The sequence below is a fragment of the Eleutherodactylus coqui genome, chromosome 1 (assembly GCF_035609145.1).
Source record: "Eleutherodactylus coqui strain aEleCoq1 chromosome 1, aEleCoq1.hap1, whole genome shotgun sequence".
Classification (NCBI taxonomy): domain Eukaryota; kingdom Metazoa; phylum Chordata; class Amphibia; order Anura; family Eleutherodactylidae; genus Eleutherodactylus; species Eleutherodactylus coqui.
This window is the reverse complement of record NC_089837.1, coordinates 49,340,232-49,412,320: the sequence shown is the minus strand read 5'-3', so window position 1 is coordinate 49,412,320 and position 72,089 is coordinate 49,340,232. Positions and strand designations below refer to the sequence as shown.

At 45.5% G+C, this 72,089-nt stretch overlaps 1 protein-coding gene across 1 annotated transcript; it reads left to right on the top strand.

The window, feature by feature from the left end:
* Positions 1-23,078: 23,078 nt before the first annotated feature.
* On the top strand, positions 23,079-58,141 carry LOC136616190 (cytochrome P450 2K6-like). Its single transcript, XM_066594206.1, has 10 exons — positions 23,079-23,308; positions 25,064-25,289; positions 30,478-30,640; positions 32,962-33,111; positions 33,930-34,090; positions 35,006-35,179; positions 38,880-39,021; positions 40,485-40,669; positions 55,354-55,495; positions 57,960-58,141. Exons 1-10 carry the CDS (start codon positions 23,079-23,081, stop codon positions 58,139-58,141), a joined length of 1,755 nt encoding a protein of 584 aa, XP_066450303.1.
* The last annotated feature ends 13,948 nt before the right edge of the window (positions 58,142-72,089 follow it).

Here is a 72,089-nt window from a genome sequence, read left to right as displayed (position 1 = left end):
GTGTATTTGTGCCAGATAGGTAAAACACCGTCTGCACCCTACCCAAGTCAGTCAGTATATTTGTGCCAGACAGGTAAAACAACGCAAAGGGAAGTAAGCCCATGAAACTCAAAGACAATATTAAACATGAGGAAAAGAGAGTTCCCAAACATGGCCGAGTTTCACCCCGCCAAGGACCTCGGCCTCGGACCACATTTCTGCCCAATTCATTCTTTGTAAGTGTCAGATAGCTGAACAACGCAATGGGAAAGCCTTTGTGCACCCACGGTATAGGCGAGCCCATGGAACCCAGGGACAGTATTAAACAGGAAGAAAAGAGAGTGCCCGAACATGGCAGAGTTTCACCCCGCCAAGGACCTCGGCCTCGGCCCACATTTCTGCCCAATTCAATCTTTGTATGCGTCAGATAGCTGAACAACGCAATGTGAAAGCCTTTGTGCAACCAAAGCTTAGGCAAGCCCATGAAACTCAAAGACAGTATTAAACATGAAGAAAAGAGAGTGCCCAGACATGGCAGAGTTTCACCCAACCCAGGACCTCGACCCACACTTTTGCCTGAGTCATTCAGTGTATTTGTGCCAGATAGGTAAAACACCGCAATGGGAAAGCCGTCTGCACCCTACCCAAGTCAATCAGTGTATTTGTGCCAGACAGGTAAAACACCGCAACGGGAAGTCTTTGTGCACCCACACCATAGGCGAGCCCCTGGAACCCAAGGAAAGTATTAAACATGAAGCAATTACAGTGCCCAAACATGGCAGAGTTTCACCCCGCCAAGGATCTCGGCCTCTGCCCACACCCTCAGCAATCGTGGACATAAAGCGGACTCGGATGCTGGTTCAGCTGTGAATGTCTCATTAAATCAGTTACGGTTTCTTTCATCGCTCAAAAGACTGGAAGAACCACAAAGATGTTCCACTGGCCAAACCTGGTGCAGTTGCATCCCACACCCTCAGCAATCGTGGGCATAAAGCGGACTTGAATACTAGTACAGCTGTGAATGTCTCCTTATTTCAGTTACACTTCTTTCAATTGGTCCAAACCAGTGTCACAGATAACTGTGGTAACACGAGAGCAAGTACATGTTGCCCAGCGCTGATCCCTAGACCCCAAGAAGGAGGAGGAGGTGGCATAATAAGCCAAAAAAACCATGACCGAGGTAGGACCCGCAATGTGTGGGAAGCACGTGAGCGGGCCCTGGGACAGGTTCGGTCCCAGCCTCCACCTTGTGTGACCCAAGGTGCTGTAAGTTACATAGCAATGGGAAATCCATCTGTCCCCACACACTTCATTCTGTGTATGTGTCAAATAGCTGAACACCGCAATGGGAAAGCCTTCTGCGCCGTACCCAAGTCATTCAGTGTATTTATGCCAGATAGCTAAAACACCGCAATGGGATGTCTTTGTGCACCCACAGCATAGGTGAGCCCATGAAACTCTAAAACAGTATTACACACAGAGAAATCAAAGTGCCAACACATGGCAGATTTTTACCCCGCCAAAGGACCTCAGCCCACACTTCTGCCTTAGTCATTCTGTGTATTTCTGCCAGACAGCTGAACACCGATATGGGAAACCTTTCTGCACGCACAGTATAGGCGAACCCCTCAAACTTTTCTGTAGCAAGTGTATAGATGGACCCCTGAAACTTTTCTGTTGCAAGAGTATAGGCGAACCCTTCAAACTTTTTAGTAGCAAATCTATAGGCGGACCCCTTCAACCTTTTAGTAGCAAGTGTATAGGCGAATCCCTCAAACCTTTTAGTAGCAAGTGTAGAGGGGAACCCCTGAAACATTTCTGTAGCAAGAGTATAGGCAAACGCCCAAAACTTTTTTTTAGCAAGAGTATAGGCGAACCCCTGAAACTTTTCTGTTGCAAGAGTATAGGCGAACCCCTCAAACCTTCCTGTAGCAAGTGTATAGGCGGACCCCCCCCAAACCTCTTAGTAGCAAGTGTATAGGCAGATCCCTGAAAGTTTTCTGTTGCAAGAGTATAGGTGAACCCCTCAAACCTTTTAGTAGGAAGTGTATAGATGGACCCCTGAAACTTTTTTGTTGCAAGAGTATAGGTAAACCCCTCAAACCTTTTAGTAGCAAGTGTATAGGTGGACCCCTACAACCTTTTAGTAGCAAGTGTATAGGCGGACCCCTCAAACCTTTCAGTAGCAAGTGTATAGGCGGACCTCCCAAACCTCTTAGTAGCAAGTGTATAGGCGGACCTCCCAAACCTCTTAGTAGCAAGTGTATAGGCGGACCCATGAAACTTTTCTGTAGCAAGAGTATAGGCGAATCCCTGAAAATTTTCTGTAGCAAGTATATAGGCGGACCCCTGAAATATTTCTGTTGCAAGAGTATAGGCGAACCCCTCAAACATAGGTGTACCAAGAGTATAGGCGAACACATTAAAAAATTTGTTTGCCAAGACTATAGGCGAAGGCAGGAAAAGTTTGTTGGCTAAGAGTATAAGCGAGGGCCTGAAAAATTGGTGTACCAAGAGTACAAGTGTACCCCTTAAAAATTGCCTAACCCCGAGGGCAGGTGAAAGCCATAAACATTTTTTAAAGATGCAGTTCAGTGTTGCTTTATTTGTAACAGAGCCTGGAGGCAGCCCTCCGAAAACATTGGTTTTAACAGAGCCTTTTGGTCCACTGAAAAATTGGCGGTTCAGCGTGATGACATGCTGTTTTAGGAGGAGTAGGAGTAAGTTCCAAAAGGGATAGCCCAAGCTACTTCTCCTCTTTTTTGGGGTTAGAGGGAGGATGCTTATTTCTCCTGTTGCAGCTAAAAGAATCATTAGGTTCTGGTGCTTTCGGCCAGTGGAGGAGAGTAGTCTGGGGAAATCCAGCCTTTGTTCATCTTTATGATTGTAAGCATGTTGGCGCTGGCAGTTGACAGGCCGGTACGCATATCTGTGATGATTTCCCCAGCTGCACTAAACACCCTGTCTGACAAGATGCTAGCGGCAGGGCAGGCCAGCACCTCCAGGGCGTACAGCGCAAGTTCGTGCCACGTGTCCAGCTTTGACACCCAATAGTTGTAGGGACCAGAGGGATCACAGAGGACGGTGGTACAATCAGCTATGTACTTCCTCGTCATTTTTTTACTTTGCTCCCTCCGGCTCAGCCTTGACTGGGGAGTGGTGACATAGTCTTGCTGGGGAGCCATAAAACTGGCAAAGGCCTTGGAGAGTGTTCCCCTGCCTGCGTTGGATAAGCTGCCTGATCCCCGTGCCTCCCCTGCTAGTTAGCCCTCGGAACTGCGTCTTCTGCCACTAGCACTATCAGATTTGAACTTTAGCATCACTTTTTTCACCAGGGCCCTGTGGTATTGCATCACTCTCGTACCCCTTTCCTCTTCAGGAATGAGAGAGGAAAGAGTCTCCATATACCGTGGGTCTTGAAGGGTGTACACCTAGTAAGCCGTGTTGGCCAGAATGTGTCTAACGCAAGGGCCACGGGAAAGGCAGCCTAACATGTAAGTCAGCCATGTGTGCCAGGGTCCCCTTATGCAACATATTGCTGACTTTCAGGATCCTCCTCCTCATCCTCCTCTTCAGCCCATACACGCTTAACAGATGAGAGGCAAGCAGCATGTGTAGCCTCTGCAGTGTGGCCAGCAGTCTCTTCTCTCTCCTCCTACTCCTGCTTCCCCTCCCCCTTCTCCTCCGAAACGCATCCCCCATCTCCTGTTCTAACTGCAAAGTGTTGGCCTTTATGCTTAGCAGTGAAGTTCTCAGCAGGCAAAGCAGCAGGATGGTAAGGCTATTGATAGCCGCATCGATGCTCACCATTTTGGTAGACTCCTCAAAGTTTCTGAGGACCTGCCATCCATGCCCACTGTTCTGTAAAGAACTGCGGAGGCTGACTACCACTGCGCCGCCCTTGTTGCAGCTGGTATTCCACAATTGCTCTATGCTGCTCGTATAGCCTGGCCAACATATGCAGCATAGAATTCCAGTGCTCTGGCAGCTGAAACTGACGTTGCAGGGTCCTCAGGGTAGCAGCATCCATGGTGGACTTGTGGAAATGTGCGCAGACGTAGCGCACCTTGCCGAGCAGGTCAGACAAGTGGGGGTAGTTTTTCAGAAATCGCTGAACCACCAGATTGAAAACGTGGGCCAGGAATGGCACGCGTGTGAGGCTGCCAAGCTGCAGAGCCGCTGTCACACATGGCCATGCCCGGTTGGAGGCTCAGCGGCGAAAGCCAGAGGTCGGTCTGCTCTGTCAGACCCTGTAACAGCTCGGAGGCTATGTGCCTTTTGTTACCTAAACTGATTAGTTTCAGCATGGCTTGCTGACGCTTGCCCACCGCTGTGCTGTCACACGCTACCAACTGCTGGCGACATGCTCACACTTCTTAATTGAGAGTTAGAGGTGGTGGCGGAGGGGGGGGGTGGGGGAGGAAGGAGGGGGGGTTAGAGGAGGTGGCATAAAACGCCGCAGACACCAGCACCGAGGTAGGACCCGCTATTCTGGGTGTGGGTAGGACGTGAGTGGTCCCAGGCTTTGACTCGGTCCCAGCCTCCACCAAGTTCACCTAGTGTGTGGTCACGGAGATATAGTGTACCTGCCCACCAGTGTCCGTAGTTAAGTGGACCTTCCCAGTAACAGCGTTGGTGAGGGCACGGTTTATGTTGTGGGAGACGTGCTGGTGTAGGGCGGGGACGGCATACCAGGAAAAATAGTGGCGACTAGGGACTGAGTTGTGCGGGACCGCCGCCGCCATCATGTTTTTGAAAGCCTCCGTTTTCACAAGTGTGTACGGCAGTATCTCCAGGCTGATTAATTTGACAATGTGCACGTTTAAAGCTTGTGCGTGCGGGTGGGTGGCGGCGTATTTCCGCTTTCGCTCCAACGCTTGTGCTAGCGACAGCTGAATGCTGCGCTGAGAAACATTGCTGGATGGAGTGGAGGACTGTGGAGCTGAGGGAGTGGGTGCAGGCGAGGAGGCACTTACGCCTGTGTCCTGGGAGGCGGATTGGATCTGTGTGGCAGGTTGGGGCACAGTGGTGTGACCTGGAGGCACTGAATGGTCTTTGTCCCACCTTGTGGGGTGCTTGGCCATCATATGCCTGCGCATGCTGGTGGTGGTGGCTCCCCGGCTGATTTTGATGCGGCAAAAGTTGCACACCGCTGCTTGTCGGTCGTCCGTGCTGTCATTAAAAAAAAGGCTTGCCGTGAGGGGGTGCTGTGGGAAACAGTTTGAGGATTCTTGGCTCTGGGCCTGCCTCTCCCCCTGGCCATCCCACTGCCTCTTCCAACCTGTCCTGCTGCTGCACTTGCCTCCACCCTCTGAAGCCCTGTCTTCAGTAGGCTTAGCAAGCCAGGTGGGGTCAGTCACCTCATCATCCAGCAGCTCTTCCTCCGAATCCTCTGTGCACTCCTCCCTTAGACTTACTGCCCTTACTGCTACCTTACTGACAGACAGCTGTGTCTCATCATCCTCATCCACAAAAAGCTCTTGAGACAGTTGCCGGAAGTCCCCAGCCTCATCACCCGGACTCTGTGAACTTTCCAAAGGTTGAGCATCGGTCACAAAAAACTCCTCCGGTGAGAGAGGAACTGTTTTTTCCCACTCAGGGCAGGGACCCGAGAACAGTTCTTGGGAGTCTGCCTGCTCAGAATCATTTTCAGGGGGTGAGGAGGCTGGGAGGAAGGAGGAGCAGCCAGAGGATTCAGAGGTGCAGTGCCTAGGCCGGGGGTAGTGGACTGTGTAGAAGACTAGGTGTTCGACACATTGCTGGACGCGTTATCTGCGATCCACGACAGGACCTGCTTGTAATAAAGGTCTACCTCGCGGACCCGCAAATTGTGATATGAAGCTGGGGAGCCTAGAAACTTGCCTCTCTCCTAATCCCTCAGCAACCGGCTCTGATTCACCCCGCCCAGGAACTTGGCCTGTGCCCACACTCTCACTTGGACGCCCGCGTCCACGTCCTTGACCCTTACCCCTACTCCTCATCAAGGCGGATTAAGGATAGAGCAGAGCCCAAATAAATTACCCCACTCTACAGCACTTACAACTGTGGCTAATTCACAGCACACAGAGACTAAAAAGGCTTTGCAGTGGCCTAGGAAACATTAGAGTACTGTTTTGCGATGTGACCTCTGTCTAATGCACTGCAGACTGAGAGCGGTAAAACTAAAAAGGCTTTGCAGTGGCCTAGGAAATATTAGAGTACTGTTTTGCATTGAGGCCTCTGTCTAATGCACTGCAGACTGAGAACGGTGTAATTTAAAGGCTTTGCAGTGGCCTAGGAAATATTAGAGTACTGTAATGCACACTTTGAGGAATAGCCCTATGAAGGACCGATGGGGTTCTTGTAGAGAGGATTCCGACTGTAACACTTTCCCTATCTCAGCAGCTCTTTTTCTAAACTCTGTGTAATGCACTGCAGATGATATAGCTATAATGCTCTGCACAGTCCTAGATGCTTTAAAAAATAAAGGCTGCACTACTGCTCCCAGCCAGCCACAACTGTAATGCACACGTTGAGGAGTAGCCCTAAGAAGGACCGCTGGGGTTCTTGAAGAGAGGATCCCGACTGTAACACTTTCCCTGTATAAGCATCAGCACTTTCCCTAACCACTGCCAGCATGCGACTGAGGCGAGCCGCGGGCGGGACCAATTTAAGTACTCAGCGGTCACCTGATCTGCCCAGCCACTCACTATTGGGGGGGGGGGGAGGACTGGCACGACACAGCAGGAAGTGGTAATGCCTTCCCCGCATGTTTATTGGCTAGAAAATGGCGCTAAACATGCGGGGAAGGAAAATGAAATTGACTCAAGTAACGCATGGTGTTCGTCTCAAGTAACGAGCATCTCAAGAATCCTAATACTCGAACGAGTAGCAAGCTTGGAAGAGCATGCTCACTCATCTCTAATGGTCACCGCTAGAGGCTCCTTAGTGTCCCATTCTAGCTTTATACTGCTGGCTGTAATAATAAAAATCAGCCACAAGATGTCACTGTAGATGTCAGATATTAACTGTTATGAGGGACCTGTAACCCAGGACGGAATATTCTACGACAGCATTGAAGAATATGCAGTCCTTGAATACTGCACCAGAATCCGCACTGCTAACTGCAAAACTTGATGCGGAATTAGCGGCAGAATTCTGTTATTCTCAATTTTGCACCAAAATCTATAAATTACCAGTGCAGATTTTGGGCCTGAATATTCCATAGGAGGGTATATTCATCAACTCTGTTACAGAATATTCCCTCCTATGTGAAAGGCCCCTAAAGAGTCGCCTCATTTCATCCCGTTCCAAAGTTTTTAAGCCATACATCCAGTATATTTCTTTTTTTTTTTAGGGAACTTTATGTCTGCAAGCTCGTTGATAAAAATTACAAAAGTTGTATCAGAGCGCAGATACTTTTATTTAAAAAAGGGGGATGTTTAGAAGCTGCGGGGAGTGAGGGGGGGGGGGATTATTATTGCATTGACTTTTGCCATATTTGTAACTTTTTGCTACTATGTTCACACTATTTAAATGTAGCAAGAAAAGGGGGCAAAATTTACCAGGAAGGGGGTGTGGCTTGCATATTCTGACAAATTCATCAATTTTAAAGATGGAAAATGGCACAAAATTACACACAAAGGAGAAATGAACTTGCGATCCTCTGATCGTTCATACAGTATAATGTAATACCGCAGTATTACATTATTATACTAACTGACAGGCATTTGATCAAGCCACGCTCCAGGCATGGCTTGATAGGTAATCAGCCATCACAGCACTAGGATCATGGGGGCGTTCAGGGCCCCTAAACTTCGATCTGCGGACTTAAATGCTGCTGTCAGAATTAATAGTGGCATTTAAAGGGTTAACAGCCATGACCCAAACAGCATTCATGCTGATCGTGGTTGTTGACGGCAGCTTCTACCTGTGATGTATAGAGTGGGATTGGCTCCTTATTCTACTCCATACAAACCCTAAACACACAGGACATAACTGTGTCATTAAGGGGTTAAAAAGATGTAGAAAAAAAGAATTGGGAGGCTGCATGGAACTAAACACATATGAAAAAACATTATGTTTTTGTGGATGTTACATGGGTGTTTTTTGAAGTGTCTACCTAGCCTATCAATTCAGAACCGCTGTAGTCAATAGACACCTGACTGTACACCAGAAATCATGTAGATGGATGTCTCTTCTACACAGGATGACAGTCGGGTAACGACTACACGGACTCTGATGTTACCGCTAGGGTCGTCGGCGCTCGTGCAGAGCATTAACACTGACAGACTTCACCGCTGGATCGCAGGCTTCTCGCTCAACGATTCCCCTTGTATGTGAAGAGGGAAGCGTTTACACGGAACGAGAAGCCCGCGATCCAGTGATGGGTGTTATGCCGAATGAAAGTCAGGGACGATGAGAAGAGAATGAATAGTGAATGACCATTTTTACATTAAACACATTAAATTGTCACATGGTGTAAATGCTCAAAAAGCAAATTTAACTTGACTCTTAATACATGCAGGTAGGTTTCTGTGCAGCAGTGTATTTACACTTCTAATAGCTTTAAAATGGCTGTGTTGTGTAAAGATAAGATAACAACTCCTGAAGGTCAGCCATAATCTACAATATTATGCTTCTGTAATATGCACCCACACCACACAGGATGTCTAAAGTGGATAAAACTGGTGTACGTGAGTGGAGAGGTACGCACTTTTTTTGGAGGGAGAACAGATTTTTAATAGAGATGAGCGAGCACCAAAATGCTCGGGTGCTCGTTGCTCGAGTCAAACTTTCCGTGATGCTCGAGGGTTCGTTTCGAGTAACGAACCCCATTGAAGTCAATGGGCGACTCGAGCATTTTTGTATATCGCCGATGCACTCTAAGGTTTTCATTGGTGAAAATCTGCAAAACCCAAGAAACTGATGGAAACGACACAGAAACGCATAGGGCAGGCGAGGGGCAACATGCTGGGCTGCATTTCAGGTTCCCAGGTCCCACTATTAAGCCACAATAGCGGCAAGAGTGCCCCCCCCCTAACAATTTTTACTTTGGACAAACCCTCATTAGTAAGCCACACCTTAGCTAAGCACCACACTACCTCCAACTAAGCACAAGCACTGCCTGCGGGACACACCCCTGCCTCTTCTCCTGGGTTACATGCTGCCCAACCCCCCCGCACGACCCAGTGTCCACAGCGCACACCAAAGTGTCCCTGCGCAGCCTTCAGCTGCCCTCATGCCACACGATGGCCCCATAGCCACACCACCCTCATGTCTATTTATAAGTGCGTCTGCCATGAGGAGGAACAGGAGGCACACACTGCAGAGGGTTGGCAGGGCCAGGCAGCGACAATGCTGTACAGAAGCAATGAGAAATCCAATCCTGTGCCACCTCCGTCGGGAGCTGCAAACATGGGCATAGCAATGGGGAATCCATGTGCCACACAGTATTCATTCTGTCAAGGTGTCGCATAGCTCAATCGACACTGCAAGGGGAAAGCCGTCTGCGCTCTTCCCCCTACCCAAGTCAGTCAGTGTCTTTGTGGCAGACAGGTCAAACACCAGGATGGGAACTAAGTTTGCACCAACAGCATAGGTGGGTCCTAGGAAACCCAAGAAATGAACAAAAAATTGATCTGAGCGGCCAAACATGGCAGACTTGCACCGCGCCCACGGCATAGGCCTCGGCCCACAGATTCACCAATCCTAGGCAGGAAGCGGACTTTCACTGCACGCAGGACATAGGCCTCTGCACAAACCCTCAGCAATCGCGGGCCTACAGCGGACTCCAATGCTAGCATAGATGTGCACTTCTCATTAGCACTGTATTGCTCCTGTAGTTTGTCCCAATGCAGTGCCACGGTTAGTAGAGCTAATGTCAGATTAAATACAGGTGGGCTTCGGCCCACACTGCATGTCCCAGTCAGACTGGGGTTCTTTATAAGTAGACACAGGCAGGTACAACTCCGTGTGGACCGACAGCATGGGTGGGTCCCAGGAAGCCCCCGGCGGTACATAAATAAATCCCATTGCATTGCCTAGCACAGCTGAGGTAACGTCAGATCAAATGCAGGTGGGCTTTGGCCCACACTACATTCCCCAGTCAGACTGGGGTTCTTTATAAGTAGACACATGCAGTTACAACTCCGTGTGGACCGACAGCATGGGTGGCTCCCTGGAACCCACCGGCGGTACATAAATAAATCTCATTGCATTGCCCAGCACAGCTGAGGTAACGTCAGATTAAATGCAGGTGGGCTTCGGCCCACACTGCATGCCCCAGCCTGACCGGGGTTTTAAATACATAGACACAGGCAGGTACAAATCCCCTATGTGAAGTCCGTGTGGACCGACAGCATGGGTGGCTCCGTGGAACCCACCGGCGGTACAAAAACAGATCCCATTGCAGTGCCCTGGACAGCAGAGCTAACGTCTGATTAAATACAGGTGGGCTTTGGCCCAAACTGCATGCCCCAGTCAGACTCGAGTTTTTTATGAGTATACACAGGCAGGTACATCTCGCTAATGTGAAGTCCGTGTGGACCGACAGCATGGGTGGGTCCCAAGAAGCCACCGGCGGTACATAAATAAATCCCATGGCATTGCCCAGCACTGCTGAGGTAACGTCAGATTAAATGCAGGTGGGCTTTGGCCCACACTGCATGCCCCAGTCTGACCTGGGTTTTTAATACATAGACACAGGCAGGTACATCTCCCTAATGTGAAGTCCGTGTGGACCGACAGCATGGGTGGCTCCCTGGAACCCACAGGCGGTACATAAATAGATCCCATTGCAGTGCCCTGGACAGCAGAGCTAACGTCAGATTAAATACAGGTGGGCTTCGGCCAAGAATGTTTTCATTGTTGGAGGAGGAGGACGGGGAAATTTTTGAGGCAGTAAGTGTCCTGTCCCCGTGTCCGTGGTTATATGCACCTTCACAGTGACCGCGTCGCTGAAAAGTTGTCGCGCCTGTGGAACCTAGTAGCGTGGCCTCGCCACCATCATGTCTTTGGGAAGCCTCCATTTCCACTACCCTGTAACATTGCAGTAGCAGCAGTATAGACAGAGCCAAGAATTAGTAACATTTCAGCGGTAAGAGTATGCACAAACCCCTGTAACATTTCATTGGCAGCAGTGAGGACAGACCCCACTAACATTTCATTTGCTGCAGTATACACAGACCCCAGTAACATTTCAGTAGTATCAGTATAGACAGACCCCAGTAACAGTTCAGTAGTAGAAGTCTAGACAGACCCCAGTAACATTTCAGTTCCAGCAGTATTGACAGACCCCAGTAACATTTCAGTAGTATCAGTTGTGACATGTCCCAGTCAAATTTCAGTTCCAGCAGTGCAGACAGACCCCAGTAACAGTAACGTTGAAGCAGTATGGGCAAAGCAGCAGATTCACATTTCCCTGGCAGCAGTGTAGGGAGAGCACAGAATTTGTAACATTTCAGTAGTAGCAGTATAGTCAGACCCCAGTAACACTTAACGTAGAAGCAGTATGGGCAAAGCAGAAGATAAACATTTCCCTGGCAGCAGTGTAGGGAGAGCATAGTATTGGTAAGATTTCAGTAGCAGGAGTATAGACAGGCCCCAGTAACAGTAACGTAGAAGCAGTATGGGCAAAGCAGCAGATTCACATTTCCCTGGCAGCAGTGTAGGGAGAGCACAGCATTTGTAACATTTCAGTAGTAGCAGTATAGTCAGACCCCAGTAACAGTAACGTAGAAGCAGTATGGGCAAAGCCCACTATTAGTTACATTTCTGTTATAGCAGTATAGACCTGCCCCAGTAACATTTCCGTTGAAGCATTATGGGCAGAAATCAGTATTAGTACAATTACAGTAGTAACAGTATACACCAACCAAAGTAACATTTCTGTTGCTGAAGTATAGTCAGACCCCTGTAGCATTACTGTGGCAGAAGTATAGGTAGGCAGAACAGAGTTACATTTCTGTAGCAAATGTGTAGGCCAACCCCAGACACAGTGCTGTACCATGAGTGCAGGCGAAGCCCATAAAAATTACTTGGATTACATTGTAGGCGAGGGTCCAAAAAATTGTTGTACCGACAGTACAAATGTACCCCAGAAAAATTGTCCATGCCCAACCCAGAGGGAAGGTGAAACCCATTAATCGCTTAGCGTACTGTGGCTTAATTTTTAACTAGGCCTGGAGGCAGCCCAGTCTAAAAAACAATTGGTTCAGGTGGAAGTTTCAATGCTTTAATGAGAATTGAAACAGCTAAATATTATTTAGAAAAGTTATATGAGCCTTTTGGCCCACAGAAAGATTGCCCATTCGCGGTGATTACGAGAGGTTTCAGGAGGAGGAGCTGGAGGAGGAGGACGAATACCATACACAGATTGACAAAGGTCTTTAGGTAGCGCTGCTGTCCGCTGGTGGAGAAGAGAAGTCTGGGGAAATCCAGGCTTTGTTCATCTTTATGAGTGTAAGCTTGTCGGCGCTGTCAGTTGACAGGCGGGTAGGCTTGTCCGTGAGGATTCCCCCAGCTGCACTAAACACCCTCTCTGACAAGACGCTAGCCACAGGGCACGCCAACACCTCCAGGGCATACAGCGCTAATTCGGGCCACGTGTCCAGCTTTGACACCCAGTAGTTGTACGGAGCAGAGGCGTCACGGAGGATGGTGGTACGATCTGCTGCGTCCTCCCTCACCATCTTCTTACAGTGTTCCCTCCGACTCAGCCTGGACTGGGGAGCGGTGACACAGTCTTGCTGGGGAGCCATAAAGCTGGCAAAGGCCTTGGAGAGTGTTGCCCTGCCTGCGCTGAACATGCTGCCTGATCTCCGCGCCTCCCCTTCTACTTGGCCCTCGGAACTGTGCCTTCTGCCACTAGCGCTGTCAGATGGGAAGTTTACCATCAGTTTGTCCACCAGGGCCCTGTGGTATTGCATCACTCTCAAACCCCTTTCCTCTTCGGGAATGAGAGTGGAAAGGTTCTCCTTATACCGTGGGTCAAGCAGTGTATACACCCAGTAATCCGTAGTGGCCAGAATGCGTCTAACACGAGGGTCACGAGAAAGGCATGCTAACATAAAGTCAGCCATGTGTGCCAGGGTACCTGTGCACAACATATGGCTGTCCTCACTAGGAGGATCACTTTGAGTATCCTCCTCCTCCTCCTCAGGCCATACAGCTGAATGGATGAAAGGCAAGCAGCATGGGTACCCTCTGCAGTCGGCCCAGCTGTCTCTTCCTCCTCAGGCTCCTCCCTCTCCTCCTCCTCCACGCGCTGAGATATAGACATGAGGGTGCTCTGACAAACCAGCGACATACTGCCTTCCCCCGCCTCCATTTCTGCCCGCAAAGCATCAGCCTTTATGCTTTGCAGGGAACTTCTCAACAAGCATAGCAGGGGAATGGTGACACTAATGATTGCAGCATCGCCGCTCACCATCAGGGTGGACTCCTCAAAGTTTCCAAGGACCTGGCAGATATCTGCCATCCAGGCCCACTCCTCTGTAAAGAATTGAGGAGGCTGACTGCCACTTTGATACCCATGTTGGAGCCAACTCCACTATATTCCACTATAGCTCTACGCTGCTCATACAGCCGGGACAACATGTGAAGCGTAGAGTTTCACCGTGTGGGCACGTCGCAAAGCAGTCGGTGCACTGGCAGATTAAACCGATGTTGCAGGGAGCACAGGGTGGCAGCGTCCGTGTTGGACTTGCGGAAATGTGCGCTGACCCGGCGCACCTTGCCAAGGAGGTCTGACAAGTGTGGTAGCCTTTCAGAAACTGCTGAACCACCAAATTAAAGACGTGGGCCAGGCATGGCACGTGCGTGAGGCTGCCGAGCTGCAGAGCCACCTCCAGGTTATGGCCGTTGTCACACACGACCATGCCCGGTTGGAGGCTCAGTGGGCGAAAGCCAGTGGTCGGTCTGCTCTGTCAGACCGTGCAACAGTTCGTGGGCCATGTGCCTCTTCTCTCCTAAGCTGAGTAGTTTCAGCACGGCCTACTGACGCTTGCCCACCGCTGTGCTGTCGAGCTGTGCGACACCGACTGCTGGAGACATGCTGCTGCTGACAAGTCTTGATTGCGAGGTAGAGGTTGCGTTGGAGGAGGAAGGTTTAGTGGAGGTGGCATACACCGCCGCAGATACCAGCACCGATCTGGGGCCCGCAATTCTGGCAGTGGGTAGTACATAAGCAGTCCCAGGCTCTGACTCGGTACCAGCCTCCACTAAATTCACCCAATGTGCCTTCAAGGAGATATAGTGGCTCTGCCCGCCTGTGCTTGTCCATGTGTCCGTTGTTAAGTGGACCTTGCCAGTAACCGAGTTGGTGAGGGCGCGTACGATGTTGCGTGAGACGTGGTCGTGTAGGGCTGGGACGGCACACCGTGAAAAATAGTGGCGACTGGGGACAGAGTAGCGCGGGGCTGCCGCCACCATCATATTTTTGAATGCCTCAGTTTCCACCAGCCTGTAGGGGAGCATCTCCAGGCTGATGAATTTGGCTATGTGGACATTTAAACCTTGAGCGTGCGGGTGCGTGGCGGCGTATTTGCGCTTTCGCTTCAACGATTCTCTTACGACAGCTGGACGCTGCGCTGAGAGACATTGCTGAATGGGGCCAAGGACAGCGGAGGTGAGGGTGTGGGTCTAGGCCAGGAGACGGTCGTGCCTGTGTCGTGAGAGGTGGGTTGGATCTCAGTGGCAGGTTGGGGCCCAGGGGAAGAGGCAGTGGCACGAACTGGAGGCGGTGAACGGCTTTCGTCCCACCTTGTGGGGTGCTTGGCCATCATATGCCTGCGCATACTGGTGGTGGTGAGGCTGCTGGTGGTGGCTCCCTGGCTGATCTTGGCGCGACAAAGGTTGTACACCACTGTTCGTCGGTCGTCCGCCGTCTCAGTGAAAAACTGCAACACCTTAGAGCACCTTGGCCTCTGCACAGTGGCTTGGCGCGAGGGGGTGCTTTGGGAAACAGCTGGTGGATTATTCGCTCTTGCCCTGCCTCTACCCCTGGCCACCCCACTGCCTCTTCCAACCTGTCCTGCGGCTGCAATTGCCTCCCCCTCTGAAGACCTGTCCTCAGTTGGCTTATCTCACCAGGTGGGGTCAGTCACCTCATCATCTAGCAGCCCTTCCTCCGAATCCTCTGTGCGCTCCTCCCTCGGACTTACTGCCCTCACTGCTACCTCACTGATAGACAACTGTGTCTCATCATCATCGTCCTCCTCACCCACTGAAAGCTCTGGAGACAGTTGCCGGAAGTCCACAGCCTCATCCCCTGGACCCCAGGAACTTTCCAAAGGTTGGGCATCGGTCACGACAAACTCCTCCGGTGGGAGAGGAACCATTGTTGCCCAATCTGGGCAGGGGCCCGAGAACAGTTCCTGGGAGTCACTCTGCTCCTCAGAATGTGTCATTTTCATGGAGTGAGGAGGCTGGGAGGAAGGAGGAGCAGCAGCCAGAGGATTCAGAGTTGCAGCAGTGGACAGCGTAGAAGACTGGGTGGTTGATAGATTGCTGGATGCACTTTCTGCCATCCACGACAGGACCTGTTCACACTGCTCATTTTTTAATCAAGGTCTACAACGTGGACCCAAAAATTGTGATATGAAGCTGGGGACCCCAGAAACTGTCCTCTCTCCTACTCCCGCAGCAGCCGGCTGCGATTCACCTGGACCAGGAACTCGTCCTATGTCCACACCCTCACTTGGGACTCCGCGTCCTCGACCGCGACCGCGTCCACGTCTTCTGCCCCTACCCCTACTCCTCAGCATGCTGGATTAAGAATAGAGCAGACACAGAGCGGTGTAAAAATGTTTGTGAATTATTGCCGCGCAGTTGGTGGCTGCCAGCGGTAATATAACGCAAAATGAAGCCAGAGATAAATTATAAGGAAGGCTGCACTTAGGCCTTGCTGTGAACTATGTTTGGATGGACGTGAAGTCCCACAGGCCACGCAGTCTAATGCACTGGGTCACCGGTAGCCGTAAAAAGGACATTTTTTTTAAATCTCCTTATTTTACTATGCAATGCAGGCTGATGCTATGCAGTGTGTATTGCACTTTCAATCTATGGGTGTCGGGCAGACCGTGAACTTCTGAGACAGCACACGTATAACACAGAGCGTTGTAGAAAATGTGTGGTTTCTTGGCGTACACTTAGAGGCAGACTGCAGTGAGGCAATGCAAAGTGCGGACAGAAATATGTTTAAATGAAGGCTGCACGCAGGCTCTGCTGTGCAATACAGAGGTACTACAACTCCCAGCAACCATGGAGTTAAATGCACACGGTCACAGGTTGCCCTAAGAAGAACCGTTGGGGTTCTTGTAGACAGGATTCTACACTACCACAGTCCCTGACTGACCAATAGTGCCCCTATACTCAAGTACAGACTGCAGCCTGAGAACGCTACAGCCTGCACGCCCGATATACATAAAAAAAAAGTGCAAAAGTGCTCGCAGCCACTACAGATACTACAACTTCCAGCAACCACGGAGTTAAATGCACATGGTCACAAGTTGCCCTAAGAAGAACCCATGTGGTTCTTGTAGACAGGATTCTACACTACCACTGTCCCTGCCTGACCAATACTGCCTATATACTCCAGTACAGACTGCAGCCTGAGAATGCTACAGCCTGCACGCCCGATATACATAAAAAAAAAATTGTGCAAAGCTGCTCACAGCAGCCACAACAGTAATGCACTAGGTGAGCTGTGGCCCTAAGAAGGACCGTTGTGGTTCTTGAAGACGCTAACACTGTCCCTATAGCAGCAGCAGCATCAGCAGCAGCACTGTCCCTGATCTCTCTTAGCGTGTGTCTGTGGCGAGCCGCGGGCGGGGCTGATTTAAATACTCGGGGGTCACTTGATATCGCCAGCCACTCACTGCTGGGGGGTGGGATAGGGCTGGAACGTCACAGTAGGAAGTTGTAATGCCTTCCCTGTGTTTCTATTGGCCAGAAAAGGGCGCAAATTTCTCAGGGAAGGAAATGTAATAGAGTTGAGTGCCGCATATGGTGCTCGTCTCGAGTAACGAGCATCCTGAACACCCTAATGCTTGAACGAGTATCAAGCTCGGACAAGTGTGCTCGCTCATCTCTAGTTGGTACAGATCTCTGGCAGGATTGGTGGATTTCTTCCCAGGGGTTCCTGATGATTGCTGGAGAGGATGCGGGAGGAAAGGCTCCCTGTTACACATTTTTTTGGAGCTGCCCGGATATCCGGGCCATCTGGCAAAGCTTCTTTGAACTTATTAGCAATGTCATATTTATAAAAGCACATCCTTCACCTGAATTAGCATTATTCCTGCTAGGAATAAAGGAATTTCCCCCCAGGTTCAGAAAGCTGATTTCCCATTGCCTCCTTACTGTTAAATTACTGTTAGTTAGAAATTGGAGGTCCCAAAGGGTCCCTTCCTTGCTAGATATGACTAATTTAATATCAGAGCATGTGGTGATGGAAAGGACGACAAATTCTCTAAATTCAAAGAGGATTGGAGTCCTTGGATAAACTATTTTATGCTTGAATCTGCAAATTTAATGCTCTAAAAACTGAAAGATATCACAGACCTTCAGTTTATACAATAGGAAAGATAAATCACTCCAGACGGGCGAGAGACAGATTGGTTCTAATATATGCAGAGGAATGGTCCCTACTGTTTCTCCCTCCCTCCCCTCCCCTTCCCTTCCCCTACCCCAACCCTCCCCCCTCCCTCACCACCTATATTTGAAAAATTTATAACGATTGTTTCAATATAGCAAGTCAAAGATATTTCATGTTACATATCTCATGTGAATTTGTAAGAGTGAACTGTATTACATGAAAACAAAAGGCTTCTCATTCCATGTATGTATATTCTGTTACTTGCTAATTTTCAATAAAAAACGATTGAACAGTAAAAGGAAGCCATATCAGGTGTACCATGTTAATTTAATAAAACTCTGGAAGGATAGAGAAGCGCTGGCTACCTTGAGCATCAGGAGGGGTGGGCTGCAGCCTTCCCTGCCCGATGTTAGAGTAGGTGAGGCCCTCTCGGTGTGATAGAGGAATCAAAAAGCGAGTGGACAAGCCCCATTGTCTTAGTTCCCAAACCGGACAGTACTTGGAGGTTTTGTAATGATTTCAGGAAGTTAAACGAAATCTCCAAATTTGATACATATCCCATGCCCAGGGTTGATGAATTAATTGAGAGATTGGATATTGCCAGATATATCACTACTCTTGACCTTACCAAGGGGTACTGGCAAATACCTCTGACAGACAAGGCCAATGAGAAAACAGCCTTCTCAACCCCAGAGGGCTTGTTTCAGTACTAAGACATGCAGTTTGGGTTTTATGGCGTGCCTGCTACCTTCCAAAGGTTAATGGATCAGATTTTGAGGTCTCACCGTAACTATTCTGCCACGTACCTAGACGATGTTGTAGTCTATAGTACCGATTGGGAGAGTCACCTTGGGAAGGTACAGGTGGTCATGGATGCCATAAAAGGGTCGGGTTTAAACTTAAACCTTGGAAAGTGTGCACTAGCCCTGGAGGAAGCCAAGTACCTTGGCTATGTTATTGGCCATGGTGTCATTCAACCCCAGGTCAACAAGGTAGAGGCCATACAGGCATGGCCTAGACCTTTAACAAAAAAATAGGTCGGAGCCTTTTTAGGAATGACTGGGTACTACCATAGGTTTGTGCCTAACTATGCCTCCATGTCAGCACCACTAATGGACTTGACAAAAGGGGGCAAGTCGGTAATGGTGGAATGGGCAGCCAAGGCCGAGCAGGCCTTTCAAAATGTAAAGTTGGCCCTTTGCCAACAGCCAGTGTTGATAACAGCCGACTTCTCAAAAGAGTTTATTGTGCAAACGGATGCTTCTAGTTTAGGGTTGGGTGCAGTGTTGTCCCAGTCCATAAATGGGGAAGAACATCCAGTATTGTATTTAAGCCGGAAGATATCTCCTGCGGAGAAGAGTTATGCGATTGTTGAACGGGAATGTTTAGTGGTAAAATGGACACTAGAAACGTTAAAGTACTATCTCTTGGGGAGATAGTTCAAGTTGGTGTCAGACCATGCCCCCTTGACCAGGATGAAAAAATATAAGGAAAAAAATGCGAGGGTGACGAGGTGGTTTCCTTCACTTCAAAACTTCAAGTTCACCCTTGAGTATAGACCAGGCAAGTCACAAGATAACGCTGATGCCCTGTCTAGGGTGCATTGTCTGATCACCAAGAAGACCCAGCCATCTGGTCTAGAGGGGGGGGGGGGGGGAATATGTAGGCATTTAAAGGGTGAAGTTGTGGATAGAGTATACCTCCCTCCCAGGCTTTTAGTCTGGACAGAGTGGCGCTCCAGTCCACAATTTCAGCCTAGTTCTCAGGAAGCGCAGCTGTAGGCCCTGACCTCATTACTGGAGTATAAAAGACTGCAGCTCCAGAAAGTCAGGGCCTGACAGCCTGAGGTCAGAAACCTCTGAGCACTTGGTATGGTGCAAAACTGCCTTTATGTTTGTTTGGACTTGAGCACCCAGCGCGGTGCCTATGCTACGATGAAGGATACTGTTTTGTTTGCTGTGCTGAAAAATAAAGCGTGCCCTGAGTTCATCTACTGGTTTGGAGTCCAGTGTGTCGCTGCCGCCCCTTCCCTGGAGGACACTAGACCACAACCGTTATAAGGTGTCGGGCTCCCTCCAGGAGGCGTCTCCATTCTTCAAAGGCCCATTTTATAGCTAACAATTCCCTATTACCATTATCGCAATTGCATTCTGCCGGGTTTAAATTCTTAGGGAAAAAGGCACAAGGTTAGAGACCGGCCCGACCTGAAGATTCCTGGGAGAAAAATGCCCCTACTCCGTGTTCCGAGGCATTGACCTCAATGATGAACGGGCGGTTCAGATCAGGCTGAACCAGAATTGGCACTGTGGAGAAAGCCCTCTTGAGAAGTATGAAAGCCTCTACAGCCTCCAGAGACCAGAAGTCAACCTCCGCTTCCTTTTTAGTAAGGTCGGCCAAGGGTTTGGCCACTATCAAAAAATTCTTAATAAATTTTCGATAAAATTTAGCAAAGCCCAAAAAGCATTGCAAAGCCTTTAAATTGGTGGGCTGCACCCATTCGGTAATGACCCTAACCTTGTCCGAATCCATATGTATGGCCAAAAGAGAAATGACATAACCTAAAAACGAGATCTCCTGTACCCCAAACAGACATTTATCCAGTTTAGCAAACAAGTGATGTTCCCAGAAACGCGACAGGACAGTACGCAAATGCTCGACATGGGACTCCCAATTAGTAGAAAAGACCAAAATGTCGTCGAAATATATGATCATAAACCTGCCCAACAAATCATAAAAAATGGTGTTCAGAAAGCCCTGAAAAACTGCCGAAGTATTACATAACCTGAACGGCATGACTAAACATTCGAAATGTCCTAGCGGTGTGTTAAAAGTAGTATTCCACTTGTCTCCCTCTCTGACGCATATCAGATTGTAGGTTCCCCTGAGGTCAAGTTTGGAGAACCACTTGGCCCCCACAATCTGATTTAGGAGATCCGGGATCAAGGGTAGAGAGTACTGGTTCTTGATAGTAATCTTATTCAGGGCTCTATAATCAGCACATGGCCAAAGACCAACATCCTTCTTTTCCACGAAAAATAAACCTGCCACTGCAGGAGACTCTGAAGGATGAATATGGCCTTGGCCAGACTCTCAGTGATGTAGACGTTTCAGACAGTTGTTTAGAAAACACTTCCTAAAAACTCTCAATCTATTTTGGTAACACAAATTCTTCACCACTAACTGAATGAACCAGAACCTAAACCAGTTGCTCTTTGCAAGTTGAGCCCCACTGGACTAATTCCGAGTGAGCCCAGCCAATCTGCGGGTTATGAAGTTATAACCACGGCAACCCCAGAATCACATCTACAGAAAGATCCTCCATCACCAAAAAAGGAACAGGTCTTGGTGTGTTATGCCCCTACCGAGAACTGAAGCTCCAGAGTTCTTCTTCTCTTGACAACACAGGCATACAGGGGAGTGGAGTAAGTTCCGGAGACCCGTACAGGGTAGCTCAGGAGTTGCAGACACTGAGACATGGGCTTAATAAATTCAAAATTCACAAAATTTGTGGCCGCACCAGAATCAATAAACGCTCGACCAACAAAATGGTAACTATCTTAAATAATAGCACAAGGAAGAATCAATTTTGAATATTCCGGAAGTACCTGAGCTCCTAGGCGATCCCTCCGGTCATCACCTAGGAATGGAAGTTTTCCTGCGGCTGTCTCTTGTGGCAGGTGGCGACCCGGTGTCCTGGATCTCCACAGTAGAGGCATAACCAGTGCTTGAGCCGGTACTCCTTATGCTCCTGTGGGGACTTTGAGCCTAGTTCTATAGGTTCTCTGCCTTTGGTAGGTGAGGCCTGGGCCTGGTTCCCCAGGAAAATCAGGAGGTACTCTGTGCTGAGGGTTGTGTCTGGCTCTAAGTCGTCGGTCCGCCCTAACTGCCAAGGTCATGGCTTGATCTAATGTCACCGTTTCAGGATGTGACTACAACAGGTCTTTTACTGCCTCAGACAACCCAGTCAGAAACAAATCTTTTAAAGCATGGTCATTCCATCGGAACACAAAACTGACGGAACTGTGAACAATATTCTTCTGTTGAGCGCCTATTCTGATGAATTTTTAACAGCTTACTGACAGCATACCCCACCCTATCGGGGAGTGGAGGTTGACTTCTGGTCTCCGGAGGCTGTGGAGGCTTTCATACTTCTCAAGAGCGCCTTCTCTACAGCACCAATTCTGGTTCAACCTGATCTTAACCGCCCATTCATCATTGAGGTTAATGCCTTGGAACACGGAGTAGGGACGGTTCTCTCCCAGGAATCCTCAGGCCGGTCTCTAACCTTGTGCTTTTTTCTCTAAGAAACTTAACTTGGCCAAGCGCAATTACGATATTGGTAATAGGGAATTGTTAGCTATAAAATGGGCCCTCAAAGAATGGAGACACTTCCTGGAGGGGGCCCGTGACCCTATTACAGTTCTTACGGACCATAAGAACTTGGTTTTTTTGGAGTCCGCTAAGTGCCTTAACGCCCGACAGGCACCCTGGGCTCTGTTTTTCACACATTCCAATTTTGTTGTTACTTATGTGACTGGATCTAAGCATGTGAAGGCAGATGCCTTGTCGCACAGTTTTGGGGTCCCTGAGGTGGGCGATTCCCAGACGGAGAGTATTTTGCCTCTGGGTGTTGTGGTTGCAGCTCTGACATCTGACTTCTCCACTCAACTCCTGGCGGCCTAACAGGCGGTTCCCGAGGACCTCCCGGAAGGGAGGTTGTTCGTTCCCAGTGCACTGCATCTCCTTGTGCTGGAGGAGGTCCATTCGTCTGTCTTGGCTGGTCATCCAGGGGTCCGAGGTACATTGGAACTGTGTGCCCGGTTGTATTGGTGGATGCAGATGTCTTGAGATGTTAAGGAGTTTCTTAGGTCATATGCCACTTGTACCCGGGAAGAGTGTACGTAGACGGCCTGAGAGGCCGCTTTTTCCTCTTCCGGTTCCAGATACACCGTGGTCCCATCTGTCGATGGACTTTATTACGGATTTACCCGTGTCTCAAGGCTGTTCAGTTATTCTGGTGGTGGTTGACAGGTTCTCAGATGGGCCATTTTATACCATTGAAGAAGCTTCCCTCAGCACCAGAATTAGCCATCATATTTATCAAGGAGATTGTGCATCTTCATTGTGTTCCGATAGACAACGTATTTGACTGAAGAGTGCAATTCGTTGCCTGGTTCTGGCAGACCTTCTGCAAGTGCCTGGGAATCAGGTTGTCCTTCTCTCTGCCTTTCACCCCGAAACTAATGGGCAGACCAAACGTATAAACCAGGAGCTTGTGCAATATCTCAGAATGTATGTAAGTGACCAGCAGAATCTTTGGGTTGACTATTTGGCCCTGGCAGAGTTTGAAATAAACAATCACATTAGTTCTGCATCGGGTGTTTCACCTTTCTTCTGCAACTATGGGCGCCACCCCTGTTTTTCTGTCTAGTTCCCCTACAAGCTCGTGCAGAACTTGCAAGAGGTGTGGGGCAAGGTCCGTAGTAACCTGGAGCATTCGCGGTTGGTGATGCAGGGAAGGAGCATGAGCCTACGTACAGTTTTAGAACAATTTGCCGTGGGTCAGTTGGTGTATCTGTCTTCTAGGAATTTGAAATTAAAGGTACCCTCACTAAAGCTAGCTCTTCAGTTCATGGGACCGTTTTCAGTCACCAGAGTCATTAACCCCATGGCATATGAGTTAGCCCTGCCGGACTCGTGGAAGGTCCATAGGGTTTTCCACAAGTCGTTTCTTAAGAGATACGCCCCTCCAATGTTTTATTATGCAACATGCCACCACTCTGTTGTGTGTGTTGTGCCCTCTTGTGTTAGAAATGATAACTGCAGCTGAAGAAGAGAAAGAAAAAAAAAAGGTTTTCATTCCCCTGTGGTGAGCCTCCTCTGCTGTGATCCCTGGAGGGGCTATGACAATGACCTCTCACCCCCTAGCTGGTCTCAACCCGTGCTTTGGCAAAGGGGCGCCTTTTGTGGTGAGCCCTCTCTGCTGTGAGCCCTGGAGGGCTTTTATTAGGGCCTCTCACTCCCTGACTACCTCCCAGGTAGCTCTATGCAGCAAATATCGGGGCTTCGGCCCGTTTCTGAGGCGGGCTCACCTTCTCCCCTGCTCCCAGGGACTCTGTAGCTTCTTTGTGAGGTATCTCCTGTTGCTAGAAGGCCCTCAGTAGTGCCACGATCTGGCTGCATTAAATGATGCATGTGATCCATAAAAATCAGTAGAAGCTCTATCCGGGAGGGGTACTGTTTCTCCTTGCGGGGAGTACCAGTAAGCATAAGAAGATCTATAGGTCGCACAGTGCTACTCTGGGGAATTTTATATGCAGATAGGAAATGATGCAATGCACTTGGCCACTACATATTGGAAGACCGTGTCCCTAAAATATTGTCAGTCTAAAACAGGAAGCAGTGCAAAGCTGCCTTAAAGAGATTAAAATAGAGACAGTGTTCGTTCCTGATGCATACAACTGAGGATTCCAAGGGAATTAAGTAATGTGATAGACAAACCATTCTTATTTTTAAGGACTCTATAGTGACAGGGTCTCTTCCACTGGATTGGTGCATTGCAAATGGGATTCATATATTCAAAAAGGGTGTAAAAAGTGAACCTGGAAACTACAGGCTGATAAGTCTTACTTTTCGTTTGTGAAGTCTATGTTTGTGTAGGCATAGCTTATGATGTGCACCTCCTTCCCCTCTGCTTCGTTGCACGGCGGCGGAGCAGAGGTGCGCCTGCGCAACACCAAAAAAATCTGTCTTTTCGCATTCCCTAAATAACTTTCTAAAATATTGGGATAAAACATAGCCTATGTCCTGCCTAACGATGCAAGCTATCTCCCTGCCAAATTTAATTAAAATCTCTTCAGTGGTTTAGCCGTGAAAAGGTATCAAACAGACAGAGTTACTTTCGCAATTATGATATTAGTATGTTTTTTTGTTGTTTATTTTGTTAAACTTCATTTAAGTTTTTTTTATTTACCACTGGCCATATTAAAACTTTTTATTATTCACCTTTCCTTATTCTTGTGTAGTGGAAAAAACATTATGTCCTGCAGAGGCGTAACTTGAAGCTCCCGGGCCTCGATGCAAAACTTGTAACAGGGCCCCCAACTATAATGCTTAACTCATAGTACTGGGTTCCTTATATGGAGAAGAGAGGCCTTATGGGCCCCTAAGGCTTCTGGGCCCGGGTGCAACCGCCTCCCCTGCACCCTCTATAGTTACACCCCTGATGTCCTGTCCTAACAAGCATGATCTTAGAACAACTCTGAGCGTCGCTCAGTGTTTTAATAAAAGTTTGATGTTTACGGACATCCAGAAGAATGATTTCTGCCGGTCTGATCCACACGAGCGCGGAAGACTTTTTCTTCTATGTAGCGCAGTGAGTGTTATCTCAATATAAAGATTCACCAGGAACAGTCAATAATAATTCTCCACTTAGCATTTAGTTAAAACATACCTGAGATGAAGGTGGAGACGAAGAGTTCTATAAACTCTCAGCTCTTTTTCTCTCAGCTGCCAGATTTCTTCACCAGTAACGGCTCCGGTCACCATTATGGATTTGGGATTTTCTTTAGCTTCTTATTTTGTGCTGGTTTTGGCTTTTTTATATATCCTAAGTGTCTTAAAGAATTGGAATAAAAATCATGTCACAAATTATCCTCCTGGACCCAGATGTTGGCCGCTGATTGGGAATTTACATCTTCTGAACTTAAAGAAGCCACAAGAGACTTATATAGAGGTAAACCTGGTATATGCATGAAATGCGCTTTAGAGATCATCCTTCTGTAAATACGTCTCTGACTCTATGAGTCTTATAAGCTGTTATGTTTAGACAGGAATTTTTCTCTATATGTTCCTTTGAGTCATATTGAGCATCTCATGGGAAAGAATAGAAAAGCTGAATTCCAGTCCAATATGATGGTCACATTAGACAATGGGGGACCAGAGTAGAGCTTAACACTCACAACTTAAGCCGCCGGGCCTAGTGTATAAAAAATATCAGTGAGAGCTGCCCACTGAATAGGGGTATTGAGTTATCTGTAGTGGTCCTTTGTGTGTTGGCTCAGTATTTCCATCACTCCCATTGAAATCAATGGAGAGCTGACCGCGCATTTTCGGGCAGCACTACATTCAGAGTGTTGTCACTGCTGGGGAAGAAGCAACACCAAGAGAGCTGGGCATGGCAGTCACATTCTCAAGATCGGCAGGGGTCTCAGCACCCCAACGATCAGCAAGTTATCCTCCATACTGTGGAAAACTTTTTATTCTGCTAAAACCCCTTTAAGCGCCAGCATTATTTGAATACTAAGCAAAATATTGACTGAGTGGTAGAATTAGTTTAACTCTAACTGGTGTTATTAAATGAACTATGTGTAATAGCATAACAAGTGCATTTCATGGTGGCACTGAGTACTGAATGGTGACATTACCGGAAAACTCTATGCCAGCATTAATTGAGTACGGTATGCAGGTGTTAAGTGGAGTATTTGGAGCATCGTGTAGTGGTTGGGAAAATCTATATTGGTGATCCTCATTTTAAAGTTGATCCTCCGCATTAACCAATGATTGGCATCAATTGTCACGGCTTCTCTTTTTATTCTAATTGGTGACCATACATATGTTTTCATTAAAGGGCACTTGAGTGAAGAATGCTTAGAAACATTACCATAGTATACCCTTTATGTAAAGTGGTGCTTTCTTTCATTAGTGCTGGTTGTGGGAATGTGGCTTGGTGTACCCCTCACTGGACTGTTTCTGCCCCTTTACCGTAGTACCAAACACAGAAATACACTCATCCATGTCAGAAACGCTCTTTTCTCCTTAGGGAGAGCAACTATATACTATAAACTAAGTGAGGAGACTCAAATGGCCACGCACGCTCCTCTGGGTAATATGCAAATATGGGAGATGGAATAAATCCTCCACAGTGTCACCTATTGAAAGGCAGCACGCCTCTCACTAGCAAAGCCAGACTCCTACTGTACACAGATGAAGGGCAATAACCCTGAAACAGCTGTATGTACATGGAGTCTGGCTTTGCTTTTAATTCCCAGTCATTGTAACAAGGCTTGTATAAAAAGTCTGACTTTGACTTGAAGGAATGCTGCCTTTCAATAGGTGGCACTGCGGAAGATTTATTCACTCATCCATGTGTCACATGTATTGCATATGAGACCATGAAAGCAGAAATACTTATTCCGTGTTGCAACATTTTAACCCTTATGGACTTAACCCTTTCCAATCCACTGTCTGACCTCTGAAGACATTATGATTTAAGGCTGTACAGCTCCAATGTTGGAAGACATCTGTCTGGGTTCTCTTACTGTATATTGCCAGCTTCTCTGCTGTCGGAGCCTATCCAACATGTCACCTCATGCAGTACTGGCTTTAGCCAGCATATAGCGCCATTGTATATCGGAAGAAAAAGAGTAAGCCCCTTAGGAAAACCAGGATACAAATTTGATTGGAAAGGGTTAAAGGTGATAAATACAGAAGCATAATAGAAAACCACTGTTAGCAAAATAATAACCAAGTTAATGGTTTAAAGATTTTCTCCTCTCTAGCAGAAGCCAAATACATGGCCCAAATAAAGACAGTGTCTAGAAGAAGCAGTACCCAGTAACTTATTAAATCGAAGACACGTGACGTCCAGCACCAGTAGATAACACCTTCAATGATTTAGTTCTTCATATTAAAAATAGTGGTCAACAGGGTGTATCTTACGCATTTAGAGCTGAGATATTGGGTCAACTTAGAATCTATATGCATAAGAAACTGAAGCACAGGCTCAAATTCCATTTCCCAATACATCTATGCCCCCAATGACATCATATAAAGCCTGTGGGGGTCATTCACATTGTCTTATTTTTGTAATTTCACACTTTTCCATAGAAACCCCAGTTACAGGGGAAAACATCCCCCTGTAGTAATATAGTAGTAACTGGCAGAGCTAGTCTGGGGTCGAATAGCAGAAACGATACTTTGCTTTCTCTGTTCACTACATAGCGCTCATTCAGCACTATGTAACCTGCAAGAGAGAAGGCAGAAGCAGTTAAAAAGTTTTTCTGCCTCCTCCTCTGGGTCTTCAGCTGTAAATAACAGTTGAAAGCCTGACCTGCTACTGCTACATTGCAGAAGCTTTTATCCCACTCCTGTACAGTGATTGGTCCTTATCGGGTTATGACTGTTTAACTTAAGTTTACACTGGCTAACTTTTAGACAGTATTAGTAAAGCATATCGCATGTCAGAACACTGGTAGTATAACATGACTACGGTTGCCACCTTTTCCACCAAAAAATACCACATGTGTTATTTTTAGGCCACGGCTTAGCACGGCACGTGATTTTATCTATGTTATTACACCTGGCAATACAGGGTGGAGCGCGGTAATTTGCTAATTTGGGAGTGAAATAAAAAAATAATGAACTTGTAAAAACTTTATTTTATATTTTATTTACATTAAGCAGTAGTGGAAATTACAAATTATGTGGTTTTAAATATTGTATCTGGCAAATGTTGACCTTCGCTATCCACACACTGCTGCATACGTTTTCGGAAGTTCTCATGCACTCTTTCAAGCATGTCGACTGGTATTCTGGCAATCTCAGCGTCAATATTGTTCCTTAGGTCTTCCAGGGTGTTGCTTTTTTGAGTTGCAGGTTGTGGCAGCGCTGTTGGTCGAAGAGAGGGGAGAGTGGGCGTTGCTTATAGTGGCTGACGGGAAGTTGGTCTGCAGCTGCTTTTCAGTTGCCATCATGCAGTGGACACGTGAGGAGCGTTCATTTTGTGTTGAAGCGTATTTTTCAAATAACCACTCGATCATTGCAATGCAACATGCTTTTCGTTTGCGATTCGCTGTTCCCCCACGCGGACGTGTTCCTGGACGGCAATCAGTTATAAATTGGGTAAATGCATTCAGAACAGCAGGGAATGTGTCATCTGTACGAAGAGGACCTGCGAGAAGTGTTACAACACCACAAAACATCGAACGAGTTAGAGCAGCAGTATTGCAATCTCCGAAACGCTCTGCTCGGAAGCAAGCACTTGCTCTTGGCATTTCAAGACGTTGTCTCCACCGGATTCTTCATAGTGAACTGAATTTTCACCCGTATAAAATGTGCGCGGTCCAACAATTGTCAGCACGGGATTATGTTACACGACGAACATCTTGTAAAGACATGTTTGCAACCATACCTTGTGACGCAATTGTGTTCTTTTCTGATGAGGCACATTTTCACCTCAGTGGGTGTGTAAACAAACCAAACATGCGGTACTGGAGCGATACAAACCCCAGAGAAGTTCACCAGAGACCTCTGCATTCGGACCGCGGCACTGTGTGGTGCGCCTTATCACGAGTAGGCATCATTGGCCCTTACTTTTTTCCGGCAACTGTGAATTCCGAACGTTACTTAACTATGCTGCAGGATTTTTTCCAGCCAGCACTCGAGGCAATGCAATTAGAGGATACAGGGTTTCAACAAGATGGTGCCACTGCACACACAGCGAGAGTTACCAGGAATTTTTTGAGGCAAACGTTTCCTGAACGGCTTATCTCTCTGAGGGGTGATCTTAACTGGCCGGCACGCTCACCAGACTTAGCCCCATGCGATTTTTTCCTTTGGGGTTACCTGAAGTCTGAGGTGTATTGCAACCGTCCCAACACCCTGGAAGACCTAAGGAACAATATTGACGCTGAGATTGCCAGAATACCAGTCGACATGCTTGAAAGAGTGCATGAGAACTTCCGAAAACGTATGCAGCAGTGTGTGGATAGCGAAGGTCAACATTTGCCAGATACAATATTTAAAACCACCTAATTTTTAATTTCCACTACTGTTCAATGTAAATAAAATATAAAATAAAGTTTTTACAAGTTCATTATTTTTTTATTTCACTCCCAAATTAGCAAATTACCGCGCTCCACCCTGTATATGAATAAACTGAAAACTGACTGTCGCCTTTTTATATTGTGGTGATATGATCTAGGGTGCCTTGTACTAAAGTGCTAACTGCCAATGGCTCTCATATTATGTTGCCAGCAGGCCCGGGTCCCATAACAAGGCATTAGTCACAATTACCCCTGCCCTCATTTTGGGGCAATAGCTGCTGACACCTTTATAACAATGTATGGGCAGTTCAGGGACTACTTATGACCTACTATAATCAGAGACTCACCTAGAGCTCATGGGCCTCATAGCAAAACTCAGAACTGGCACTCACCTAAAAATGCATATGTACATATTCTATAAGACAACCTTTACAACCAGACTGGCTTGGATACAGCAGCTCAGCTCTAAAGTATTTCTAAACAATTCAGTTACCATGTAACAGTCAGATACCAGCAATATACAGTGATAGTGAGTACGGTGCATTTCCCTCCAGTGATCACAGGTAACATCTCTGATTGGTGACGTGTTTTTCTTCTCTATCTTGTCTACCAAGGATAGTCACACTAACTTGGCATTTATTGTGTTTTGATATCTCAACTACAATGTATTAACATCCTGTAAACAGAGTTATCATCATGCACCACGATTGCTAGATCTATAGCTCTAACTTCATAGAAAATGTGTTCACTCGTATTAGTCCACATCCAATATGGTTCACAATGATCTTTTAGTATTTCTAGTGAGCCCAAAGCTAGTTAACCTGAACATAGTTTGGTGTGTTGGTGGAAACTCAAAAACGTTGAGAAAACACACTAAGACAGGGTGAAGCTATGAGCTCCATTGTATATATTCAAACCCAGCACCCTGATGCCGAAAGGCAGCACTCCCAACCATGGCCATTGACATCTTACTTTACTGGAATATGATCACAGTACAAACATAAGACAAGACATTGATGTATGCTATCATATAGACATACTAGGGTAAGTCCATAATGTTTATATCATGATATGTTATTTACCAATATTGTATTTTAGCTTGCAAAGAAATACGGCCCGGTGTTTAGTGTCCGGATGGGTATGAAAGAAATGGTGGTCTTAGCCGGATATGAGACTGTGAAAGATGCTCTTGTCAATAACGCTGAAGAGTTTGGAGAAAGAGGAGTGCTTAAAATATTTAAGAATATGGACAATGAAATGGGTCAGTAAGTTTGGTTTTGTTAATACTCTAGCATGGAGGACTACACATGTATTATGGAGCACAAAACATACATGAACCAACACAGCCTCAATGTCAGATATGCTCTAAAAAGTTGTGTTATTACAAATGATGTAGGTGCCAAACAGGTTTCTTATAATTGTATGGTCACTTATTATTGTATGGTCACCTGTTTGGGACTGCTCACTAAGAGTTATAATGAAAAATCAAAAAGGAAAGGAGAGTGATTTGGTGAAAGTCAAAACACAGAAGTTACAATGTGCAAATATAAAAAAAAACCCTGCCAATTGTCATTGTGCGAATCCGTAGAGCACCACACCCTAAGCCAACTGTCTCCGAACCTCCATGACGTTATCTGTGGCCTTTTAAGCTTCGTTGACACAGCATCTATTCTAAAGGCGGCAAGAGAATGTCAAGGAATTCTCTTCTAGAGAAAAAGAATCTTTCTTTTCCAAGACTTAGCCCTGAGTATGCTGGCTAAACGGCACATTTTAAAACCTCTAACATATGCTCTCCACGCCCAAAAATTGCCTGTATGATGCTTCTTTCCATTTGGCCTTGCAACTTCCAAAGACTGACAACAGATTACCATTTGATCGCCAGAAGATCTGCAGAGAGAATGGGAGAAATTTAGCATTCCATCATGGCTTCCCATTCAGCCCAGTAATAAATTCCTGACCTGCCCTCAACTGGAGGACTAGAACACACTCCACGAAATCACCCAAGAACAAATAGAAATATACAGTCCATGTTTGACCAGCAGCTCAAGCCTCTTTCTAACTAATGCCTTACATCCCTCAGATACTTTTGTGAAGCTACCTCTTCAGTATGGACAAATGTTCCTGAAACCAAGAATAGCCCACTCCTACCTAATAAAAAAAAAGAAACACAAGGAGGATTTGGTCTTCCATTCATTCACCACTACTACCAAGCAAATCACCTTGCTAGGTGGCTCTTGTTAGTAAATACCTCAATAGATACCCCCACAGTAAACCTAGAAGAGTCGCTTCTGACACCCGAACACCAGTATTTATTATGGTTTATTTATAAACACTTACTTAGCCCTATTACCAGTGGAACAATAATGACTCTTCAGGGAATTTATAAGGCAGACCTACACAAGCTTTATACTATGACTTCAGCCTCCCCAGAATAAACCCTTTAAAGTACCTAAAATTTGGAATAATTTAAAATCCTTAACAGTTTATAAGATGCTTAAAGATATAAAATTAGACACCCCTGACCAAACTGAGACATTCATACAAAAATGTCCACTCACTTTTCTGGAACATTTGAAACATACGTGTCCCTCCCACCCCACTCACATAAACTGATATCAAGACTTTATAAAGGCTTGTTACTAAATTCCCCTCCCAATAAACCATGGTGCGTTAGGGAATGTCAGAGATTCTTGATGAGCACATTCTCTAGAGAAGACACGGTCAAAATATTTACCACCTCCCCCAGATTAGTAGATGTGTTCAAATCCAGGAAAATTCCTATGAACTTCTTACGAGATGGTATAAGAGGCCTGCTAGCCTAGCTAAATTAAAACCTACAACCTCATACTGATGTTGGCTTCATGGCCTTAATAGCGGCTCTTGGCTACACATCTTATGGGAATGCCTTATGATTACGCCTTAATGGTAACAAATAGTAGAACATATCAACAAAATATGCTCAACTCACATCAAATTCCCCACAGTCAATCTGTGAAAACCTTCCGCCTATCTGCACCCCTTTAACAAAAACCTACCAACGTTCCTGATTTCTGCTGCTAAGCTCCTAATCCTTATGTGGCGCAAATCTTAGGCACCTTCCATGTCCCAATGGGCAGAAAGCGTTTCACAACTATTCCACTTTTAAGAAATGGCAAACTGGGAAAAATGGTACAAAACACACATTTTTAGGCATTTGCAAACTTTTCAACTGTTACACAGCAGTGAGTATCGTTGGCATCACTCACAGCGCTGCTGTAGTGGAGGCAGAGCGGGCCGAGAAACGCTACCCCCCACCCCTGCCTCCTTTAACAGTAACAAATAGTCAAAGTGAATGACTACTGTGTACACTGAGCAGCACGTTGTTCATCAGTTTTCTGCATGCCGATACTATATGACTGAGCGATTCTCATTCAGTCTCTGCATGTGTTTACACAGGGCAATTATCGTTTACATTCCTGATGGAATCCGAACTATTCTGAATAATGATTGTCCCGTAAAAAAATGGCCATAAGTCTCTAAAAACTCCTAAAGAGAATTTGTCTTCAGTGCACTTTAAAAATAGTAGTATTTTTAATATTTCAGGAATTGTTACTTCACACGGTGAAAATTGGAAGGTTATGAGAAGATTTACAATAACCACATTACGGGATTTCGGCATGGGAAAAAGTACCATAGAAGAGAAAATCACAGATGAATGTGCCCACTTAGCTAAACATATTGCATCATTTAAAGGTACAGTATGCAGATTCTAATACTTTTAAAAACTGAATTCCATGACAATAGATGCTTAAAATGACTGTCAAGGATCAAAAAACCATGGCTGCGGGTGCCAATGGGTTGCATGGCATAGGTCAGCCAATTCAAATCAATGGAATTTAGCCACAGCACTAGATACAACTCATGCTCAAGTGTAGTGCTGTTTTGTTTTTCTAGTCCGTGACAAGCCCTTAAGGATGCAGCCTACAAATGTAGCAAAGTTAAACTTGAGTGTCGTAACTTGCAAGCTATCCTACTTTACAACAACCCTCCAGTCCTGGAGAAATAAAGATGGCCAAACCGCTCCTCTAACTACCTGATGCACACTGTGCATAAGTATAGGTTGGTAGTCTAAGACACTACATGCTGCTCGGACTGATTAATTAAAGCAGGTGTAGTGTCTTAGACTAATGATGAACCGTGTGCATCAGGTAGTTAGAGAAGCTGGTGAGGCCATCTTTGTTTCTGGATCGGAGGGCTGCTTAAAGTCATTGAAAATCTATTGCTTTCTTAACCCAAAAAAATCAGTTGAAATGAGAAATAAACTGTGGCACAGAACTTTTTCTTAAAGTGTTAAAGTCTCAAGTTAAACTTTACTACATCACAGAGGGTATTTTCTGAGTTTTTCCAACTCTCCATTCCCAAAAGCCATTATTTTTGCTCTTCTATACACATATAAGGCCTTCTTTTTTGTAGGTCAATTTGTATTTTTTTTTTAATGTAATATCCTATAACACATACAATATACTATATAACTATTATTAATGTTTCTGTATTCATTACTGTCTCTTTAGGGAAGCCATTTGAGAGCACTATGATCTTGAATGCTGCTGTGGCAAATATAATTGTGTCAATTTTACTTGGGCATCGAATGGAGTATGATGATCCACAATTTAGAAGACTGCTAGACCTGACAAATGAGAATATTAGACTTTTGGGGAGTCCAATGGTTTCGGTAAGATCATTGATGTCATATTCTGTATATTTCTTTACAATAATGATGGTTACAGTTGACAGGACCAATTTTTAAGGTTCAATATTTGCAATGATTCAGAGTGATTTACTGCATATTTCAGAGAATCAATGAAAAGATTTCCATAATGATGTTGTGTACTGCATTTTATAACACCTCTAGGTTAATATCCAAATGTAAGCATCATTTTTGTTTTGTTTTTTAAGTCCAAGATTCTGCATCAGTGAATTTTTAAAATATCTTTATAGTGATCAAATCTCAATGTGTGTTCTTATGCAAGACTGCAAAAGGAAAAGAAAATGCTGAATTGCTTCTTTCTGGTCATTTCACCTCACAAGAAAATAGAATAATGAATGATCACAAATTCACAATGTTGTATTTACCCCAAATTGGTATCAATAAAACTAAGGTTTGCCCCTAAAAAAACAATCCCACATAAACCCCCATTGACAAGAAAATAAATGTTATGGGTATCAGAACATGATGGGGGCACAAATCAATTTCTTAAAAGGTTGTCATGTAAAAGCAGTAAAATATTGAAAAAACTATATAAATTTGATATTACTGTGACTGAGCAAACCTGCAGAATAAAGCTAATAGGTCGTTTATATCGTAAGGTGAACATATTAAAAACAAAAACAAAAAAATTAACCGCCCCCCCCCCCAAAAAAAAAAAAAAAAATTTGCAGAACTTTCTTCCCATTCCACCTGATAAAAAAAAGTTTTTAAATTTTTCAATACATTATACTGTGTGTTAAATGGCACCACTGTAGAATACAAAATCGGTTAAAGAGTTACAGATGTATATTATCTCTTATGAAGAGCAAGTTGGTGTTCTTACCTGGAAGGGAAGAAATAGTTCTTACTTACTGCTATTTACTTCTGATTATTCCACAGCTCTATAACATGTTCCCGTTCCTCGAGTATTTCCTCGTTAGTCACAAAACAATTCTGAAAAATGTGGGAGAATTTTATGATTTTATTAGCAGAATGTTTGCAGAACATCTGAGGAACTTGGATGAAAATGACCAAAGAAGTTTCATTGATGCATTTCTCATAAGACAGAAAGAGGTACAGTAAGTGTTTCCATGCTCTGAATTTTATATGATGGTCGATCTTAGATGTATGTTTTCCACACAAGTGTAGGTCATATGTCGTAGCTGGCAAAAATGTTATAGTGAGATCTCCATTATGACTGTTAATAATGGAGATTACCACTCAAGCACACAAATATACGGCAGAGGTGCCCACTTAAGAATAATATGTCTCTTCCCTTGTAGTACATAGTCCATCTCTTCAGGTGCAGAGCCTCTCTATAGTCAAGTTGGGAGCCATGGGCCAAGGAGTTCAGAAGCTATTTCTGACAAACCCCCATCTCTTTTTAACAAGGTCTTTCAGGTGGAGCATAATCAGGCCACTCCACAGCAGAAAACTCTCCTCTATTGACCACTATCCTACATTATGGCCCTCTAGAACCCATGACTACTGCTTTAATCCTCCTGGACTTTGGCTCACCAAACACTATTGCAGAGAGAGAGACTCCCCATACTCCTGCGTGCTTCTCATCAGGTTGTCCATCATGAATCTAGTGTGGTCTGTCATCATTCTTCTCCTACACATGGGCACTTGCTCGCCATCCTCTTGCTCTGTTGTGACTGTTAATCCCAACAGTTCAGTTGCTACCTGGACTGTTGGAATTAATTTGACATGGACCAACTGTATACTGGCTGTTCTTGGCCCTGTTGATTACCCACAGCAGAAGGCAGAGTGTTTGCCATGCGGCATTCACCTCTCCAAGTCCACAAAATAGCACGATCCCAGTGCTTATATGTGACTCTACCCCAAGTGACCATCAGTCTCTAACAGCATCCTTCTGTGTTGGTGGTACCTAATTTGTGTAACAACCCAGTCATCCAAGGGGGTGGGTCTTAATTGCGTATGTATTTATTTTCATTGGACTATACAATTTCTGTTTGTTCTGTTTGTGCTCTTTAAAAGTCTGCAGTATGACGTCCTAAGCTGCACAGGCTTTGGATATGAGCATACTTTCTTATTCTTACTCCCACAGATTGTAATTTTGCCAAAAATCCTTGGGAGGCCTTATTGCATTAGTGCTTTGCCATCTTGCCACCATTTCGTTTGTTTTCTTAGCTCTGAAGAATCTATGGCAGCCTTCTGGCATACACTTATGCTGGACTTCTCTGAAGGTGCATGTCGTGGTACATCATTAATGAGAAGCTAGAGGGTTACTTTTAAAAACTTTTATTACCTTTTTTTTAAAATAATTAGTAAAACTTTTAAATCGACAATCGGCAAGAGAATGCATGTTACACTTCATCTTCCTTGGTTCGAAGATTGACCAGGCTGGAGAATCTATGCCAGAGATAAAACGAAGGATAGCATTGTGGTAAAGCGCAATGCTAAACTTGGACAAAATCTGCAAAAGTTGGGATATCAGTATAGCAACTAAAAGCAGGATAGTGCAAACCACCGGTTTCCCCAAAGCCATGTATCGATGTGAAAGCTGGACTGCGAAAAAAGCTGACGGAAGAAGGATTGATGCGCTTGAGCTGTGGTGCTGGTGAAAGCTGCTGCGTATACCCTGGACAGCGAGAGTAACAAGCAGAGAAGTCCTGATTCGTATAAGACCTGATATATCACTGAAGGGCAAGATGGCCAGACTCAGACTCACATATTTTGGCCATGTAATGCAAGCAGAGTCGTTAGAAAAATCTATAATACTTGGACAGATCAGTGGCAAAAGAAGACCCGTCCGCCAAAGAACACGATGGCTGATACTGTCAGAGCTGAGCATGGATATCACACAACTGAAAGAAGCAGTGAAAAAATGAAAAACATGGAGGGGGCTCAAGAAAACAACAAAACCTTTTAAAAATTATTTTTACATTTTTTTTAGTCTCCAGAGGAGACAAGAACTTGTGATGGTTTGATGACTCCTACAGTATGATGGAACTCCATAGCATTACATTATACCATGATCTTACAGGCAATCTATCAAGCCCTGGGGCATTTCAGAAGGCTCCCGGCTGCCAAGGCAACCCACTATCTTATCGTGGGGGGCACTGTAAAATCCCCGAACATCAGTCGGGGCATTTAAATGCTGCTGTCAGATGAATGATGCGACTTATCAGAGATGTTACAGGTGGGTGTGAGCTGTAACAAACAGATAGCACCCACGTTGTACTGTGAAAGCAGATCTTTTGGGAACCTGATCGTGATTTGCCAAGAATTTGTGGCAAAATCCACAGTAGGAAACATCTGCACATCTTTACCCTTATAGAGTGTCTCTTCATTGTAACTTGTAGAGGGGTGTCTCGAGTAAAGGTCCTCCCTCTGTGATGTCCGTATGCTCTAGGACAGTAATGGCAAACCTTTTAGAGACCGAGTGCCCAAACCACAGTCCAAAGCCCACTTATTCATAGCAAAGGGGTGGGGCTTATCATAATGTATGAATTTACCTCCATCATTATAAAAAAAGGACAGGGCCACTTCAAAATAGACAGGGAGAAACACGGTGTGGTGTTTCCTTAGCTGGAGAACTGGAGTACCATTGGTGCAGATTTTGACTGGAAATCAGCCATGTATCGGCAGCTAGTTTCATACTATGTTGCGCTCCCCCTCACTTACTCTAGCTGCTGGTTCCCAGCGGCCTGTAGTGGCCTCACCTGACCAGCAGTGCTGCACCTGACCAGCTTGCTGGGAACCTGGAAGCCAGGGAGCACTGATTGCAGGAAGCCTTCGGAGAAGGTGAGGGGGAGTGCCAAATAGTATGAAATCAGTTGGAATATGCGGTTGATTTACAGTCAAAATCTGCACCAATGGTGTGGATTTTGACAGTTTTTTTGGATGTGAAAATGCTGCAGATTTTGTAACAGGAATTTCCGAGGCGGACATTCCGCAGCATTAGCGCCATGTGGCCTCAATAGTAGTAGTGTCCCCTAAATCGGCCCAAGTATTAATAGTGTCCCCCACAGTGGCTCCAGTAGTAAAACTGTCCCTTATATCGGCCCCGGTAATAGTAGTGACCCACGCAGTGGTCTCCGCCAGAGTCGTAACTTGAGGCTTCTGGGCCCCAATGCAAAACCTGTAACCGGGCCCCCAGCTATAATGCTTTATTCATAGTACTGGGCTCCCTATATGGAGAAGAGAGGCCTTATGGGCTCCCTAAGGCTCCTGGGCCCGGGTGCAACCGCATTCCCTGCATCCTCTAGTTGCGCCAGTGGTTTCCAGAGCAAAAGTGACCCCCAGTGGCCTTTGTAGTAATATTATTATTACAAGGGCTTATATAGGAGACACTATTAATAATAGTGTCCCCTATATTGGTCCCAGTATTATTAACCCCACAGTAGCCCCGGTAGTAATACCCCCCCAACCCACACACTTACATCCTTGTAGTCTAAGCACCGCTCCTCCTCTTTTCGGCACTGCTATGGGTGCACATATTGCTCAACATGTGTGCACCCAGAATGCCTCCTCCTTCTCTCGTCCTGCGAAACCAAGGAGGAAGGGTCAGGGGAGGAGGATTCACAGTGCACAGACTGACATCAGAGTGTGGATCTGGGATCAGCGCCACTGAATGATTACCAGCTATGGAGCCACAGCATCCTGGCCGATTATCATTGTCGTGGTGAGCAACCGTCGACGCATGTGCCAACAGAGAGGGCTCTGTGTGCCATAGGATCACCACCATAGCTCTAGGACATCATAATTCTGATTCCGCATTACTTTGTATATTGATTTATTTTTTTAGGAAGCAGGAAGCCCCCACGCATATTTCCACGATGGGAATCTAACAAGACTTGTAAGAAACTTATTTACTGGGGGAACGGAGACAACGGCTACCACACTGCGCTGGGGGCTTCTACTGATGATGAAATATCCGAAATTTCAAGGTACTGGTAGGAATAAGTTTTTCATGTGGCTTAAATCCCGACCAGATCACTCGTATTACTGTGTGTGCCTGAGAACATCCTAATATTTGGTGATTGAAAATTTAAAGGTGGTTTTCAGGCTATTTTCTTTGTGACCCAGCCTCAGAATGCATCATCAATAGATAATCACATACTGAACAATCAGCCAATGAATGCATGTTGGCTCCTTTGTCAGCTGATAATTGGGCAAAAGGCCCGATTGTTGGGGGAACGTTTGTGCCCAATAGTAATGCTGTGGAAAAAGACATAAACATATGTATGAAGTTAATGTATAGGACCGCAACTAACAGGACCCCTGCTTCTGTATCACCATGGCAACAGTCTTTTCTCTCTTTTAACTCCTTAAGGACATGGCAATGATTTTTTTTTTAATTTTCATCTCCACTTTTCAAAAGCCATAATTTTTTTTATTTTTCCGTTGCCAGGGGAGACGAAGGGATTCCCTGGCTGCTGGAGATTTCCTTATTTTCCCTTGCAGGTCAACCCCGGTATCACACTACTGGGGAATCCCTTATTCTCCCTGCAATGTGCTACAGGGGATTTCTTTCCTCTCGCTTGCAGGGAAACCTCTCTCTTGCTGCAGTGTTGATATCCCTCTAGCCCTGCTGAGATGAAGGGAGTCCCCAGCGATGAAGAGTGTTCTCCAAGAACTCCATTCATCCCACTCTGTCTCTTCCAGCTGCGGGGAGATCCCACCATCCCCACAGAGATAAAGGGAACCCCCTCTCATCCTCGCAGGGACTAACAGGAGTGTACAGTGGGACATTTAAAATGTGCTTCTATGTTTAGTGGCATGGCAGCACTCCTCCCTCATTTTTTATTCAGCTCCTATAGGAGTCTATGAAAACTCTTGCAGTTTGCGCACCAAAGATAGGTCAGGTCCTATCTTTTCACACAGCACGGAATTTCAGTTGCGGGATTTCAGTTGCTCGTGTCCTGTTTTTTCAGGTATGAGTTTTTTGAGTGGCTAAAATTCGTACATCTGAATGTTTCCATAGGAAACCATTAATTCTAATAGTCACAATTTTTTTGTACATGTAAGTTAGCTGCGCAAATTCCCCCATGTAAAAGAGCCCTTAAAAAGATTTTTTACTTTTTTTACGTTTTTTACTATTTTTGCAGGAAGCAGACAGCTCCATTCCCACTGCAGTGGCCAGGCTTGGTATTACAGGAAAAGTTCCCATTCACTTCAATGGTAATTTTCCCTGTAATGCCAAGTCTGTACACCGCCACTACAGAGAGTAATCAGCTCCATGCTCGAGCGCATTAATCCAGCGAACAGACAATTGGGCGCCTCGGGTGGTAGACCCCTGCTGACCTTCTATGGATGGCCTATCTTGCAGATAGGCCATCAACAGTTTACAAATGGACAACCCATTTAAGAACATTGTAATTTACTGCTGAACTGTTGTTATCTTACTTAGAAAAGGTTCAGGAGGAGATTTCATCAGTCATCGGATCCGCACAGCCCATGTACAGTCATCGAGGACAAATGCCTTTTACCAATGCCGTAGTACATGAGATCCAGAGATTTGCTGACATTGTTCCTTTGAATTTGGGTCATGAAACAGCCAAAGATGTGACCTTCAGAGGATATTTTATTCCAAAAGTAAGTATCATGTATTACCTGTCCAGGTATTGACCAACAATGTTATTACATCACCGTTACCTGCCTCAACCAACATTGCTTATAATCCTATATACTATAAGTACATTTTGTACAGAGTATGTATGATTGTAGTATATATAGTCCATGCATATGTACAGCATTTTCCTATGTGTGCTATGAATAAGTATACTATACATGATTGCATGCAAAGGTATATCCATATGACATGTTAGCCCTGATTTTGGTGTATTTGTGGAGAAAGCTCCCAGCGTATACATCAAATGTATGCATATGACTACATTTACCCAACTGAGGCAAAAAAGTATCCGCCAGTAAACCAATGTAGCAAATTTTAACTTCATATTTCATGTGTTGTGATAACTTGACTATAATGTACAAAAAAAGTAAAGTCCCCTGGTGCACGCACCGAATCATAAATAACTCCTAGGGTGATGTCACATCGCAACGTTTTCTTGGCAGACTAGTTTAGCCAGGGGGGGGGGGGGGGTTGCCATTGCCTTTCCAGTCATCTTTACCCCCAACAAGCTAGGTGCTCATTGTACCAACCTCGAAAGGATTGAAGACTGAGTTAACCTTGAGCCGGGTACCTGAACCATTCAGGGATTGAACCCGCAACCTTCAGGTCATGAGCGAGAGCTTAGGGCTGCATTATGCTGCCTTAACACTCTGTGCTATACAAAACTTATGGACTGCAATGCTGTAAATCAAGTTATCATGGTGTGCCAGTCATGTTAACATTTGCTATATTTGCACCTTGCTTTGTGGTCTGAAATAGTGTATTAAGCTACACTATTTCATACTAATATATATATATATATATATATATATATATATATATATATATATATATTTATATATATATATATATATATATATATATATATATATATATATATATACATACACTACCGTTCAAAAGTTTGGGATCACCCAAACAATTTTGTGTTTTCCATGAAAAGTCACACTTATTCACCACCATGCATTGTGAAATGAATAGAAAATAGAGCCCAGACATTGACAAGGTTAGAAATAATGATTTGTATTTGAAATAACATTGTTTTTACATCAAACTTTGCTTTCGTCAAAGAATCCTCCTTTTGCAGCAATTACAGCATTGCACACCTTTGACATTCTACCTGTTAATTTGTTGAGGTAAGCTTGAGAAATTGCACCCCACGCTTCTAGAAGCATCTCCCACAAGTTGGATTGGTTGGATGGGCACTTCTGGCGTACCATACAGTCAAGCTGCTCCCACAACAGCTCAATGGGGTTCAGATCTGGTGACTGCGCTGGCCACTCCATTACCGATAGAATACCAGCTGCCTGCTTCTGCTGTAAATAGTTCTTGCACAATTTGGAGGTGTGTTTAGGGTCATTGTCCTGTTGTAGGATGAAATTGGTTCCAATCAAGCGCTGTCCACTGGGTATGGCATGGCGTTGCAAAATGGAGTGATAGCCTTCCTTATTCAGAATCCCTTTTACCCTGTACAAATCTCCCACCTTACCAGCACCAAAGCAACCCCAGACCATCACATTACCTCCACCATGCTTAACAGATGGTGTCAGGCATTCTTCCAGCATCTTTTCATTTGTTCTGCGTCTCACAAACGTTCTTCTTTGTGATCCAAACACCTCAAACTTGGATTCATCCGTCCACAACACTTTTTTCCAGTCTTCCTCTGTCCAATGTCTGTGTTCTTTTGCCCATCTTAATCTTTTTCTTTTATTGGCCAGTCTCAGATATGGCTTTTTCTTTGCCACTCTGCCCTGAAGCCCAAAATCCCGCAGCCGCCTCTTCACTGTAGATGTTGACACTGGTGTTTTGCGGGTACTATTTAATGAAGATGCCAGTTGGGTACCTGTGAGGCGTCTGTTTCTCAAACTAGAGACTCTAATGTGCTTATCTTCTTGCTTAGCTGTGCAACGCGGCCTCCCACTTCTTTTTCTACTCTGGTTAGAGCCTGTTTGTGCTGTCCTCTGAAGGGAGTAGTACACACCGTTGTAGGAAATCTTCAATTTCTTAGCAATTTCTCGCATGGAATAGCCTTCATTTCTAAGAACAAGAATAGACTGTCGAGTTTCAGATGAAAGTTCTCTTTTTCTGGCCATTTTGAGCGTTTAATTGACCCCACAAATGTGATGCTCCAGAAACTCAATCTGCTCACAGGAAGGTCAGTTTTGTAGTTTCTGTAACGAGCTAGACTGTTTTCAGATGTGTGAACATGATTGCACAAGGGTTTTCTAATCATCAATTAGCCTTCTGAGCCAATGAGCAAACACATTGTACCATTAGAACACTGGAGTGATAGTTGCTGGAAATAGGCCTCTATACACCTTTGTAGATATTGCACAAAAAACCAGACATTTGCAGCTAGAATAGTCATTTACCACATTAGCAATGTATAGAGTGCATTTGTTTAAAGTTAGGACTAGTTTAAAGTTATCTTCATTGAAAGGACAGTGCTTTTCCTTCAAAAATAAGGACATTTCAATGTGACCCCAAACTTTTGAACGGTAGTATATATATATATATATATATATATGTGTGTGTGTGTGTTTCCCCGCAAATAAGACCCTGTTCTATATTCATTTTTGGCCCCAAAAGAGGTACTAGGTCTTATTCAAGAAGGAGGTCCTTCCTGCTGCTCTCCACAACTCCGATGTGCATCCCACAGTCCTCGGTTGCTCAATAAACATCACTTCCCGAGTAAGAGATTCATAAATCCGGCCTCCAGAAAGCGATGGCTGTGATTGGTTCTTCAACCGCTCCTCAGCCAATCAATGCAGCTGGATGAACCATTGCAATGGTTGTAATTGGATTATCCAGGGCTGCATTGGTTGGCTGAGCAGTGGTGGAAGCGGTTGACTTCCTGGAGGTGGGATTTATGAATAACCAGGAAGTGATGTTGTATAAGTGTCTGAGGACTGCGGGAACCGCGCCAAACCTCTGGAGTGCACCAGCAGGTACCTGGGCTAAGCCTGCTAGGTAATGTATACATATATATTTTTAGTAGTGCAACTAGAGCTTACTTTTGGCATAGGGCTTATATTTCAAGCCTCTCTGAATACTGAGCTAGGGCTTATTTATGTGGAACCCGGGTAGTAAAGGAACATGCACTGTTTACATTTTTATTTTATTAGTTATGTACCCCAGCATTCCAACAGGTACAGATGTACTTCATTATGTCCACCAACATGCTATGCTATTAATTTAGCCTTCAAGGAACTCTGCACTATGTGCTTAATGTGGTGCTTTTCATTGAACATTAATGAGTGGTGCACTTTGTAAATAGAACATGCTATGTCAGTGGGGTTGTGCACCATGTAGGCATGTTTAGGATTGTTACAACTTATCGCCAACACAGACTTTAAACATCATGTGAACAGAACCTAATATGTACAAAATGTGTAATGTGTATATGTGTGTATTGTACTGTATTTAATATGTCACAGCTTGAGGCCGGACCGCTAACTTATCCGTCCTGACGGGTGCGGTTCGGATACTGCTCCTTCTCATGGCAGAAGCCCAGTTCTGGTGCCTGCTCATGCTTTAACACTGGCTTGAAGAGTGCGCCTGCACTCCTGGCTGTCCTTATGATGGTCTAACACACACCAAACATTACTGTCCCCTGTCATCTCTGGCTATATCTGGCATCTTCTTCCTATGGAGGATGCTTGAGTATTGAGGTCCTTTTGGTCTGCCCAAGGTGCAACTACAAGTATGTTCTGATTTTCCCGTTTTCTACATTTTGCTATTCCTGACTCTGTTCCTGTATCTACTCTAGACCCAAGTTTGATATACTGACCACTCTTCTGCTTGCTGCCTGCCCTGACTCCTGGCCCAGCTGTGCATACTGATTCTTGTTCCTCGTACTGAAATTTGCTGCCTGCCCCAACCAAATATAAGATTCCCATACTCCTTTGAAGAAGGCTGTATTGGTGTCTTCTGTCAATGAAGGTGTTGTGCCAGATGTCATTTGGTTCATCACTGTACCTTTTGATATGCAAACTGGAGTTCTTCTTAATGAAAAACAATTAATTCTATGTTCTGTCAAGGTCTATTAATTCTGTTATACTAGGTCTTCCCTGACTTTGCCTCCACTTATTAGTTGTGGACTGGGATTCAGAACAAGTGTCCCAATGGTGTTCCTGTTGTCAGTTGCATGACCTTCACCTGGTGACTCTAGTACGTAACACTCCTGGGCCAAAGAACTAGCAAGTCTCCCTTCTCCATACATTGCCTTCGCAGATATGTTCAGTAAGGGGAAATCCAAAATACTATCTCCCTTATGGCTTTTGACTAAACCATTGATATGATTATTGAATCTACACCACCTTGGGGGTTCATATACCCACTCCCTCTGCTCAAAATGGATTCAATGTCCACCTATATTAAAACCTTGAATGTGGATTTGTCACAAAGTCCTCTTCTCCTGCTGCCCCTAGATCTTCTGTACTCCTCACTGATCCCCTATATAGATGATATTCTGGTTTTCTCTAACAACTGCTCTTCCTAAGCAGGAATGTTAGAGAAGTATTACAATGACCACATGCCAATGGACTATATACTAAGTTGGATAAGTGCTTTCTTAAGAAATCCTTCCTTCCATTCTTGGGTCATTTCTGTTACCAGCTTAAGTTTGATTCCTGAAAAGTTATCTGCAGTCTTAGACTTGCTGAACACAAAAAGTGTGAAAGTGTCAAAGACCAAAAGTGTGACTGCAATGAATTTGAGGCTTGGCCAATTGCATTTTTACTTGAGCAGTGCACATAACCACACTGACTCAACATGACTAAATTCTGATCACAGTAGGTGGAGAGGGCCTCCCAAGATAAGAAGACAGCATTTTCCTGTGCAATGGTATTCCATTGACCAAATATATCTAAGCCCTTTCATCTTGAGATTAGAGTAGTTCTAATGCAAAGATCTTCTAAAGGGAAAAATATCACTTTTGTTTTTTCTCTAAGCTGCTTTCTTTGGCAGGAAATAATTATTTGGATCAGGATTGGAGCTATTAGCCATGAAACTGGCCATTAAAAATGGCGATATTGGCTAGAGGGGTCTGCTTTTCCTATACACATTTATACCGGGCAAAAGAATCTCACCTATCTTCAAACAGATCAACGCCTCAACCCACGACAAGCCCATTGGTCCTTATTCTTCACCAGATTTAATTTCCACCTACATTTCCAGCCTACCAAAAGAAGTACAAAGTTGATGTATTGTGAAGTTATTTTAATGTCACTGATGCCCACCAAGAACCACAATTTCTTATAAAACTTGACAAGCTTGTAGCTTCTAACACTATTCACCTGTGAGACATCCACCTGGCAGCATACTTGTTTCCTCTAAACAGAGACCTAGAATTCTATCTTGGGGGCATTCTATCAAGCTTGCCAGTAGAGATGAGCGAACACCAAAATGTTCGGGTGTTCGTTATTCGAAACGAACTTCCCGCGATGTTCGAGGGTTCGTTTCGAATAACGAACCCCATTGAAGTCAATGGACGACCAGAGCATTTTTGTATTTCGCCGATGCTCGCTAAGGTTTTCATGTGTGAAAATCTGGGCAATTCAAGAAAGTGATGGGAATGACACAGAAACGGATAGGGCAGGCGAGGGGCTACATGTTGGGCTGCATCTCAAGTTCACAGGTCCCACTATTAAGCCACAATACCGGCAAGAGTGGGCCCCCCCCCCCCTCCCAACAACTTTTACTTCTGAAAAGCCCTCATTAGCATGGCATACCTTAGCTAAGCACCACACTAGCTACAACAAAGCACAATCACCGCCTGCATGACACTCCGCTGCCACTTCTCCTGGGTTACATGCTGCCCAACCGCCCCCCCCTCCCCCCCACAGCGCACACCAAAGTGTCCCTGCGCAGCCTTCAGCTGCCCTCATGCCACGCCACACTCATGTCTATTTAGAAGTGCGTCTGCCATGAGGAGGAACAGCAGGCACACACTGCAGAGGGTTGGCACGGCTAGGCAGCGACCCTCTTTAAAAGGGGCGGGGCGATAGCCCACAATGCTGTACAGAAGCAATGAGAAATAGAATCCTGTGCCACCGTCATCAGGAGCTGCACACGTGGGCATAGCAATGGGGAACCTATGTGCCACACACTATTCATTCTGTCAAGGTGTCTGCATGCCCCAGTCAGACTGGTAATATGCACCTTAACAGTAACCGTGTTGGTGGTAATGTGGTGGTGACTGCGGACCTAGTAGCACGGTTGTATTTTGTTGGTTTTCGGAATGCGGCCAGGATTAAGTGGGCCGTGGCGGGGGGATGGTGTGGGGGCTCTCTTGTTGTGTCGGTAAAGGTGAAATTCTTGGACTGCCACCAGACGAACCAATGCAAAGGCATTTGCCAAAAATGTTTTCCCTGTTGGAGGAGGAGGGGGATGTTTTTGAGGCACTACGTGTCCTCTCCACGTGTCCGTGGTTATATGCACCTTAACAGTAACCGCGTTGGTGGGAAATGGCCTCGCCGCCATCATGTCTTTGGGAAGCCTCTGTTTCCACACCCCAGAGACATACCATTAGCAGCGGTATAGGCAGAGCCCAGAATTCGTAACATTTCAGCCGTAGCATTAGGACAGGCCCCACTAACATATCAGTAGCAGCATTATAGGAGGAGCGCAGTCTTCGTTCCATGTCAGCAATAGTAGCACTCAAGACAGGCCCCAGTAACAATTCCGAAGCAGCAGTATAGAGGGAGCGCAGTCTTCGTTCCATGTCAGCAATAGTAGCACTCAAGACAGGCCCCAGTAACAATTCCGAAGCAGCAGTATAGCGGGAGCGCAGTCTTCGTTCCATGTCAGCAATAGTAGCACTCAAGACAGGCCCCAGTAACAATTCTGAAGCAGCAGTATAGTGGGAGCGCAGTCTTAGTTCCATTTCAGTAGCCTTAGTATAGCCAAGGCCCAAGTTACATTTATGTAGCTAAAGTGTAGGCCAACCCCACACACCTTTCTGTACCATGAGTGCAGGCGAAGAACATACAAATTGCTATGATTACACTGTAGGTGAGGGCCCCAAAAAAATTGGTGTACCAACAGTACTAATGTACCTCAGTAAAAATTGGCCATGCCCAACCAAGATGGCAGGTGAATCGCTTTGGTTAATGTGGCTTAAGTGGTAACTAGGCCTGGAGGCAGCCCAGTGTAACGAAAAATTGTTTCAAGTTAAAGTTCCAACGCTTTTAAGAGCATTGAAACTTATAAAAATTGTTCAGAAAAATTATTTGAGTGAGCCTTGTGGCCCTAAGAAAAATTGCCCGTTCAGCGTGATTACGTGAGGTTTCAGGAGGAGGAGCAGGAGGAGGAGGAGGAATATTAGACACAGATTGATGAAGCAGAAATGTCCCCGTTTTGGATGGTGAGAGAGAACGTGGCTTCCATCCGCGGGTGCAGCCTACGTATTGCTTACGTATCGCTGCTGTCCGCTGGTGGAGAACAGAAGTCTGGGGAAATCCAGCCTTTGTTCATCTTGATGAGTGTTAGCCTGTCGGCACTGTCGGTTGACAAGCGGCTACGCTTATCTGTGATGATTCCCCCAGCCGCACTAAACACCCTCTCCGACAAGACGCTAGCCGCAGGACAAGCAAGCACCTCCAGGGCATACAGCGCTAGTTCAGGCCACGTGTCCAGCTTCGACACCCAGTAGTTGTAGGGGGCAGAGGCGTCACCGAGGATGGTCGTGCGATCGGCTACGTACTCCCTCACCATCCTTTTACAGTGCTCCCGCCGACTCAGCCTTGACTGGGGAGCGGTGACACAGTCTTGGTGGGGAGCCATAAAGCTGGCCAGGCCCTTAAAGACTGTTGCACTGCCTGGGATGTACATGCTGCTCGATCTCCGCACCTCCCCTGCTACCTGGCCCTCGGTACTGCACCTTCTGCCACTAGCGCTGTCGGCTGGGAATTTTACCATCAGCTTGTCCGCAAGGGTCCTGTGGTATAGCAACAATCTCGAACCCCTTTCCTCTTCGGGAATCAGAGTGGGCAGGTTCTCCTTATAGCGTGGGTCGAACAGTGTGTACACCCAGTAATCCGTTGTGGCCAGAATGCGTGCAATGCGAGGGTCACGAGAAAGGCATCCTAACATGAAGTCAGCCATGTGTGCCAGGGTACCAGTACGCAACACATGGCTGTCTTCACTAGGAAGATCACTTTCAGGATCCTCCTCCTCCTCCTCCTCAGGCCATACACGCTGAAAGGATGACAGGCAATCAGCCGGTGTACCGTCAGCAGCGGGCCAAGCTGTCTCTTCCCCCTCCTCCTCATCCTCCCCTGCTCCTCCTCCTCCTCCTGTACGCGCTGAGAAATAGACAGGAGGGTGCCCTGACTATCCAGCGGCATACTGTCTTCCCCCGCCCCCGTTTCCGAGCGCAAAGCAGCTGCCTTTATGGTTTGCAGGGAATTTCTCAAGATGCATAGCAGAGGAATGGTGACGCTAATGATTGTAGCATCGCCGCTCACCACCTGGGTAGACTCCTCAAAATTACCAAGGACATGGCAGATGTCTGCCAACCAGGCCCACTCTTCTGAAAGGAATTGAGGAGGCTGACTCCCACTGCGCCGCCCATGTTGGAGTTGGTATTCGACTATAGCTCTACGTTGTTCATAGAGCCTGGCCAACATGTGGAGCGTAGAGTTCCACCGTGTGGGCACGTCGCACAGCAGTCGGTGCACTGGCAGCTTAAAGTGATGTTGCAGGGTGCGCAGGGTGGCAGCGTCCGTGTGGGACTTGCGGAAATGTGCGCAGAGCCGGCGCGCCTTTACGAGCAGGTCTGACAAGCGTGGGTAGCTTTTCAGAAAGCGCTGAACCACCAAATTAAAGACGTGGGCCAGGCATGGCACGTGCGTGAGGCTGCCGAGCTGCAGAGCCGCCACCAGGTTACGGCCGTTGTCACACACGACCATGCCCGGTTGGAGGCTCAGCGGCGCAAGCCAGCAGTCAGTCTGCTCTGTCAGACCCTGCAGCAGTTCGTGGGCCGTGTGCCTCTTATCGCCTAAGCTGAGTAGTTTCAGCACGGCCTGCTGACGCTTGCCCACCGCTGTGCTGCCACACCGCCCGACACCGACTGCTGGCGACATGCTGCTGCTAACACATCTTGATTGTGAGATAGAGGAGGAGGAGGAGGGTGCTTTAGTGGAGGAAGCATACACCTCCGCAGATACCACCACCGAGCTGGGGCCCGCAATTCTGGGGGTGGGTAGGACGTGAGCGGTCCCAGGCTCTGACTCTGTCCCAGCCTCCACTAAATTCACCCAATGTGCCGTCAGGGAGATGTAGTGGCCCTGCCCGCCTGTGCTTGTCCCCGTGTCCGTTGTTAAGTGGACCGTGGCAGTAACCGCGTTGGTGAGGGCGCGTACAATGTTGCGGGAGACGTGGTCGTGCAGGGCTGGGACGGCACATCGGGAAAAGTAGTGGTGACTGGGAACTGAGTAGCGCAGGGCCGCCGCCTCCATGATACTTTTGAAGGACTCCATTTCCACAACCCTATACGGCAGCATCTCAAGGCTGATGAATTTTGCTATGCGGACGGTTAACGTTTGAGCGTGCGGGTGCGTGGCGGCGTACTTGCGCTTGCGCTCCAACAGTTGCGCAAGCGACGGCTGGACGGTGCGCTGAACTACACTGCTGGATGGGGCCGAGGACAGCGGAGATGAGGGTGTGGGTGCAGGCCATGAGGCGGTAGTGCCTGTGTCCTGAGAGGGGGGTTGCATCTCAGTGGCAGGTTGGGGCACAGGGGGAGAGGCAGGGGTGCAAACCGGAGGCGCTGAACGGCCTTCGTCCCACCTTGTGGGGTGCTTGGCCATCATATGTCTGCGCATGGTGGTGGTGGTGAGGCTGTTGGTGTTGGCTCCCCGGCTGAGCTTTGCGCGACAAAGGTTGCACACCACTGTTCGTCGGTCGTCAGGCGTCTCTGTGAAAAACTGCCAGACCTTAGAGCACCTCGGCCTCTGCAGGGTGGCATGGCGCGAGGGGGCGCTTTGGGAAACAGTTGGTGGATTATTCGGTCTGGCCCTGCCTCTACCCCTGGCCACCGCACTGCCTCTTCCAACCTGCCCTGCTGATGCCCTTGACTCCCCCTCTGAAGACCTGTCCTCCTGAGTAAGCGTTGCACACCAGGTGGGGTCAGTCACCTCATCGTCCTGCTGCTCTTCCTCCGAATCCTCTGTGCGCTGCTCCCTCGGACTTACTGCCCTTACTACTACCTCACTGCAAGACAACTGTGTCTGATCGTCATCGTCCTCCTCACCCACAGAAAGTTGTTGAGACAGTTGGCGGAAGTCCCCAGCCTCTTCCCCCGGACCCCGGGAACTTTCGAATGGTTGGGCATCAGTGACGATAAACTCCTCTGGTGGGAGAGGAACCACTCCTGCCCAATCTAAGCAGGGGCCCGAGAACAGTTCCTGGGAGTGTTCCCGCTCCTGAGCAGGTGTCATTGTAGTGGAGTGAGGAGGCTGGGAGGAAGGAGGAGCAGCAGACAGAGGATTCAGATTTGCAGCAGTGGACATCGCAGAACTGCGTGTTGACGATAGGTTGCTCGAAGCACTTTCTGCCATCCAGGACAGGACCTGCCCACACTGCTCATTTTCTAATAACCGTCTCCCGCGTGGACCCATTAATTGGGCGATGAATGTGGGGACGCCAGAAACGTGCCTCTCTCCTAATCGCGCAGCAGTCGGCTGCGACACACCTGGATCAGGAGCTCGGCCTGTGCCCACACCCTGACTTGGCCCTCCGCATCCTCGGCCGCGTCCACGTCCTCTAGGCCTACCCCTACCCCTCAGCATGCTGTATTACCAGTGATTTGATTTCACAGGCAGGAAATAAATTGGCGCAAGACTGCAGCCAAATATAATTTTTTTCCCTTTTTTGAAAACGAAAGGCCCCACTGCCTCTAGTGAATGAATAATCTAAGTTTAATAACTGTGCGTGTCCCTGCTAATGTGGCACAGAACGTGAGGGTAGCAGAGTTATTAACTCTGGCAGAGCAGGTATTTTTTTCCCAATTAAGGAAAGCAAATGGCGAAGCCAGGAGTAAAACATAGCTGGGTGCGTCTGATTTTTAAACGTTGCACACGCAGCCGACACGTGTCCACCGCCCTTAGGACGGACAGAGGCAGGACAAATAGAATTATTTTCAGTTTTTTTCCACCAAAAGGCAGCACTGCGTATATTCAATGAACATGAGAAGTTTAATAACTGTGCTGTGTCCCTGCTAATGTGTCACAGAACGTGAGGGTAGCAGAGTTATTAACTCTGGCAGAGCAGGTATTTTTTTTCCCAATTAAGGAAAGCAAATGGCGAAGCCAGGAGTAAAACGTAGCTGGGTGCGTCTGATTTTTAAACGTTGCACACGCAGCCGACACGTGTCCACCGGCGTTAGGACGGACAGAGGCAGGACAAATAGAATTATTTTCAGTTTTTTTCCACCAAAAGGCAGCACTGCGTATATTCAATGAATAATAACTGTGTTGTGGCCCTGCCTACACAATTCTTTCCCTGCAGTATCAATGGAGGGTGCAATGCTCTGCAGAGGCGATTTTGAGAAGAAAAAAAAAATGCAGCACAGCTAACAGCAGCCTGGACAGTACTGCACACGGATAAATATGGCCCTAGAAAGGACCGTTGAGGTTCTTGAAGGCTACACTCACTCCTAACACTCTCCCTACCTATGCAGCACTTCTGTCCCTAATGCCGGGTGCAACACTCTGCAGAGGCGATTTTGAGAAAAAAAAATAATTGCCACTGCTAACAGCAGCCAACACACAGCTATCAGTGGCCCTAATAAGGACCTTTGGGGGTCTTGAAGCCTACACTAACTACCAATTCTTTCCCTACAGCAGCTCCGGTACAAACAGCACTGTCCCTCATCTAACTCACACGGCATCTGAGGTGAGCCGCGGGAGGGGCCGACTTTTATATTAGGCGAACACCTGATCACCCCAGCCACTCACAGCAGGGGGGTGGTATAGGGCTGGAACAACACAGGGGGAAGTTGTAATGCCTTCCCTGTCTTTCAATTGGCCAGAAAAGCGTGCTAACGTCTCAGGGAAGGAAGTGAAAGTAACCTGAACACCGCATGGTGTTCGTTACGAATAACGAACATCCCGAACACCCTAATATCCGCACGGATATCAAGTTCGGACGAACACGTTCGCTCATCTCTACTTGCCAGTCATCCTGGGCTATGTAGCACTACAGAACTCATTTAATGCCAATACTTGTGGTCTACTTAAACTGAAGACATCAAGGATTTTGTGTCTTTTTATCAAGTATGTGTGGTGACTCTCTTTTCTATTTCTTCTATTTTTTTCAAGTATTAAGATTCGCTTTTAATGCAATACAATTACTTTAGGTCCTTGCTAATTCTCTTCTATTCTTTCAAGTAACAAGAGCCTATTTTAGTGCATCACACTTACTTTAGTTTGTTTTCTCATCTCTCTGTAGATACCACCGAACTTAGGTAATCACACTTTCTTCTCCTTCCCACCACACTGTCTCTCAGCTCCTGCTTTTTTTTGCTAGTACCCCATCTTCCTTCTCTGATCTCCTCTGGTCTTTTCTCTTGTCAGTTCCCTTTCTTTCCACTCTCTGACTCCGTCTCACCCTCCTTCTGTCTGCAATGTGCCCTCCCACAGACCCCTTAAACTACTCTCCACCAATCTTTGCTTAGAAATGTTCCTCCAGTCCCAGACTGTCTCTCATCTGGCTGTCTGACTCATGTCCTCTAAATTAGGCTGTGCTTATCCAGACATAGTGTGGTAGACCAACATAACATTAAAGATATAGATACAGATTATTTCACATATTGACCACCTTTAGAGTCCACAGCACATTTATGCAGTATACAACTTCTGTACACTACATATGGGCCCGTAATAAACCTTTAGGGCAACAACCATCTCCCTATCTGTTCTGGAATACCCATGGCTTTAGATAGCCATGGATTTTTATTACAGATCTCTCTCACTCTTTTGAATACTCAATGATCCGGATAGTAGTTGACAGATTTTCGAAGATAGTTCATTTTGAACTTCTCACAGGTTTACCCTCTACTACTTACCTGGTACAATTATTCATCAAACACCACTTCAAATATAACTGTTCACCTCTGCACATTGCATCTGATTAGGGCTTTCAATTTACCATACAACTCTGAAGAGCTCTATCTGGTCTACTGTAGCGAGCCAGAATGGGAGCAGCTAGTGTCATGGTGGCCATGACCCATACCCCACACCTGGTTGCACTACAGTAAAGTAAGGGAGACTTGATGTTATGTGTTGGTCTCTGCTCCTGGGGCAGATGCTAGAGTGTAGCGTGGTGCAGCTCTCCCCATGGGAAGAAGCTCCAGGAATCAGGGAGAGGTTGACAGCAAAACTTACTTTTATTGAAGTTTCAGCAAACTTCAAGCAAACAAGGTGACTGTCCATACAGATACTTTCCGCACATCTGGGCTCAGAGTTGATGGCTGAAGATACTGCTGTTCCTACACACAAATTTCTATACTGCTTGTCCAGATTTCTCCTTTGGGCTATGGGAATAATACTTCAGCATTGTATCTGCCACCTAACTCCTTCTTCAGACTCAGGGAGATGCTGTATATAACAGGGACTTAACCAGTTGTTGCACTTCATACTGCACCTAGTTTGCACTTTTTTCTGCAGCTTCTGGAACTGAACAGGGATATTTCAAACTTTTACGTCCTTCCAGCTGTATAGAGATGATTGGTTGAGAGGCTGGACGAGTACATTAAGTAATACTGCAGATCAGCTATTCTATCCACCAGTCTGCTCTCTCAGATCCTCCAATCATCAACTCCACTTTAAACATCTATTCAGCCCATTTAATAGGAAAAAGACCACAGAATTATAACAGTAATAAACAGATCAATTTCATTACTTTCCCAGAACTGTAGTAGCACTTAGTAGCGACAAGTCTAGGTCACTAGACTACTAGAAATAAAACTAGAGTTTCTCCTACTTATCCCCTACAAACAAATGCTCAAGTGGAGTGAACTAATCAAATTCTGAAGACCTTGCTTAGACATTTTTTCCTTCTCAACAAAACTATTGGTTAACACTCCTACCCTGGGCTCAGTTCTGTCTAAATAACCACATTAATGAATCTATTGGACCTTCTCCATTTTACATTGTGTACTGTCAGCACTTGCTATTTCTCCCTCAGCATCTTCAGGAAACACCACTCACTATGAAATCTTAATGTCGGACAAGGACCGACATTGGATTGGAAATTTTCAAAAAATTGCTAAGAAAATCATGACGGATTATTTTTGTGTTTCTGTTGAGTGATTCCAGGAAATCCACAATGCGCTTTCCCCAGCCAAAATAATTAAGAGCTGGGAAGTGTGTGGGTGGCAGGGAAATTGGACTGGAAAGGGTTAAGACAAGCATTTGAAATGTTAGTTATAATAAATCCCCCCTTATGTGCAGTGTATTATTTTAATGCTCCCCATTGCCAAATTGCAATAGTAGTATGGTTGGGCATAACAAGAGGCTGACAATAAACTTGTACTTCAAAACACTGTAACACAAAAGCAAGAGAACATAAAATGTCTTGTGTGATGTAAAACCAGAGGGCTCAGTGAAATATGTGACTTAATAACTTATATTTTTGACCCCAGGGCACCTATATCATCCCATTATTGAGCTCAGCATTGAGAGACGAGACACAGTTTGAGAAACCTGAAGAGTTTTATCCAAATCATTTTCTTGATTCCAAGGGAAATTTCATAAAGAAAGACGCCTTCATGCCCTTCTCTGCGGGTAAGAATATCAGAAACATGATATATGGCAGAACAATTACAATATCTAAGACCTTAGCAGCCACCAAGGTGTTAGCGATATAAAAGTGAGCACGTTGGAGCATAATTCAAGCCTTTTTACCCTCAAGGTTGGAAGGGCTCCAGTTGTGAAGTAGAAGATATTTATAAGGGTACCATAAGCGATCATACTGTATAACTTCTCCGAACATAACAGGATTCTCTACACCGATCATACAAATCCTATACTAAATGGAGAAAACTGCCTCCACATATTATGTGTAAGAATTAGTAAAAAACTTTAGTGTAAACTTTATTTGGGAGGGGTATTATTTCTCCTTATAAAAATCACCAAATAGGCAGAAGTAGACAAGTAGATGTTACTACAATGCTACTTAGGGAAATTTGGTATGCAAAAAGGAAATGGTACAGTGCTTCTACAGCCCCCCTATTGGGAGGTAGCGTCTCTTAAGTCAATGTCCAACCTTCAAATAGACTTTGCATAATGACTAAGCATATAACTATGCTACGTTCCATCAGGAAAGGCCTTGTACCATCTCGCATTTTGTATTCAAACTTTATTGAAAATCACTATTTACTCCTACAGCTTCATTAGGATGCCATGCTGTTAATCTAAAAATCCCATGTTTAACATCTTTATGCACATTTTATTATCTTCCATCACAATCTTCCAATAACTGTGTTATGCTGTGATTTTAGTGATGTTTATACTGTTTTAATACATTGTATGTGGATCTAATATTCAACACTTTGTGTAGCTTTTATACCCATCCATCTGCCTAATTTAAGTGACATATTTTACCATATGCCCTGTGAGGCTTTGGATTATGGTTTTGAGGACTATTGAATGATTTCACTATTTATCTAGTTATTCTTTGCCTACTCATTGATCAGTAATGCTTAATGTTTATGTCAGAAAGCTGTAAAGAACATCTATAAAAATCTGCTAGACCAACACCCGAGTGTCCAAATATGGCATAAAATAGTTTCTTTCAAGGAAGTGGACCCTACCACAAAGGGTATCCCATGTACCGTTGCCTTTGAAGAGTTAAAGCAGAGGCATAACTTGATACTTCTGGGCCCCAATGCAAAATCTGTAACAGGGCCTTAACTATAATGCTTTATTCATAGTGTTGGGGTCCCTATATGGAGAAGAAAAGCTTTATGGGCCCCTTAAGGCTTGTGGGCCCCACTGCAACCACATCCTTTGCATCCTCTATTCTTACGCCCCTGAGATGTGGACAATTCATACTTTTTAGAAAGATCCCTTGAGAAGAAGCAGATCACAAAGTTTCCCTTTTCTGTGATTCTCAGCAAACAGCTGTAATCTGTAAGGAAGCCTGGCAGTAAGTGTTCAATTTCCCTGCAGCACCTCCACAGGTGACATTAAGCATTACATAGTTTTCATTCATATCAATCGGATGTCTGTATAATGAATGACAGTTCACGTCCTCCAGAGAAAGGGAGACAGTCTTTGTATGAATTCTCCACTCTGGCTGAGATTGCTTTCACACAAGAATGATTATCACTCATGAATGGAGTAGGAGGGGCCGGGAATTGTTTTGGCCCACCCGCCTCTATTCACAGTAATCAGATAGTTTTTCATTAGTGAACGACTTCCTGTTTACATGGGCTTGCAGAAACTGCATGACAAAAGAGAAGCAAACAATGTGTCATTCTATTGGGGCCCTAAAGGGGTTGTCCCGCGCTAAAACGGGTTTTTTTTTTTTCAACAGCCCCCCCGTTCGGCGCGAGACAAACCCGATGCAGGGACTTAAAAAAACAAAACCGCACAGCGCTTACCTGAATCCCCGCGCTCCGGTGACTTCTTACTTACCTGGTGAAGATGGCCGCCGGGATCTTCTCCCTCGGTGGACCGCAGGGCTTCTGTGCGGTCCATTGCCGATTCCAGCATCCTGATTGGCTGGAATCGGCACGTGACGGGGCGGAGCTACACGGAGCCGCTCTCCGGCACGAGCGGCCCCATTGAGAAAAGAAGAAGACCGGACTGCGCAAGCACGTCTAATCCGGCGATTAGACGCTGAAAATTAGACGGCACCATGGAGACGAGGACGCTAGCAACGGAACAGGTAAGTGAATAATTTCTAATAACTTCTGTATGGCTCATAATTAATGCACAATGTACATTACAAAGTGCATTAATATGGCCATACAGAAGTGTATAGACCCACTTGCTTTCGAGGGACAACCCCTTTAATTAACACTAAATGATAATCGTTCAGATTCTCCCTAGATTGTGGCCCACGTAAAAGGCCCTTGACAGTTGAAGGGCTTAAGTAGAGCACTGCCTCTATCAAGTCTCCATTTTCTAATTGTGTACTATATACTGTATATAAAATGGGTTTTTATTCTGGGCAACCCCTTTAAGTATGTATTACGTGATGCTCATGTCAATGATACAGCAAATGCTTATTTTTCCATTTCAGGTCGTAGATCCTGTGCTGGAGAGACACTTGCAAGAATGGAGCTCTTCATCTTTTTTACAACTCTTCTGCAGAAATTCACCTTCTCCTTCCCTTCAGAGGTCATGGACGTGGACCTGTCACCTCTTGTTGCAATAACAAACACACCAAAGCCGCACATGATTTGCGCTGTGCCTCGCTGTTAAACTGAATCTGCAGTGTGTTGTATTAACTAGAGTTTCTGAAATACATGGCACAGAAAAAAAAAATCTATTTCACTATATGACATATTTCCAATATCAGTATACAATATTTAGAATTATCAGTTACTCTATTTTTTTCTTCATTGTAAACTTTTTTCTTAAAGGGGTTGTCCCGAGGCAGCAAGTGGGTCTATACACTTCTGTATGGCCATAATAATGCACTTTGTAATGTACATTGTGCATTAATTATGAGCCATACAGAAGTTATAAAAAGTTTTATACTTACCTGCTCCGTTGCTGGCGTCCTCGTCTCCATGGTGCCGACTAATTTTCGCCCTCCGATGGCCAAATTAGCCGCGCTTGCGCAGTCCGGGTCTTCTTCTTTTCTGAATGGGGCTCCGTGTAGCTCCGTGTAGCTCCGCCCCGTCACGTGCCGATTCCAGCCAATCAGGAGGCTGGAATCGGCAATGGACCGCACAGAAGCCCTGCGGTCCATGAAGACAGAGGATCCCGGCGGCCATCTTCAGCAGGTGAGTATGAAGACGCCGGACCGCCGGGATTCAGGTAAGCGCTGTGCGGGTGGTTTTTTTAACCCCTGCATCGGGGTTGTCTCGCGCCGAACGGGGGGGGGGTTTAAAAAAAAAAAAAACCCGTTTCGGCGCGGGACAACCCCTTTAATGCAAATTCTACTATTACACGAGTATTCCAAGTATATATTACTTATATAATATGCACTATTCCTTATATACTCAACTGTACACTAATACTATTTGATCTGAGGGACCATAGCTCCAGGCGGGAATGAATATGACAGAAGGGTTAGGTCTACAGTGGCTTCCTATAGAGAAGTGTAGCACACATTGACATAGTAGAGGGCACCAGGGTCATGGTCAAGACAACAGGAGAAATAGTTAAGTTCTATACAGGAAAAGAAAGTGTTGTGTAGTGGTAGAGTATATTTGGAGAAGAGAAGTTGAGGTGCTGAAAGAGCTGGAATCTGCCATGTGCGGTTAAATAAATTGGTAATTAATGATTGTCTGTAGTATTCTAGGAATAGTACCAGGTCTCCCTAAGGAGAGCACCCAGAACCCTGGTGGCAAACCTATGGCACACATACCAGAGGGGGCACTCAGTGCACACGCATACAATCTGGTCACCATTAAGGTGATTACCAGCTGGGGCGCTGCTGCTTCCCAGCTCATAATCACTCAGCAGGCGATTACCACGGGTGCACACCTTTCAGCAGTGTGTGCACCCAGGTTCCTTCTCCCCTGAACTCTCCTCCTTGGTTCCACAGGAGAAAGGGAGGAGGAGTCCGGGCGTACACACTTTCACTTGCAGCTGAGCAGAGAAGCAGGGGCACTTTGAAGACCAGGAAGAAGTATATGGGTTTCAGGGGGTGCCATTACTACTGGGTTTACTGTGGGGGTCACTATTACTACTGGGTCCGATATAGGGGACACTTACATACTACTGAAGCCACTGTCCTTTTATAACCACAGATGTAAAATCATACATTGTAATAAGCCCTGACCACTAGTGTGTTGGCAATTTGTGATGAATAAGAGGGTTTTGGGTTGCAGTTTTAGTACTTGGTCTCTAAAATGTTCGCCATCAATAACCTAGAAGGTGTGTGAGGAGACACCTAAGAGGTGAGTGAGGAGACTTTTAAGGTCATGCAAGCTCCTCTGGGAAATATATGCAAATAAGGAAGATGGAACAATACTTCTTCAGCCCCCCCTATTGGATGACAGCATGTTCCTTACTCCCCTCCTAGGCGTCTCCTCACCTTCTAGATGCTCTCCTTAGGGAGAGATAATACGACTCCCGACCCACGTCATAGACCTCTCACTAGCCAAGCCAGGATGCCTACTGCACTACTGCACACTGATGAGGTGCAAAAACCCAAAACAGCTGTCTGTGTATGGTATTCTGGCTTGGTTTTTAATTCCCAATTATTGTTACAAAGAGTTGTATAAAGAGTCTGACATTGATTTGCAGGAAGCTGCCATCCAATAGGTGGCGCTACAGAGGTATTGCTCCCTCTTTCTTATTGCATATATTAGGAATAATACCAGAGACCTCTTGTGAAACAGGAAGCCACTGACATAAATGCAGAAACAGCTATGAGTTGGAGCAATATCCCAATAGAAAGGCTGGTTTAACACTAAAGGTGATAGAAGTCATTATGAGTTTAACAAAACAAGAGCACCTGGTGGAAGAAGCAACCAATACTGAGATTATTCACCAAGCAGCACTTTACTAGATACTATTGTTATATCTTAATGTTGCGAACATACAGAGACCATGAAATTCCATTTGTATCTGGTGTGTGTGTTTACATATATACCGTAAGAAATATGTCAGCGCATCTTGTTCTGCTATATGTGTTGCTGCATAATCATTAGTAAACAAAGAGTTAATTACAACCACTGAGTCAGTGACTTCTTGTGATGTATGAATAGTTACATGACACACTCAGCTCCGTTACAGTACATTGATATTCAAAGAGACACTTAAATTTTCACAGCCATGGCTCTTAAAGGGGTTGTCCCGCGCCGAAACGTTTTTTTTTTTTTTCAATAGCCCCCCCGTTCGGCGCGAGACAAACCCGATGCAGGGGTTTAAAAAAAGAAACGGACAGTACTTACCCGAATCCCCGCGCTCCGGTGACTTCTTACTTACCTTGCGAAGATGGCCGCCGGGATCTTCACCCACGGTGGGCCCGCAGGTCTTCTCCCATGGTGCACCGTGGGCTCTGTGCGTTCCATTCCCGATTCCAGCCTCCTGATTGGCTGGAATCGGCACACATGACGGGGCGGAGCTACGAGGAGCAGCTCTCCGGCACGAGCGGCCCCATTCAGAAGGGAGAAGACCGGACTGCGCAAGCGCGTCTAATCGGGCGATTAGACGCTGAAATTAGACGGCACCATGGAGACGAGGACGCCAGCAACGGAACAGGTAAGTGAATAACTTCTGTATGGCTCATAATTAATGCACGATGTATATTACAAAGTGCATTAATATGGCCATACAGAAGTGCTTACCCCCACTTGCTTTCGCGGGACAACCCCTTTAAGAACTGTACTGAAGGCAATGTATCATGAGAAAATGACATACTGCATTATATAAAAAAAAACATTTAATAAAAAAGGATTTTTTTCAAAGTAGCCACATAAAAAATCTTGAAATACTGCAATTTCCACACTAGTTCCCAATAAAATCCCAATAGTCCGACGTTTTCCATTTTATCATAGCTCATCGGCCAGCTTTGCTGTATAAAAAAAAATAAAGCTGACAACAGTCAAAATATCGTCTATAGCTGCAAAATATGAATTGGTCTAAAACCCACTAAAGAAGAAGTAATGTGTATAAGGCTCATCAATTAAGACCAGATCTGATCAGCTTCTACGAGGAGGTAAGTTCTAGACTGGACCGGGGAGAGTCACTGGATCTTGTATATCTGGACTTTTCCAAAGCATTTGATACTGTGCAGCATAAGAGGTTGGTATATAAAATGAGAATGCTTTGTCTGGGCGACAATGTGTGTAAGGGGGTAAGTAACTCAGTGATAGAATGCAGAGGGGGGTTATAAATGGTACACCCTCTGATTGGGTCACTGTTACTAGTGAGGTACCACAGGGGGCAGTACTGAGCCCTATTCTATTTAATATCACTATTAATGACCTGGTAGAAGGTTTTCACAGTATAATAGCTATATTTGCAGATGATACAAAACTGTGTAAAGAAATTAGCACAATAGAGGATGCAAGGCGGTTACAAAAGGATCTGGATAAGTTGGGTGTAGAAAAGTGGCAAATCAGGTTTGGGGGCTCTTACACACTTACGTTTTTTTAACGCTGTGATATCGCTGCGTTTTTTTAACATGATTGTCAATGGGACTTTCTAACGTTAAAAACTAGAGATGAGCAAGCACCAAAATGCTCGGGTGCTCGCTGCTCGAGTCAAGCTTTCCGCGATGCTCGAGAGTTCGTTTCGAGTAACGAACCCCATTGAAGTCAATGGGCGACCCAAGCATTTTTGTATATCGCCGATGCTCGCTAAGGTTTTCATTTGTGCAAATCTGCAAAACCTCCAAAAGTGATGGAAACGACAAAGAAACGGATAGGGCAGGCGTGGGGCAACATGCAGGGCTGCATCTCAAGTTCCCAGGTCCCACTATTAAGCCACAATAGCGGCAAGAGAGTGCCCCCCCATCCCCCCAACAATTTTTACTTCAGACAAACCCTCATTAGCAATGCATACCTTAGCTAAGCACCACACTACCTCCAACAAAGCACAATCACTGCCTGCATGACACTCCACTGCCACTTCTCCTGAGTTACATGCTGCCCAACCCCCCAACCCCCACACGACTCTGCGTCCGCAGCGCACACAAAAGTGTCCCTGCAGCTGCCCTCATGCCACACGCTGGCCTCATAGCCACACCACCCTCATGTCTATTTATAAGTGTGTCTGCCATGTGGAGGAACCGGAGGCACACACTGCAGAGGGTTGGCAGGGCCAGGCAGCGACCCTCTTTAAAAGGAGGAGGGGGTGATAGCCCACAATGCTGTTGAGAATTGATAATAGATTAACATTCCATCTTCATTCCAATCCTTTGACACCTCCGTTAGGAGCTGCAAACGGGGCATAAAGGGGACTCCGCTGCCAGCCCAGCACTTCTACACATCTCCATAATGCAGCAATACTCTGTGTGGGAAGTATGTGAGTGGGCCCTGGGTCAGCCTCTGTCCCAGCAAACACCTTGTGTGGCCCAAGGTGCTGTGAGTGACATAGCAATGGGGAATCCATGTGTCCACACACTACTCATTCTGTTAGGGTGTTGGATACCTCGACAACGCAAGGGGTAAACCATCTGCACTCTGCACCCTACCCAAGTCTGTCAGTGTTTTGGGGACAGACAAGTCCATCTCCGCTATGGCAAGTCTGTGTGCACCCACAGCATGGGTGGCTAGCAGGAACACACAGACGGTACAGAAAGAAATCCCATTGCAGTGCCCTGGATAGCTGAGGTAACGTGAGATACATGTTGGCTGCGGCCCACAATCCATGCCCTAGTCAATCGGGGAGGGAGGGGGGGTTGGGGCCAGATAGGTAGAACACCGCAATGGGAAGACTTAGTGCACCCATAGTATACATAGATGTGTTCTTCATCCCCGTGGGGGTCATGGCAACGGCAGAGAGGTAAGTATTTTTTTAAAACTAAAATGTTTCTTTTTCAGGGAAGGGCTTATATGTAAAGCCCTTCCCTGAAAAAGAATGCAGGGGTGCCAGCAGAGCATTGTTTTCAATGGAGCCGCTGGCAAGAGTGCGGCTCCATTGAAAACATTGCACGCAGCTGATTACACGCGTGTTTTTGCTCGTACCTAGGTGCGCACGTATGTACGCACCTAAGTACACACAAAAAAAAACGCTCGTGTGAACCCACCCTAAATGGGCAAGCACGGGGAAACACTGACATAGAAAAGGACTTGGGGGATTTTAGTTAACTGTAAGCTTACCTGGAGCAACCAGTGTCAGGCAGCTGATGCCAAGCCAAATATGATCATGGGGTGCATCAAAAGATGTCTAGAGGTACATGATGAGAGAGTTGTTCTTCCTCTTTACAAGTCACTGGTCAGACCACACATGGAATATTGTGTACAGATTTGGGCAGCGGTATTGTCCTTCCCAGTTTATCTAATCTATCTCCCACTATCCACTAATTTGAGTCTTTAAGTTTCAAGGACCTTGTTGACTGATGTCAGCCATTTGTACCCACCTTATGCTAACTGAACCTGCAAATATCCCTCTCAAGGTTATAGATAAGTGGAAATAACAGATTCCAACACTAGATGATGCTATTGCTGATGTATTACAATAGCATTTACATGTGTTACCAGCGGTTGTCAGGTTTACTCAGTGATATATAGCTCATAAAACATATCTCATGCCAGTTTGACTCTACAGAATGAGAGCTACATCAATAAAGCTTTCTGATGTAGACTTTCTGGTGTAGACTTCCAGCATATAGTATGGATATCTCCTTCAATTGCCTGGTTCTGAGCAACTGTCATAGATTTTCTTCCCAGTCCCCTCTCACTTTCAGTCCCATGAAGTCCCAAGCTCTGTCTCCTTGTAGTCCTGATGAAAGAATGGTAATATTATACGAGAACCTTTTTGAGTGAATCCCTATTTATGGCATTACTTTAAGGTGGTATAGCTCGAATAGTCCTAATTTGAATATTTCAAAGTTACAGATTCACCAGATCTAACCCTCAAGCCTGTCAGTTTTAAGAATAATCAGTGCCCAGATAAGTTTGCCCATGTAAAAGAGGCTATATATTCTGCTGACTCAGCTAAGCCAGCTAAGGCTGCCACATACCTTATATGAAATGCCCAGCTGTATGGTTTTCTAGGAAGAAACTGGTGAGGAGTAGTGATGACTGAGCATACTCGCTCGTAGAAACATGAATTTTGGCACAGGCAAAGATTATCTCCAAAATAGGAAAAGTAATTGGGTCCCAACTCGATTATTCAATTTTAGCGCAAAAGAATTAGTGTCGAAATTTTACGTACATAATCTAAATCTCTCACTTCCCAATGTCATAGAAACGTAAAATTTGGCAAGGGCATTGAATATGTCATAAATAGGAAAAGTTAATGGGTCCCAACTCGATTATTCAATTCTATGCACAAAAGAATTAGCGTCCAAATTTTATGTACGGAATCTAATTCTCTCACTTCCTGGTGTCATAGAAACTCGAAATTTGGCACGATCATTGATTATGTCATAAAAAGGAAAAGCTAATGGGTCCCAACTCGATTAATCAATTCTATGCGTAAAAGAATTAGCATCCAAATTTTACGTACGGAATGTAATTTTCTCACTTTTTGGTGTCATAGAAACAGGAATTTTGGCACGAGCATTGATTATGTCATAAAAAGGAAAAGCTAATGGGTCCCAACTCGATTATTCAATTCTATGCGCAAAAGAATTAGCATCCAAATTTTACGTACTGAATGTAATTTTCTCACTTTCCGGTTTCATAGAAACGTGAAATTTGGCACGAGCATTGATTATGTCATAAATATGAAAAACTAATGGGTCCCAACTCGATTATTTAATTCTATGCGCAAAAGAATTAGCGTCCAAATTTTACATACGGAATGTATTTTTCTCACTTTCCGGTGTCATAGAAACGTGAAATTTGGCACGAGCATTGATTATGTCATAAATAGGAAAAGTTAATGGGTCCCAAATCGATTATTTAATTCTAGCGCAAAAGAATTAGCGTTGAAATTTTACATACATAATCTAAATCTCTCACTTCCCAATGTCATAGAAACATGAAATTTGCCATAAGCATTGAATATGTCATAAATAGGAAAAGTTAATGAGTCCCACCTTGACTGTTCAATTCTAAGCGCAAAAGAATTAGCGTCCAAATTTTATGTACAAAATCTAATTCTCTCACTTCCGGATGTCATAGAAACTTGTAATTTGGCACGGGCATTGATCATGTCATAAATAGGAAAAGTTAATGGGTCCCAACTAGATTATTCAATTCTAAGTGCAAAAGAATTAGCGTCCAAATTTTACGTATCGAATCTAATTCTCTCACTTCCTGATGTCATTTTATATAAAGGAAACATCGCATGGTTGCCTCCCTGTGGTGTTTCCTGGGTAACGCAGAGAACTATGCAAAATGGTGAACATATGTTTTTCCCGGTATCTCCAAAGTAACCACGATTTCATAAGATTTTCCGTGTGAACACCAAATAAACACCAGTACCAAACTAACTCGGGCGAAGCCGGGTATATCAGCTAGTAGAGTATATATTACAGGTGGAAGAAGGGAGAGGGGGGATATTACGGAAACCTTTATTTATGTTACAGGAGGAAAAAAGGGAGAGGGAGGACATGATGGAAACCTTTGTATATGTTACAGGAGGAGAGAAATAAAAGGAAAGACATGATGGAAAACATTATATATGTCATAGGATGAGAGAAGGGAGAGAGGGACATGATGGAAACCTTTATATATGTTACAGGAGAAGTGAAGGAAGATGGGGACATGGTGGAAACCTTTATATATATATATATATATATATATATATATATATATATATATATATATATTACAGGAACAGAGAAGGAAGAGGGGTACATGACATAAACCATTATATATGTTACAGGAGGAGAGAAGTGAGAGGGGACATGATGGAAACCTTTATATATTTTACAGGAGGAGAGAAGAGAGAGAGGGACATGATGGAAACCTTTATATATGTTACAGGAGGAGAGAAGGGAGAGGGGGACATGATGGAAACCTTTATATATGTTATAGGAGGAAGAAGGGAGGGGGAGAACATGATGGAAACCTTTATATATATTACAAGAGGAAGAAGGGAGAGGGGGAACATGATGGAAACCTTTATATATGTTACAGGAGGAGAGAAGAGAAAGGGGGGACATGATGGAAACCTTTATATATGTTACAGGAGGAGAGAAGGGAGAGGGGGGACATGATGGAAAACATTATATATGTCATAGGATGAGAGAAGGGAGAGAGGGACATGATGGAAACCTTTATATATGTTACAGGAGGAGAGAAGAGAGAGGGGGACCTGATGGAAACCTTTATATATTTTACAGGAGGAGAGAAGAGAGAGAGGGACATGATGGAAACCTTTATATATGTTACAGGAGGAGAGAAGGGAGAGGGGGACATGATGGAAACCTTTATATATGTTACAGGAGGAGAGAAGGGACAGGGAGAACATGATGGAAACCTTTATATATGTTATAAGAGGATAGAAGGGAGAGGAGCGACATGATGTAAATCTTTATATATGTTACAGGAAGAGAGAAGGGAGAGGAGCGACGTGATGTAAACCTTTATATATGTTACAGGAGGAAGAAGGGGGAAGGGGGACATGATGGAAACCTTTAAAAATGTTACAGCAGAAGTGAAGGGAGAAGGCGACTCCATGTAAACCTTTATATATGTTACAGGAGAAGTGAAAGGAGATACACTGCTCCCCATATCTTTCTCTTGCAAGGCTGCTATCATCCTCCTGTCTGTTTACATTGGCTGAGGTGGTGATGTGGATTGTTTTCCCACATGACCACTGCAAACAATAGGAGGCTGGTAGGGATGTCATCAGGGATGTTCCATAAACCTGCCTGGGGGCTTCTACATTAGACGCCTATGTGATCAACAGGCCTGCTGGTCGGCTGATATCACCTGTCAAATACTGCATAGCTGCCGAAACTGCAATCTAGCACTGCGGTGAGTATATATATATTTTTTTTATATAGTTTTGGACATGGGAAGACCAAAACTATATAAAAGAAGTAACTCGGAAGACACCTTTAAGTATACATGCATGATGTTCCATCATGTCGTATTATCCAGATTATTGGATTTTTTTTACTGTATACAATTTTCCTGTCTACACTACAGCAATCATAATTTTTGCATTTCAGGTCGTAGAGCTTGTACTGGAGAGACACTTGCAAGAATGGAGGTTTTTATCTTTTTTACAACCCTTATGCAGAAATTCACCTTCTCTCTCCCCTCAGGGGTCACTGTGTGGACCTGTCAACTCTATCTGGACTAACAAATGCACCAAAACCGCACATAATTTGTGCTGTGCCTCGTTGTTAATCTGCAGTTTGTTAGAGTACCCCTATATAGCCAATACAAATTTGGTCGAATAACATTTTATGATTATTTGATTTCCAATATAAGCCTGCAATATTTCAATTAGTATTAACTTTTCCTGATATAAAGTGTGTATGCGTATCTATCTATCTATCTATCTATCTATCTATCTATCTATCTATCTATCTATCTATCTATCTATCTATCATATTTTCCTGAAAATATGACACTGTCTTATAGTAATTGTTGCCCCAAAAGAGGCACAGTGTCTTATTTTTGGGGGATATCTTAATACTCACCTAGCAGATGTCGTTTGGGTCCTTCTCACTGGTCTCTGTCAGTCCGACAGTCTTCCGTGCAGTCCTCAGCGCTGAGATAGCATTCTCTTCCAGGTAATGGGGCTTGAATACCCCGCCTCCAGCAAGAGATTGCTGTGATTGGTTCAGGAACACTGCCTTAGCCAATCAGAGCAGGTGCTCAATAAACCAATCAGAGCCATTCATTGAATGATAGTGTAGCTAGGGCTTATTATCGGGGAAACACGGTATCTACTTAGTACTGTGCAAAAGTTTTAGGCAGGTGTGGGAAAATGCTGCAGAATTAGAATGTGTTGAAAGATAGAAGTGTTAATAGTTTATTTTTGTCACTTAACAAAATGTAAAGTGACTGAACAGAAAAGGAATTTTACCACATCATTATTTGGATATTCAGATGTTGGCTTACACAAATCCTTCTGTCTCTTTATGTAATCCCAGACAAACTGGATGATGTTGAGATCAGGACTCTGTGGGGATCATGTCATCACTTCCAGTACTCCTTGTTCTTCTTTATGCTGAAGATAGTTCTTTATGAGACTGGTTTTATGTTTGGGGTGGTTTAGAGCCAAACAGATGCCTCCCTGATGGTATTATATGATGGATAAGTATCTGCCTGTATTTCTCAGCATTGAGGACACCCATAATCCTGACCAACTCCATTTACTGGAATGCAGCCCCAAACTTGTATGGAACCTCCACCTTGCTTCACTGCTGCCTGCAGACACTCATTATTGTACCACTCTCCATGCTTCACTGCTGCTTGCAGACACTCATTATTGTACCGCTCTCCAGCATGCTTCACTGCTTCCTGCAGACACTAATTATTGGACCACTCTCCACAATTCCTCACTGCTGCCTGCAGACACTCATTATTGTACCGCTGTCCATCATGCTTCAATGCAGCCTGCAGACACTCATTATTGTACCTCTCTCCACCATGCTTCACTGCTGCCTGCAGACCCTCATTATTGTACCCCTCTCCACCATACCTCACTGCTGCCTGCAGACACTCATTATTGTACTGCTCTCCATCATGCGTCACTTCTGCCTGCATACACATTATTGTACCACTCTCCACTATGCTTCACTGCTGCCTGCAGACACTGATTATTGTACCGTTCTCCACCATACTTCACTGCTGTTTGCAGACGCTCATTATTGTACCACTCTCCCCCATGCTTCACTGCTACCTGCAGACACTCATTGTGCAACTCTCCAGCATGCTTCACTGCTGTTGCAGACACTTATTATTGTACCACTCTCCACCATGCTTCACTGCTGCCTGCAGACACTCATTATTGTACCACTCACTTCCATGCTTCACTGCTACCTGCAGACACTCATTGTACTGCTCTTCACCATGCTTTACCACTGTCTGCAGACACTCATTATTATACTGCTCTCCACCATGCTTCACTGCTGCCTGCAGACACTCATTATTGTACCACTCTCTAGCCCTTCTATGAACAAACTGCCTACTGTTACAGCCAAATATTTAACATTTTGTCTCATCAGTCCAGAGCAACTACTGTAATTTTTTTGTTTCAAAATTCCTTTCATGCAAATTATCTGTTGTACACTTTGTCCTTATTGATAAAGTTGTTGAGAGGCATGCCTTGTCTGTGGTTACGCGTGTTGCCATGATGAAGTCTATTGGTGTGGCACACGCTATCCTCCTGCCCTCTCTCCTAGCTAGTGGAACGCAAGTCTTCGTTCAACAAGGAGGTGCATCATGAAATCATGAAGTCCCACAACTCTCTGGTGGCCCCATTATTATATATAATTGCTTCCTCTGTAAATATCTCTTCCCCTTTATGCTTGATAAAGGCGCAATATAGGTGTAAAACACACCCCATCAGATTAGTTGTCTTATATCTTATCTGTCTCTCTATATGAATTAAAATCAAACTATTGACTACTGAATCCTGTTCTGATGTGCCTAGTAAGGGGGCTGGGGGGATTTTTGATTTGGCCTCCTGCCCCCTCTTCTTCATGTAAATGACGTATACTCATTTTCTACCCACTCTTTTTGTTAAGAATTTTTGTTTTCTGCTTTACATACCAATCTTTTTTCACATTTTGCGTCTCTCTGCTGCTCTCCTGTTTATCTGGATGCCCTGTGGGACAGAAGAAGTGTTGGTTCCTTACTGCTTACCAGGACTACAGGTGTTAGTAACTGGCCTTTAGCCCAGGGCCCTCCCGCTTGCACCAGGGTGAGTATCTTCTGAGGGGCTGTCTTGCTCACTCAAATGATAGCTTTGGCTGATGCAGTAAGATGGCGTACAGGTTAGAGAGCCTCCGCAAAACCTGTGGAGGATGTGGGAGTCAAGAACACAGATTCCTTATAACATACAGGAGGGGTGTCTGTTGCAACTGACTATATTGGGTGCCAAATAGAGATGAGTGAGCACGCTTTTTTCGAGTAACTGCATACTCGTCCGATAAAATTCGGGAGGGGGGGGGGCGTTGGGGGGCATCAGGCAACCCCCACCGCCCCAAAATTTTCTCGGACGAGTATGCAGTTACTCGAAAAAAGTGATGCTCGCTTGAGTAACTGTCTTAACAGAGCGTGCTCGCTCATCTCTAGTGCCAAAGTACCAGTATCAGTTCTTTCTCAACCTTGGCTACATGTCACCTTGGAGATACAGCAGCACCACGACCAAATCCCTTATGGGAGAGCAAAGAATCTGCAAATATGCTGCATGCTCTAAAGAGGGATCCGGACAGAGGGATCCATATAGTCACAATCCATATATTAAACTTGAAGAGCAGCAGCTAAGGTACTAAGTGCAGGCAATACTCAAACGGGGATCATCAAATGGACCCTTTATTTTGAACACGAACTTCACTGCATAGAAACGTTTCAACTGTATGAGCAGTCTTTGTCAAGCAATGTCAGAAAGCTGCTGGCAAGGCAAATAAGATCATGGGGTGCATCAAAAGAGGTCTAAGGGCAAATGATGAGAACATTGTTCTTCCTCTATACAAGTCACTGGTCAGACCAAACATGGAGTATTGTGAACAGTTTTGAGCACTGGTACTCTAATAGGACACAGCAGAGTCTGAGTGGGTTCAAAGGCGAGCAACAAATGAATAAATGGAATGGGCAGACTATAATACCCAGAAAGGTCATCAAAATTGGGTTTATTAAGTTTAGAAAAAAAAGACGGCTGAGGTACGACCTAATAACTATGACTAAATATATCAGGGGACAATACAGGGATCTCTCCCATCATCTGTTTATACCCAGGACTATGACTCTAACGAGTGGGCGCCCTCTATGTCTAGAGGAAAGAAGGTTTCTACACCGATGTAGAAAGGGGTTCTTTACTGTAAGAGCTGTGAGATTATGGAACTCTCTGCTGAGCATGTGGTGATAGTGAATTCACTAAAAGAGAGGCCAGAACTGAGGCCTGCAGGGCTGTAAGGGGAGGCAGACATGACAGGTTTAACGGGGAGGGAAAGGGTTAAGGATTTTAAAGTAAAGGCATGATGGGTAAAAAGGAGGAGGGGTGAGGGGGATTCTGAAGTAGAAAGTGCTCGAAAACAGGGGGGAGGAGCCAGTCCGGGAGCAGAGGAAGAAGAAGGACCTGGAGCTGAACGGAGAAGAGTGAAGACCGAAGAAACCTAAAGAAAAGTTGAAAAGAGCGACTGGGAGAAGACTGTTAAAAGAGGAACCAGAGGCAGAAGGCGAGAGGGAGAAGACCTGAGGGAGAAGATTGGAAGGAAGAACCCGAAGAGGACTGTTATCTGAGGAAGATGGAGGCTTGGATGGAAAGGATCCGGGCGGGAGCGGAGGAAAGAGGCATCGGGTGGCTGGAGAGGCTGGCACTGGACGGAGAGGAAGCAGCAGCGGTTGGTCTGGTAAGAGAGCGGGGGCCACGTCGGGCGCGTGCACCGGAGAGGCTTAGCCCCGAGCACACCCCTGTGTGCAGCCGATGCACAAGGAGCCCAGCAATG

Excerpts from the sequence above, each read along its gene's own strand:
- LOC136616190 (XM_066594206.1), top strand. The coding sequence starts at position 23,079 with ATGAGCCTACGTACAGTTTTAGAACAATTTGCCGTGGGTCAGTTGGTG. Across the intron at positions 34,091-35,005 it reads TGGGGAGTCCAATGGTTTCG|CTCTATAACATGTTCCCGTT; the intron begins GTAAGATCATTG and ends ATTATTCCACAG. Across the intron at positions 35,180-38,879 it reads TTCTCATAAGACAGAAAGAG|GAAGCAGGAAGCCCCCACGC; the intron begins GTACAGTAAGTG and ends TTATTTTTTTAG.